This window comes from Magnolia sinica, chromosome 11, assembly GCF_029962835.1.
Source record: "Magnolia sinica isolate HGM2019 chromosome 11, MsV1, whole genome shotgun sequence".
NCBI lineage: Eukaryota > Viridiplantae > Streptophyta > Magnoliopsida > Magnoliales > Magnoliaceae > Magnolia > Magnolia sinica.
Genome location: NC_080583.1, coordinates 5,388,647 through 5,460,735, shown reverse-complemented (window position 1 = coordinate 5,460,735; position 72,089 = coordinate 5,388,647). Strand labels below are relative to the sequence as shown.

At 40.6% G+C, this 72,089-nt stretch overlaps 2 protein-coding genes across 3 annotated transcripts; both read right to left on the bottom strand.

The window, feature by feature from the left end:
* Positions 1-20,608: 20,608 nt before the first annotated feature.
* Positions 20,609-28,573, bottom strand: LOC131218640 (probable N-acetyl-gamma-glutamyl-phosphate reductase, chloroplastic). Of its 2 annotated transcripts, XM_058213301.1 has the most exons (14): positions 28,425-28,571; positions 28,129-28,184; positions 27,501-27,671; positions 26,756-26,863; positions 26,560-26,646; positions 26,329-26,379; positions 26,128-26,199; positions 25,275-25,394; positions 24,543-24,603; positions 24,349-24,429; positions 23,292-23,371; positions 23,070-23,159; positions 22,036-22,164; positions 20,609-21,413 (listed from the first exon to the last, which is right to left on the bottom strand). In XM_058213301.1, exons 2-14 carry the CDS (start codon positions 28,180-28,182, stop codon positions 21,306-21,308), a joined length of 1,212 nt encoding a protein of 403 aa, XP_058069284.1. In that variant the 5' UTR covers positions 28,183-28,184; positions 28,425-28,571; the 3' UTR covers positions 20,609-21,305. The 2 variants fall into 2 exon arrangements, with proteins under 2 accessions (XP_058069284.1, XP_058069285.1); XM_058213302.1 differs by lacking the exon at positions 22,036-22,164 and having other exon boundaries at positions 28,425-28,573.
* A 5,866-nt stretch (positions 28,574-34,439) lies between these two features.
* LOC131218639 (kinesin-like protein KIN-12D) lies at positions 34,440-65,708 on the bottom strand. The gene is made up of 38 exons (XM_058213300.1): positions 65,467-65,708; positions 64,627-65,341; positions 64,062-64,217; positions 63,886-63,969; positions 63,586-63,705; positions 63,379-63,492; positions 63,150-63,242; positions 62,890-63,050; positions 62,729-62,803; positions 58,480-58,567; positions 58,317-58,375; positions 58,143-58,206; positions 57,949-58,014; positions 57,674-57,865; positions 57,179-57,283; positions 56,854-57,089; positions 56,700-56,769; positions 56,521-56,586; positions 56,324-56,383; positions 56,138-56,217; positions 55,919-56,000; positions 53,989-55,725; positions 53,296-53,805; positions 39,385-42,351; positions 39,183-39,290; positions 38,917-39,077; positions 38,750-38,837; positions 37,937-38,011; positions 37,578-37,823; positions 37,404-37,502; positions 37,076-37,150; positions 36,938-36,996; positions 36,716-36,827; positions 36,262-36,372; positions 35,976-36,146; positions 35,478-35,543; positions 35,274-35,393; positions 34,440-34,926 (listed from the first exon to the last, which is right to left on the bottom strand). The coding sequence occupies exons 2-38, from the start codon at positions 65,338-65,340 to the stop codon at positions 34,783-34,785; spliced, it is 9,534 nt and encodes a 3,177-aa protein (XP_058069283.1). The 5' UTR covers position 65,341; positions 65,467-65,708; the 3' UTR covers positions 34,440-34,782.
* Between the last annotated feature and the right edge of the window lie 6,381 nt (positions 65,709-72,089).

The window sequence follows — 72,089 nt, the reverse complement described above, 5'->3', positions numbered from 1 at the left end:
TGGTGATAAACTACAATCTTAGTCTGCCACCCACCACTTCCAAGTCCAACAATCTGAGAAAGGAAAAAGAGCCCACATTTTTTATATACCAAGTACACAAATTTTAATTTTGGCAGGTGTAGAAAATACTTACTTTTTAGTGGACAATTAAATACTCATTTCAAAGAGACTTTGTTATATAACTAATTAAAGAACTCTCTCTCTCTCTCTCTCTCTCTCTTCTAGAAGAGAGAGATAAGGGAGTGTGCCCCTAGGAATGTTCTCATCCCAAACAAACAGATGACTGAAAAGATCTATCATTTCTTTATTTTTTAGAGAATGATTCATTCCCTCTTTTCTCCTTTCTCCTTTATACATAGATTATTCCATGTAGGAGAGAGAGAGAGAGAGAGAGAGAGAGTATTATCAATTCCAAAGAGATGAGCATTATCAGCGATATAGATTAATGACCATTATTGAGAGGAAGATCATGGACGTGGCTTACCACGTAAAAGAATAAAATCAATGGCCACAAAATGTGAAGTACTTGCATCCAATCCACCATAAGTTATCATCCAACCAGTGGATAACTTTCAACGCCTCATGACCCTGTTACATCCATCCCGTCCAATAGGATGGTTCAATCATAAGGATAACCTTGCTTAAAAATCAGCCCATCCCTCATTAAGTGGACCATATTTGTATTTTTTATTTATCAGTGGCTATGAAGTGTTTTCCATGGTGTGTCCCAACTCATAAATGGATGGTACTAATTTTTTCCATAACGTGATCCTCATGGTGGGGCCAAACTATTAGATGGGGTGGATGTCGTACAGAGATGATAACATAGAAGTTATCCACCAGATGGACGGTAACTTATGGCCCAACTGGTTGGATGTTAGCATTTCTCCCACAGAATAGTTTACTATGCGAATAGTTTTGTTGAGGAATGCATCATAAGTTACGGTACATCCAATCTTTTTCCTGCTGGTGTATCATAATTTTGGAATATCCTATCCGTGCAAAAGGTTCACCACATGATGATGATCATCTAAAATGAAAATCATGCCGATCCTCTAATTGGGTGGGCTACAACGTAGAAAAATATGTAGCCCACTGAAAGAGATAATTTAGCCTATTTTCATACCAGTTAATCACCATGGTGGCCCACATTTTGGATGGATAGGATATCATATATTTATGACACGTTGGTGGGAAAAAACGGTTGTATAGTAACTGATCATACAGCCGTTGTATCTCGATCATTTCTCATATTAATTTCCCATGATTGCATGTATTATAACAATCTAACGCCTTTTAAAGTGACACGTGGCATTTCGATCGTCAATCTAGAGTCTAGAGAATCCATTCATTCCCACCTATCCACACCAATAGAAGCTAGAAATGGTGAAAAAAAAAAAAAACTAACTGGGAGATCTTAACCGTTAGATCAGTGGCATGAAAAACGGACAGTCAAGATCGCATAGAGAAACAAAATAGGTCCATCATAATCTGGAAACGTCTATTCAGTAGGTCCCACCGTGGATTGCTTATGATTCCTGGTTTGATAATAGTTTCCATTTGATCTATAGCTTGTAAAAAATGAATGGCTGTAACAGAATGTCCCACATTCAAGGGATTATGGTTATTCCACTTACACAACTTTTTCACTATGGCTTTCAGCCAACGGTGTCATTGAATGAACGGTCCGGATAGGTGATTCAATGCATCACTTTTCACTAAAAAAAATGGACCATGTTTCACACAGAAGGAAGACCCATGAAAATAAGTGATCTACACCGTTGATCTGCTGAGACCTATCATGGATGGATGATATTCCACTGTGGGGGTCATCAGATAACCGGTCTGGATCACCCAAAATAGGACCTGCTTTTACAACTATACTACCCAAATTAGCATATATCTTACAACCACCTGCATACTCTTTTGATGTAAACGAGGAATTCTAATCATTTTATCTAGCTTCATCCGAGGCTAACTAGGTGATCCTGACCGTTGATCCGATGGGCCAAAACTTTGATAGAAATGCCCCAAAAATACTCTATTAAATTGAAAGGCAGGGGATTCCAATATTCTGTTTTTCTTTTACAACACGTGCGGACCGTTGCATTTTCTCGTAAACCATCCATCTGCAGGCACTAATAGAAGTGTTAGAAATTTTTAATCTGCACATTTTAGTGGGGCCCACCTGACCAACATACCGGATCTTCAAACCGTGGGCCCCACTTCTAGGAGCTCAAGATCGATGATAATATTCGCATCGTTGGCTGAGGTTCGTACAATCCCTGGAACCGTATGCACCCAGGTATGCCACGTGTCGAGGGATCCAACGGTTCGCTTTTTTTCTTTCTTTCTCCAGTCCTACTTCAAACACATGACCTGACCGCGCGTGCCGTCCGGAACGCGAGACGCGCCCGAATAAGACCCGGCACGAGATTTTTCCGACTTTTTTGTGGCCGGGCAGCGTGCGGGCAGGAGATAACGACGGAAGAGAGACTCCTCCTCAGCAATATCAGGTTCCCTTGCGCGGGCAGTCCGGGCAACAGCAGCTGCTGCTGCAGCATACGGAGCTCTCAGTCCGACGCGATAGACGTCCTCGATCCGTGGGCCTGCCCACGGTCCGTCGCTGTAGTGTCAGCTGCTTTCTCTTTTTTACCCCTCCACCAGATTCTTTTCCTCTCCCGCCTTCCCCGACCCCTTTCGCGTATTATATGTTATCCTCGACCCAGGATGGGCATCATGTCCTTGGCTATTGAGTTGGTACAGGTGGAGCCCTTATTTCGGTAATCCACACCGTTGATATGAAAATCTTAAAAGTTAGATTAGTGTTTTACAGATATACCGTTAATAATAGATAAAAAATAGCCCAAATTCAATAGAAAAAAAGTCATGCTATTAGTGTGCAAAACAACCATGTTTTTTGGGCCCACCACGTTGTAAATGTGAAATCTACTCCGTGCATCTGGTTTTATCCTCAATTTTAGGGCCTAGGATAAAAAATTAGCTAAGTATGCAACTCATTTGTGCCACAACGCATGCAACAGTGGGAATGGGATGTCGAACATATGTTTGTTTGTGGGGCTACCATGTGCTGCATCTTTCATCAAACCCGTTAATCAAAACTAATTCACCAGTTTAAAGAGACCAAACAAAAATCAGCCTGATGAAAAACTGAGATAGAACACACGTGTGTACTTACGTGTTTCGGTATCATTTTACATTCTTCTCACTGGTGTGGCACGTGCAGTTTTTATCAAGCTTACATTTTGTATTTACGGTTCAAATAGTTGCGCTCGCATGATGGACGGAGTGGATTTCACATATACAACATGGTTGACTCCACAGAGCTCGTGTATTTTACATAAAACAAGTCTTGTAGACGATTCCTATCCTTTTTTCCATCTAAGTTATGGGTCCCATTTGTAAGAACTTAAAAACCATGTATCATATGCAAAGATGTGGACACGCGTATCATATTATCCCTCTGCCATCCATCTAGACGGCGAATTCATCAGATCAACGGCCTGGATTAATCAACTACCGCGCGCAACATGTAGTACAAATAGAGGCGGCGAGGATGATGATATACATTGATACATACAATCCTCAGGCCAGGATCATATAATCCAATGGTTGGAAAGAGAAGTAGACAGTAGCCCACCCACCTTATGCATGCATGTCCATGACACGACACATATGCATGGATGTGATGCCCACATTCCATGTGGGCCCCACCATGTCCCCCCCTTATGAAGCACTACAGCTTTTATGGGGTTTCCCCATCGATTGTACGTTTTGGACAAGAGAACGTTTTCCGTTGATCGCGCTGAACGGTTCTCCAGCATCAATCTCTATGGACGGAGCATACATGCACTTCTGGTCAGATGATTGGAACCATCCATCTGGTGTGCATTTGGGAAAGGTTGGGACCCAAAAATGTGTCAGTCAAAATGTCATCCTGACCACCGACCATTTGTATTTTTGCCAGCGACGAATATGGGCCATCGATTATTTTCACCTCAGCCATCCGTTTCAATGCCACCTTTACATGATCAGAAGATCACCCAGTCAGCAGTCTAGGTAGAACCACCATTAGGTGGGCCAGACTCCTACACTAACTCAGAGAATCATCTGTCCATTGATTTCAACGCTGTAGCCATTAGGATATGTAAAACGTCCTGGTTTCCAAGCCGTGTGATCTTTATGATGAGGCCCACCTCTTGCACGGTTCGGATATTCCATGCAACTGACACGTGGAAGTGAGCGAAAGCGTCGCACGTGACTGTTCACATACGAGGTTGTACGTGAATACGTTCACCGTTCCTTTGTTTATGGATATGTACGGGGAGTTATTTTACACTCAGGCAGCTCATGACGCTTGATACACAGGCACTCAGAAATTGTATACGGGGCATATGAGAACTCAAATTAAACGGACTAATATGTGGAACACACCGCTACCAAGTTACATTCATGAAATCATATTGGTTTAACAACCCTAGCTTCTGATTCGTCGACACTTGTTGGTTGAATCAGGACCATTGGACTTTTCATCACAACCGTCCGATGAATGACAACCAATACGATCGTCAGATAATGGAATAAGCTTCAATTTCGGTCCATGAACTAGCGGGCCCATAAGTTAGACAGTTTAATCTGCACTGATTGTATTCCATATCTGTTATTCATAAATAATCCTAAAGTGGCCGTGTATCATCCATCACACTCCGCCAGAGTATCAAAGTTTTTTCAAATGTGTATGTAAGATATTGGATATTATTATATTGTATTTGATTGAAATGGAAGGGGGCCACAATCTTGTAGTGGGTTTCACTTTATACACAGTCCTAGTCACTTTAGTTCTTGGGTGGGCCACACAAAGGACAACAACCCAACAAAAAGATCCTGATCATTCATTTTCAGTTATTAGAGGAGACTAACCTTTTGGGTTTCTCTTCTGGGGATCATAATTCCATAAGGTCTTTTTGTAAGCTATTAGAGCCAAAGGACACACGAGATGTGTTTGTTTCTGTGGTCTTGATTAAAGGGTAAGACTCCTTGAAAGGAGGAAAATGGACGGTTCCTCTTCCTCTGGCCCACCTTAGAAATATATCCATGATGGGAACTGCAATGGTCTTTTTTCACCTGACAAAAGGGTCTGGATACGGCTACTCGTACTAGTATGTGTAGGATTCTAAATCCTACTCGCACCACACGTGCCAATGTGGCACGTTGGAATAACATCCAGGCCGTTCATTTGGGTGGACCCCAGTGATTATGTTCTTTGGCTTGAAAATTAGGCTTGTGCAGTCATCAGTTGGTCAGGTGAGTAGTTGAAATGGATAACCGTACATATTTTCCGTACACATGAATTACACTTGATGAACGGTTCGGACTTGATTTTCTAACACTGTGCTGAGATAGAGTGGACCACCTGATGAACGGATCAGATGAGGGACTCAGGTGGCAGATTTTCGTGTGTGTGGAGTGTAGGATTGGGAAGTTGTGGTCCCGCGAGTAGCGATTGAATAGTCACTCTCTGACAAAAGCTGGGACGGACAAGATCCACTGCTGGGCTCCCGTAGATCATGTTCCTCGACACAGACGGCATGTGGGCGATCTCTCATTGGACGGCTGAACGTGCAAAGATCGGGCGATGATGAGATTGGCAGAGAGAATTTCTCTTGCTGACAGGTGGGCCCCACTCCCTACGGAGTTTGATCTCAGCTCAGTGACCAAGACTCAGCTTTGGAGTCTGGGTTGATTTGATACTCTGCCAGACCATGATGCTTGATACGCAGGCACTTAAAAATTGTACACGTGGCATGAATTGACTCAAAGTAACTGACAAATCGTGAAACCCCACTGTCAATAAATCAGTCCCTATATTAGATTAGTCGAACATTTCTAATTTCGGACATATGTTCGGTGTAGCAGGACCATTGGATTATATATATATATATATATATATATATATATATATATATATATATATATATTCAACTGTCCAAAAAAATTATGTCCATCAATCGGTGGTAAAGTAATCAAAGAAGCCGAAATTTTGGTTCATGATACATGTAAACTGGCATCCATTGATTTTGGGCCGTTTATTTTGACTTGTATGATAGTCATGAGATTTCTAATTTCTAAGTGCCTGCGCATCATCCATCACATCACCAGAGTACCGAAGTGTCACCTTCCGCCCAGGTTGGCAGTTGGCACATACGAGGGGTGCGTGTGGCCTGGGAGGGGATTAGGTGCGGCCTGGCCTCACCCAAGACTGTGCCTTACCCTGGGCCCACCTGATGTATGCATTACATATCCAAGCCGTCCATCCGTTTTTTAAGATCATTTTACAGCATGAGCCTAAAAAAGGCAGATCCAAATCTCAAGTGGATACTTTAAGAAACAGTGGTTGTTGACCGCTCCACCATTAAAAACTTCCCTTGGGCCCATTGTAATGTTTATTTTCCATCCAACCTGTTGATAAGACCAGGAAAACGTGGATGAAGGTAAAAAAACAAATATCAGCTTAATCCAAAACTTTTATGGCCCACAAAAATATTTTAATGGTCAATCTCCACTATTTCCTACAGTATGATCCACTTGAGATTTAGATCTGCTTCGTTTTTGGGCACATACACTAAAATGATCTAGCAGAATGGACGGACGGTGTGGATTTACAATACATACATCAATGTGGGCCCCACGGCAACGCCAGCATCGTCTTGGGTGAGGTCCGTGTGGCCTCGGCAGTACAATACGTGCAAAACAACTGGTGCCATCATCCTAGCCATCCATCCAATGGGCCATCTCTTAGAGTGATCCTAAGCCTCAGATCACATGAACAGGTGTTTAGGCATTCAACACAAGTCGTAGACAATGGTCCGAGTCCGTCGATCGGATGAGATCTGGCATCGACGTTGAGTAGACATAAGAGATGCTTTGTACACCTGATTTCAGAGACTGCAAAAAATCGGCTGCGTGTGGGGCCTACTGGGGCGTGTGGATGGCATTTAACCTGTCAGGCAGAGTCATCCACTATGAAAATGTGACAACTAGCTAATCTAATTATTCGGTGGGTGGGCAGTGGGCCACACCATAAAATAAGGATGTACTACCTAAAATTCACAAATTCACTTGGTGGCCCACTTGATGGTTGATCCACCTAATTTTAAGATCTGAAAATGGCCCCATTCTCTGCGGCAGGATAACTCTGCTTAAGAGACTGATGCTATAAGGATGCCTATGCGGGCCCCACGCAGAAGCTTGCACGGTTCAAAACCCTAAAAACTTAGATGAGTTGGTGGCTCCAAAACTCAAATATGTATTTACTTGACTTATGCCCAGTATGTTAAATCTCAAATATGAAACCTTAATTTGAAATCTGAAACCTAAAGGCAAAATACTTGTTTGGTAATTGTTATGGGAAAATGTGAGCAGACCTAGTAAATTGAGCCGGAAAGAACCGACGTCCGAAGACCTACGGCCTCAGATCGACTGAGCCAAGTTCTCGTCTGGATCTCTCCTCCGAAGACCTACGGCCTCGGATCGGCCGAGTCATCCTCGATCTAGAGGCTGAGAACTAAGCTCAGAATAGACACGCCCAACGGACTCCGACCCCCGTACTCTAACTAATGGGATTCGATCGTAAACCCGGACAAATTGAATCCAAGTCTAGATAAAGTTAGTCCGATCACGAGCTCGAGGAACCAAGTTGTGGGATTTACCTAAGTATGGACGTGGCTGAAGATCACGCCCGTGGATACGTCCCATTAAGACATACGAGAGAATGATCTAATGCACAATCCAAAAATAACGGCCGATATCTCCGCACGTGCGACATCCGCTTAATTGAGTAAATCGTGCCAAGATTGACGGCCATGATCCATTTGTCTCACCAGTATAAATACTAGAAAAACTCATTACAATAGGTACATAATATCTTGCACCCTCTTTCTACACTATGCAACTTGGACCCAGATTCTTTAGCCTGACTTAGGCATCGGAGGGTCCCCTATTTAAGCCAGGGTCTCCTTTGCTCACCTTTCTGTACCGGACCAGGGTCCGTTCTGAGTTGTCAGCATTGAGTGGAGGGTGGTCCAGATTTTGACCTCAACAATAATTATGACTGAAATCCGAAAATTAAGTACTGAATTTGAAACAACTTGTTTGTTAACAAATATCCGAAATGTCTGAAATATATTTATTTGACACATTTGCCCCTATCTCCTTTTGGAAATGGTTTACCTTATAAAAAAATTATTTTTTATTAAATGAAAATAAAATTATTTTATTTAATTAAAATAAGCTAAAATACTTAATAGAAAATTAAAATATCATTATTCATAATTTTTTTTAAAAAAAAAAGAATAAAAAAATTAATGATTTGCATGTATAAGTGTGGCAGCAATTTCTTCTCACATATTAAACATAATAGTTTATTCAAAGTCTCCAAATACTCCTTCCACTTCAGGCATATCATTCTCTAATTCAATATTAAGGGTAGATTTGGCATCTTTACTCCAATTCAACAGATCTTTTCTAACGAAAGCTATTTTAATAAGTGTTTTTTTTTTTTCTTTTTCATCTCTTCTTTTAAATAAGTAAAAAAATTTATTTAAAATAAACACGCTTGGTAAAACTTTCAAATATGAAATTTTTAAGGGGGAGTTGATGTCATTTTTAAAAATTACAATAACTCTATTATAAGAATTATCCAAATGATTGTTTTAGCGGCTCTTATTATATATGAACTATGGCCCAAATGACAAAAGAATGGATAACTACAATCTTAAGACATTTAGACCATTCATTATGTCCATCCACTATGTGTGCCAAACCTTTAAAATGGGCATCCAGCATATAAGGCCCGTCTGGGATGTTGACCATTCAACATTAGGGGCCCACCTTAATGTTGATCATCCATCATGTGAGGCTCCCTATCACTACTAATTGTCCTTTATGTGGTGCCTCTCAATGTCCACTACCAATTATCCATCACGTGGAGTCCACATTTGACGTGTCCATAGTGTAGGTTCTACCTTGGAAGTGGATTGTCCATATGTGGAGCCTACTTTTCATATCCACCATTTATCATGTGTGACGCACCTTCTATATGGATCATCCATCATGTGGCCTACTTTGAATATGGGTCATCCATCATGCGAGACTTTGGATGTGGACCGTCCATTAGGTGGGGCCCACTTGATGTGGACCATCAATTAGGAGGGGCCACACTTTGATATGGGTCATCCATCATGTGAAGCCCACTCCATCCATGATGTGGACCATTCATTATGTGGGGCCCCACCTTCAATATGGGTCGTTCATCATGTTGGCTCACCTTCGATGTCAACCGACCATCATGTGGGCTCACCTTCAACGACCATCATCCATCATGTGGGTCTGATCTTTGATGTGGAGTGCCCATTAAATGAGACCCACTTGATGTGCATGGTCCATCATGATGGGCCACACTTTGATGCGAGCCTTCTATCATGTGGGCCCCACCTTTGATGTGAACCATTCATTACATAGGCTCACCTTGGCGTAGGGCCCCACATTCAATATGAGTCGTTCATCATGAAGAGCCCACCTTTGTTATCCACCATCCATCATGTGGGTCGCACCTTTGTTTTGGACCATAGATCATGTGGGGCCCACTTGATGTGGATAGTCCATCATGTGGGAGCCACCTTTGAAGTCCACCATCCATCTTGTATGTCCCACCTTTGTTGTGGATTGTCCATCATGTGGGGCCCAACCTTCAATATAAGTCATTCATCATTTGAGCCCACCTTTAATGTCAAGTTTCCATCATGTGGTCCCACATTTAATGTCCATCATGTGGGTCCCACCTTTGATGTGGACCATCCATCAGGTAGGGGCCTGCTTAATGTGGATTGTCCATCATGTGGGGCCACACTTTAATATAGGTCATCCATTATATGGGGCTCACCTTTGATATGATTATGCATTATGTGGCCCACCTTTAATATGGATCATTCATCACATGGGTCTCACCTTCAATATGGGCCATTCATCATATGGGCCTACCTTGAAGAATTTGTAAATAGGAGAGAATGGTAAGATGGAAATTACTTGAAAAGTTTAAGAACAAACTTCTTTAAAAATTAATTTAAAATTTCTACTTAGTTGTGTTTTAAAAATAATTATTCCCAACTTATAAAATTAGAGCTTATTTGCTATTTTTAAATAAATAAGCACTTTGACTAGACTTTTACCAAATAATATAAAAGCTTATTGTTTACAAATAAGGTAATAAATTTTTATTTGTAAAGATGCCAAACGCCACCTTAATAATAAGAATTTTACAAAAACCACCTACCCTAACAAGGAATTTTACATCTCATACTTTTTTTTAATGGTTTTTAATAAGTGCCTCCCAGTAATAAAAGTTGAGGTGGGCCATGCAAGTAGAGGAGTTGGGGAGTAGGGTGGGCCCCTCCATGATGTTTATATGAAATCCCTACCATAATGTTTACGTGAAATCTACTCCAAGCATCAGGTGTGTAACACGATGTTAGGCCCACCAAAATGCCTGCATAGTTCAAAAGCTGAAAAACTTGTCTTGACAGTGTTTGGTGAAGTCAAGTCAGTTCGAAAACTCCAACATGTTTTTATGTTACTAGACTTGATATTTATTTATAGAAATTTTACAAAAAACCACTTGCGTGATATTGAATATACATTCCGTACCATTTTAAAAATGGTTTTTAATAAGGTATCTCATTAATTCAAGTAATTATTGTAGTACCTTCCAATACCATAAATTGAGGTCTGCCATGCAAGCAATGGAGTTGGTGAGTACGGTGGGCCCCACCTTAATGTTTAGGTGAAATCCACTCTAAGCATCAGGTGTGCAACCCCATGTTAGGACTACACAAAATGCTTACATGGTTCAAAAATTGGAAAATTTGAGTCGATTTAGCCAAGTCGAGTCCACTTGAAAACTCAAACATATTTATATTTGACTAGACTCGATATTTAATTATGAAATTTTTATCAAAAACCTTAAGACCACTCGTATAATATAAATTTTATATTTTGTACCTTTTTATAATAGATTTTAATAAGCTATCCCATTAATTTAAGTAATTATCATTGTAGTAGCTCCCAATAACAAAAGTTGAAGTTAACTATGTGTGAGTAGGGTGGTCCCCACCATAATGTTTTTGTGAAATTCACTCCAACCACCGGGTGTGTAACCCGATCTCATGCCCACACGGAATGCTTGCATGGTTCAAAAATTGAAATTTTTAACTCAAATCAGTGTCTAGTCGAGTAAGGTCAGCTAAAAAACTAGAACATATTTTTATTTAACTAGACTCGGTATTTAATCATGGTAATTTTACCAAAAAAAAAAAAACCACATGCATAGTATAGAATTTTACATTCCCAACCTTTTTCAAATTTGGTTTTTAATAACCTATCCCATGAATTTAAGTAATATTATAATTTTAGTACCTTCCAATAGAGAAGTTGAGGTTGGTGAGTAGGGTGGGCCCCACTGTAATATTTATGTGAAATCCACTCCAACCATCAAGTGTGTAACCCGGTGTTAACCCACAGAGAATGCTTGCATGGTTCAAACACAGGAAAACTTGACTCAACTTAGTGTTTAGCTGAGTTAGGTTGGCTCAACAACTCGAACATGTCTTTATTAGGCTAGACTCGATATTTAATTATTATGAGAATTTTACAAAAAACCACCTATATAATATAAAATTATTAGACTCGATATTCAATTATGAAAATTTTACAAAAAAAACATGTACATAACATAGAATTTTACATTATGTACTTTTTAAATAAAATAGTTTTTAATAAGCTACTCCATTAATTTAAGTAATTATCATTATAATACCCTCCAAAATTCAAGATTGGCCACATGAGCAAAGGAATTTGCGAGTAGGGTTGGCCCACCATGATATTTATGTAAAATCCACCCCAACAACCAGGTGCATCACCTGATGTTAAACATAAAAACAAAAAATTGATATCATCCATGATCCACGCATACTGCATAGCTTGGAAGTTGAAAACCCGACTCGATTCGATGTTTAGCCCAGTCAAGTCAATCAGAAGACCCAAATGAGTCTTTATTTGACTCGACTAAGTATTTAATAATTAATTTTAAAATATTATAAATAAATTTTAAAACAATTAAACTCACACAAGTGATATAAAAATACTTCATTAGACAATAGTTCAACCAGATTAGTGAGTTAGACTGAGTTGTCAGTGAGTAGGTCGAGTCAACAGAACTGAGTCTTATTGATTTTTGGAGGAGCTCGAAATCGCTTTGAGTTGAGTTGACTCGGACGAGTTTCGAGTTGAATCAGTGAGTTTTGTAACTATGGTAGAGCTGCGGTTCCTCTACTACTAGTAGAACTAGGGGTGTACATCGAGTTGAAACGAGTCGAGCTGGCCTCTACTTGACTCGGCTCGGCTTGGTTCAGTTAGCAGCTCGGGCCGAGTTCAAGCCAAGTTCGCCATTGGGGCATTTCCACAAACACCTAGACTGTACCTTCAAAACCCATCTATACGTGAAACAGAAGCAATGGCTTTACAATTATTTTATCAAACAGCACTATTGTCAGCTACACTTGGTTGAGTTATTTTATCAAACACTTGGTGAGCAACATCAATGGCAAAGTAATCAAGTCACCAAATTGGTTTGATCTGAGTTCGATTCGAGCTCGATTCAATCTGAGTAGAGTTGAACTGCAGCCTGCTCAAACTCATTTTCGAGCTAAAAAAATCAGCTCGACTCGGCTGGAACTCAGCTTGGAACCGAGTCCAGTCGAGCGACCTAGCTCGGTTCGTGTACACCCCAACCGACCAACGCTAAAAACAAATATTATGTAGTTAGCTTGTCAATCCAGAGCGTCCATTTTGTGGGGCCCATTGTGGATAGAGAGTGGTAAAGATAGTTCTATCAGAGACAGCGATTACGTAGTACATGCCACGTGTTCGGGGATGAGACACCACAACTTAAGAAATGGTAGCAAACTATCGCTTTAGGTTCGTGTATTTCATGATCCATTTCAATTCTCTATTTGCCATGACGTAAGGACATATGAGATTGATGGTCTACATCATTTACACGTGTCATGCTTTCCAAGTGGTAGAATTTTTAAAGAAAAAACTTGGATACTCTGGTAGAGTGTGATGGATGATATGCATGCACTTACAAATTGCTTACGTGGCATACAAGTAATTATAAAAAACCGTCCAAACTATGGATCCTATAGTATAGATGTATCTAACCAAAAATTAGGATTATTTTATAATCTGACTATCGGATCGGTAGCCATTTATTGGACGGTTTAAAATGGAAAATTTCCAACCGTTGGATTTTCAACAAACAAATCTCGGTGAATCAGAGGCTAGGATTTTCCAACCAACATCATTTTGATTCTATGATTCAGCCACATCTTTTTCCACAATATAGTTGGTTTGATCTAAGTTAATTGCATGCCATGTGTACAATTTAATAGTGCCTGTGTATGAAGTGTCACACTGGGCAAGAGTATCAAATCACTCTCTGTTTTCAAACAGGTTGGAAGTGGGTCGTCGGCCAGTCCAAGGAATAGCATGTGGGGCCCACCATATTTGGAATACGACAAGATGGACGGTTGCCATGACTGCACCAATCACTTTCGTAGCGTGTGATGTGTGACCCGCTTTCAACCCATGTTTTTCTATGATTAGATAGCCATGAAAGCTATAAAGCAACACCCAAGTTCACACTACCTTTTGGTGGAATTGTATGGTACGTGGTCCTCCTTTGCACGGTATACACGCTTTTCAGTTTCTGACAGGTGGGGTTCATGGTTGGATAATCTAGACCATTGATCTATTGTCTCCCATGATGGATAGAATAATCTTAGCCTTTAGATTATTTCCCATGGATGGACAGTTTAAAAGATAATTATAACACATTTAGGGAATTTTTAGTGGGGTCCCAACAGATCGATGATCTGGACCATCGAATCATGGGCCCCACTAGTCAGAAATGAAAAGACGTGCATGGTGCAGAAAGACGTGGGCTGTTATTATATGATTTGCTATTGGGGAATCTAATTCCATATCAGAGACACGAAGCCAGTTCGTGTACAACTATTGTAGAAGAAGCTTGTTCTACACCTGCGAGTGTGGGGCCCACTGTTATGTAGGTACACATCTAGTCCGTCCATAAAGTTCGTCCCTTCATATTTATTGTATATTCTGAAAATCAGATCGATCAAGAATGTAAGTGGGCCACACCTTGTAGAACAGTGGGGATGGTAGCACTCACTATTAAAAGTTTCCAGATTGTGTGTGGGGCCCGGAGTGTTTTCTATATGCTATCCAATCCATTATAAGATGCGCCACAGAAGGAAAAATGAAAACCGTAAAAATCAGATCATTCCAAAATTCAGGTGGGCCACACCATGGGATTTTAAAGGTTTTGGGCGTGATTTTACATGGTATGGCCCACCTGATTGTTGGGTTGGCCTGGAAGGAGAATATGAGGGAGATCACATGATGGACGGAGTGGATGTCTTGCACACATGATTGTGGGCTCCACACGTAGTTGTAGAAAAAGTTTATGGGATAAACTATTGCAGAGGATTGGGCCTCGATTGAGATAGTGGGCCAGGCACAAGCCCATATCCAATGTCCTTTTCCATTGGCGTCTGGCCCAATCCAGGGCCTGATTAATAAATGGTCCGATGTCACCTGGTCAGAATATGGTCAAAGACTTGGTGACTCAGATGCGAGTTAACTCATGGTTGTCATTGTTGGGGCTCACATAAATGTACGAAATAGAATCAAGAAAAGTAATCCTAATAGCAAAAGCAAACCCAACAAGAAGATAATCTAATTTTTACGCAAAAAAATCATCTGGGGAAAAAAATCAGAGTAATATATTTTGAAAGAAAAATTATAAGTAGAGGTGAGCATCAAGTCGAGTCGAACCGAATTGGGTCCAACTCAACTCGATTCGATTCTTCAAGAACTTGACCTGAACTTGATCCTATCTAGTAGGGCTGACTCGATCCGATCCGACTCGGTCTGGGAAATCAAATCAAGTCAGATTGAGTTAAGTTTGTCCAGTCGATTCGTATTGGGCTAAATTAAGTCTAGCGAGAGAGAGGGAGAGAAAGGAGGAGAGAAAGAAGGAGATGTGGGAAACCAGGAGAGAAAGAAGGAGAAAAAGGAGGAGAGAAGGAAGGAGATGAGGGAAATCAGGAGAGATGGGTGAGTGCGATGCCTCCTTCGGGTAGAGAGAGAGGGGTTAGGGATCATTTGGATTTCAGATCGGATCGGTCCGAATCGACCACAATCCGAACTCGATCCGATGTACGATTGGATCTGAGGGGTCCTACTCGATCCACACCAATTCAGGCCTTCGGTTTGGTTCGGTTCGGTTCGAGTTGGGTCGGATCCACCAGATCAGGTCAGATTTGCAGGATCGGATTGGATTATGCCTAGCTCTAATTATAAGAGATAATAAATCTTACTAATTTCAACAACCCTCGAATTTTCTTAAAAACTCTAGCTATGCCCTTGAACCCTTTTAAACACCTTAAAAAATCATAATCATTTCTAATCCTTGTCATAATCCTAATTACAATTGGTATATATACTATCCAATGGGCGTAGGAAACAAATCCTACACTTACGCAACTCTGCGCGCGTGCTCGATGGGACCTTCGATAGCATCGAAAGACATCGAAGATCCTTCGATGACATTGAGTAACAACTTCTAAAACTGTCCCGCAATTAAATAGGATTTTTTCATATTTTCTCAATGTGATTAAGTGGATTATCAATGGCATTAACATCATCCACATCTGATCGATGAGATCGAATAGTCTTTCAATGACAATGACAAACCTTATTACAAAGAGATTTAAGACATTACGCGAAAGTGACTTATCTAAGTTGTCTATTTGGCTGACTCATGATTTGTTAGAATGGACGCTAGAGAGCCATAAAGGTTGTTACGTAAAGTTTACGGAGGCAATGGTTATATGTTATAGGGTTGTAATCACAACAGTCACAACGATGTTATAGAATGGCCATTATGAAAGGAAAAATAAAAAAGTTATAACCCTCGTAACGGTCCATTATATCCCTTATGCATGTTGTAACCATCCATTGCAAAATTGATATATGCTTTTGAAGTTCTTTTTAATAAAGAAAACAACAATAACGACTGCTATAACCTCCATTATAAAGGTAACAGTAATGACCACCGTTATCGTTGAATACCTTAACCTAACTCACTCAAGCCATGGCATGTAGCTCATTGTTTTGAACTGGTACTTACTAAATCCGAATTGACTCAGGCTAATCACACTAGACTCGCTGAGTTCTTTAAAAAACATGGGCCTGAAGCTGAGTTCGAAGCGACCCACCGACAGCCGAAAGGGGGCCCACGATGACCAAAATCTGACGGAGGATCATGTGAGCCAAAACAAGGGTTTTGGTGGGATGGTTAGTTCAAAGAAAGCATCTAAATGAGTGATGCTGTCTTATGATTTGAAATGAGGTTTTGTCTTCTTATGTTTGGGTCAGTTGAAAACAATTTCATAGGGATTGGAAAGATAAGAGAATGTGATTACTCTTTTTATAAAATTTTTTGTTCATGCGATTCTATGGTTATTAGATGGTCAATCCTACTCCCAAGATGAGACGTGTCCACTCTCTCGCTCTGCCATGTGGCACTTTATGGACCACGCGATTTCGTGTATGATTATGGCATCTTTTCGGCTATTTTGGACAACTTTCCATCTTGAGGTGATCTTCTACGAAGTTTTTGTGGAAAATTAGTAAGCTTATATTACATCTCCACTAGTGGGGCCCACTTTAGTTTTTTTCATAATCCAATCCGTCTAGAAGAGTAATCTTACTATGAAAGTGGGCCCCTTTAAAAATAAGAACAATCCAACCATCAAATGTGCTATCATGTGAGTTTGTAAATTCTTCAGTGGGTCAATTTATTTTTTCTATAATGTGGTCCACCTAATAATTTTATAGACACGAGTTTTGGGTATTTTATTGTTATGGTGGGGCTCACTTGATGCACTGGTTGGATGGTATACACAACATGGTGGACCCCACATATAATTGAATAACATTTACAGGTGGATGAATAAATTTCAACAGATGTTTTTAACTTTTACACACATGTTAATAACCAGTAATATGCCGTGAATAAGAGTTGTTGGAAAGGTTTTTTCATATGCGTTTGCAGTCTCATCTATCAAACTAAGAAATTTAATTTTGTGAGACAGTGCATTGATTCTTGTAGATTTACAAAAGGACCCCTGACCGTACAAACAAAGGGTAAATGACCAAAATATCCTTAGTCTAATATTTACATTTATAAGCCCCAAGAATCATTTGATCCAATAATTAAGGGGGCATACTCAGAATTGGAGGCTTTTGTGAGATGCATGTTGTTTTCTATGATGTGGCCCACTAGATGGCTGGATCCATTTGATTTCTCGGCATATGATGATCATCAAGGTGGTTTTCCCTGGTTGGACGGGTTGGATGTCACATGCACACCATGTAGGCCCCACAATGTTCTGACTCCACTAAATAAATAAATAAATAAATAATAAAGATCAAGGACATTTTGGTAATTTCTCCTTTCACCATTACCATGAAATATTCAATTTTTTTAATATATATTTTATAGTTAAGGACTTTTCCTCATAAAATTAAGTTATTTGAGATTTCTTTCTGAGAAATTTACCAAAATAAATTCATTTATTTATTTTTATTTTTATTAAAAAAAACACTGAAATATGAAAATTTTATTAAAAACTACCTCAACTTCATAAAATACAATCCCCCCAAAAATACTTCAATTTAGAACTATGGTTTCGGGCCTCAAATTTAGACCCGAAAGCGGCCCGCGAACCTAGAAGGAAGTACAAAAGCCAAGGCCGTCGCCGATGCACACGGGCCTTGTTCGGGCTATACTACGGCGGACCGTAGGCTAGAAAATGTTGTAAATTTGAAGACCGGACTGGACGGTTTACCCCGAAAACCGAGCCCAGCCCGTGGGCCTAAAAATCAAAACCAGCCCATCCAGTTGCTGTCTTGGCCCGAGAGCCTGGCAAGCCGCCGTGGTCCATTGAAATCCCCATCCGACGTACTTTACGGCCCAGATTTCGAGCTTATGGGACTGTGCCATAGAGAATCTGGGCGTACGCCTAGGCCCGGCCCATTTCACTCAATACTCAGCTGGCACGTGCAAGCTTTATCATTGAGATATACAGTGTAGCAAATAGAGTTTAGGACGGGTAATCCATGGTATAAATAATGGAGAAGTGATCAGACATTCGGATACAGCTATTTTTTCCACTAGCATGTCACAAGTATTGAATATCAAATCCATGCAAAAGGTGGGCCACACCACGATGATCGCCTCATATTAAAATCGGGACAATAAACTAATTGAGAGAGACAACATCCAAATCAATGGACACCCGATGGTATGACTTAAAGTGTACTGGTATGGCCCACCCAATGAGTGAATTGACTAGATTTTCATCGGTTAATTATCATGTGTGGCCCACCTTTCACACAAAATGTATTATATTTGTTATGGGAAAAATAGACCGACCCATATGAGTTGGTTGGACCAATACCTAGCATGGCCCATTGAGCTAAGAGTAAGGAAAAGGCTAGAAAGGGGAAGGCTGACCGTCCGACTAGACGCTAAGATTGGACAACCAAGGTCGGCACAACCAAGGACGGATTTCCCAGGGAAGACACCAAAGAAGCTAAAAGGTTACAAGAAGTGAAGATCACAAGGAACTTTGGTCGGTTTAGTTATCGAATGATGCCAACCTCCTTATAGATCGGTCGGTCTTATGACTTCCATCAGCCAACCTTAGACAAAGGCCGACCTAATATGAAGGAAGACCTATTCGAGATTATGGAAACCGGAAGCGAATTGTGTACTGAGTAACTCAGTACGCTTGGCATACTCAGCGTACTGAGTACACTTTGTGAGGTTCACCATGATTTATGTATTTTATCCCCTTCGTCCATCTATTTTATATGATAATTTTATTTCTGTAGTCAAAAAATGAAGCATATCCAAAAATTAAATTGACAACACCACGGGAAACAGTATGAATTGAGCGTCTACTGTTGAAAAAATCTCGTGGGCCACCGAAGTTTTGTATCAAGCTTATATTTGTGTTTTCCCTTCATCCATGTCTACAATATCTTTTGAATAGGTTGGATGGCAAGTAAACATCATTGTGGGGTCATAAATGTTTCAACGGTGAAAATTAGTATTCCCACTGTTTCCTGTGGTATGATACACTTGAGCTTTGCATATATGTACATTCTTGAATCAACCGCTTAAATGATCTAAAAAAACGGATGGACAGCGTGGTTAAACCACATACATTCACAGTGGGCCCAACTGAGTTTACTCAGTACGATAATAGCGTGCTGAGTAACTCAGTACACAATCCAATTTCATGGAAACTAACTCGCGATCGGTTCGGGATTCCGAGATCCCCGCCGAGGATCCCGGTCGATCTTTGATAAGTTAAGAGTTCTAATCCAACTACAACATGCACCTATTAAATAGGAAGGATCATGTTACGATACAATCTCCCCTCTATTATAAATAGGAAGATCCCTAATGGTGAAAGGTACACATACTTACACCCAAATAACCCTTCATGCTAAACCTTTTCTACAAAGACCCAGATTCCTAACTTTGCTATCGGAGGGTCCCCTGAATCAACCAGGGTCTTCCTGTTTGTTCTCTATGCAAGTACTCAAGGGTCCAAGAGGGGCTAACCAGAAATCAGCATCAACAATATTCTAAAAATGTTACAAGTGGGCAGGAAAAAAAAAAGGTTTTAACACAACTTCTGATACTGCTACTGTTTCTGATCAAAGCCGTAATTTCACATCCTTCAATTGTATACCCGTCAGGAACTAGCCTGGCCCAGAATCAGGCCAGTCCGCTCTTCGATTGGACCACACCTTGGGACAAAGAATAACAGAAGGAAAGGGCAAAAATGGTCTATATTCAATCTATAAAAGTGCAGCCCACCTGACTGAGTGGAGATGCCTGTGTCCCTAAAAGAATCCCAACATCACAAAATGAACTGTCAGATGCATTTGGTATGGCACTACCATATTGAATTGCAATTACTAATCCCATAAAAAGGAAAGAGAAATGCTCACATATAACTAATTGTTACTCCAACTAGTTGGCGTGTGGGGCCCACCATGGCGGCCACCACATGACAATTGGCTGGATGTACAACACTGAAAGGAATGCGACTGCAATCAAACCGTTCAATTGCAAACTGGTTCACACGTCCATCCAAACACGGCCCAAGTTTGGCATAAACGCATATGACGAGGAGAAATTACAAAAAAACACTCGCATGCCCATGCTATTCTGGTCTCTTTCATATTCTTCTCCATGGTTGTGACAGGCATTGTCCTAGACATTTTTGGGCCGTGTGAGAACCAAGCTCCAGAGCATGAGGTGGACAACAACCCATCCAAGGCACATCGTATTCCCATGTATTTTAAATTCGATAAAACACTCTTATTAGTTATTTTCTTATTCGGCCCACCTGCGAGCTGGTAATAAACGTAGTTCTACAAAATTCAACCATCATAATAGTATTACAAACTAAAGCAGCTAATAAATATAGTTCTACAAAATTCAACCATCATAATAGTAATACAAACTAAAACATACAGCCGAGCTTTTCAACGGCAGATTCCTACAACTGAAGCTAGAAAACGGTCACATTTATATGATATGTGATTTGGGAGCTCTTGAGCCCATCTCACACGCTCTCTCTGCCTGCAATATATGTGAGTGGACGTTAGGTAGCAGATTTCGTATCACATTTTAAATCTTCCATCTTCAAGATTTTACATGATTTTTTCTTTTACGAGAAATACGAGGGATGCTCGCCATTCCTGCTCCACCATGTGACGAGTAGAAAGGTCAGTGCAATGGTCCAGGTTTGAGCACATGTATGGATGATTTGGATCTCTAATCAGCAGGATTTTTGCCATGTAAGCCATCCATTGTTGGACACACTAGACAAACGGTTTGGATACCCATGCAGTGGGGCAGAAGGGTGAGCCTCTACAGGACAAGCCTCCCTAGAATGACTCTATCTAAGAGGACATGATTTAATAACAGTTAAATAAAAAGCCGAAATATTTCCATTCATACAATACCTGCGCTGATAAAAGAATGAAGGGCGTGCTCTCTATGGAAACAGAGGCTGGTAGAGTAGCCCCATGTTCTCGGGAAATCCCATCATCAGATTGAGGTTCTGCAGAGCTTGACCAGAAGCTCCCTTCACTAGATTATCAATCTGCATGACCACTATATTGGTTAGACCACCATCATAACATAGCACTTAATGATAAGCGGATTTGATTGGCGTTGCAACTGGGGCAATTGGGAACGAATCACGTCCAATTCTGGCCCATGAGATAAAGATCCGAGTCTAGGCCTAGCCCATCAAGGAACCTCTTGGCAGGCCCAGCCACGAAATATTCACACTCACCAGTATTAATAAATCTGGCTGGGCCCCTCAATTCTTGCCAGGCCTTAGGCAGATGCCAGCCCAGGTCCAGCACATTTGATTTGCGGGCCTAATACCCAGGCCCAAATCCAACTGATGACATGGTTTTAATACTCAGATGAGTCCAATGGGACTCGCCAAGTCAACTTGGACTTTGTTGAACCCCATCTGGTTTGATGCCACAAGTCAACGGGATGAGTCAGGGCAATTCAGCTCCAACTCCGTCAAGTCATGACTCAACTCGAGACCAGACAAGTTGCCGAGTCTTTTAACCATGACCGATGGGCCTCGATGCCAGACCAAACCTTACCCAAAGTGAGATGGACTTGAGTCAGAATGGGCCAGCCCAGCCCAGTTGTCACGTGATATTCGATAGCATGCTCTACTTGATCAAGGGAGATACACTTACTACAGATACTATAATTGCTCTCCCAGGAATTCTATCAGGGAAGACATTCATGAAACAGTAGTTTGAACCCCTGACATTTCTAGTGTGAGGGATGGCTCCTTTCTCCAACAAAACAATGAATTCTTCATCCTGAAACAGAATGCCACAAGTAAGGACCGAGGGGACCGTACGCCGTTATTGGAAGTACACTGCCACTCACAAGGCAGATGTGGGCTTTACGCCAAATACAAAAGATATGGATGATGTTATATATCTTGAGAACAGGTAAAAATATCAGCCATCATATTTGTGTTTCTACTCATACTTAAAAACCTAATTACCATGCACAGGTATCAAAACCTGGACCAGACTGCTGGATGGGGTAAAAAAACTGATTCCTGAAGGAACCTGTTCAAACCATCCTGATAGGCAGGTCCAACCAACAGGGTCAGGTTGTTATCCACTCCAACTTCAAGAGGGTCAACTGGTAAAACCTTTATTTTATTCATTTACAACCAACCAGTCAAATTGGTTTTGAACAGTCCCGCCCACAAAAATGAATTGGGCTCAGGTCCAGGTTTTAAAACAATGGTTCTAACTCTTTGTCACAAAGCATCTAATGGCCATGCTCGATCCACATTGGGGTCCATAATTTGGACAATCTTGACTGACATGCATGTATGTAAATGTACAGTGGATGAGTAGTTGTACCTGAGTGAGGTGCATTTTGCCTGAATTATACCTTTACCTTTACCTTATTGCTAAATCCATGGAAGCCATTTCACATAGGGCTGTCAATAGGCCAGGCCTGGGGTTAGCTTAGGCCCAGATTTTGAATTGCTTGGGCAGTAACTGTTAGAATTTTATATTTTGCTTGGCACGGGCCTGGCCCATCGACATAATTAACTTCACAGCATTTTCTGACTTTAAATGTCCAATGCATCAACTGATACAAAATCCTTACAAAAGCATGCAAGAGGAACAACTCGCATGAGAAACATTCCCTTCTGCAGAAAACAGCAGCTTACAATTCCCAAGTCGAATAGGAGAGGTACCTGGTACGAGGCCTTCAATTGTTGGTACAGATCCTCAATTGTTACTCCTGAAGCCATTTCTACATAGATGGTAGATTGCATTCCACGGCTCTATAAAATTCAGATGTACAGAAGCTAAGAGCCAATATAGGAATTGCAGCTTTAGCATTTTAAATGTTGCTTGACAGAATCCACGATAAATAGGTTTTGATGAGTTTCAGAGGATTCAAGTAAAAGGTTTACCATTGGCATCAAATGAGGAGTGAAGCTGACTGTCACTTTCGAATGTGAAGCATCAGAGAGTCCTTGCTCAATTTCTGGAACTGCAAGTGAAGGATAAAAATTAGCAACTCCATGTCATTTCGGATGTTTGAAACACTAAATAAAGATACTGATGCTAGTACAGTGCGAAGAGACTGTATGGATACATATGGGGACAGGCATGCAAGGAATGCTGAGAGAAACCATGATGGCCACATTGTAACTTCTATATTCCAGGACAGGTATTGTATCCAACACCCATTGATACCAAGATATCGACCGATATTGTTGATACATTGGACAAGGCATACATGCACATTCACAAAAAAAATCAACCTAGAAATCTAGGTTTTCCTTCAGATTATCAGTTTTGGACTCAAGGAGTTGTATGATACTCAGGCTGTGCATGACACTTGATACTCAGGCACTCAGAAATTGTACACGTGCCATATATTAACTCAAATAAAACTGACTAGACTGTGCAGCCCACTGTCCCCAAGTCACAATCCCAAGATCAGATTGATTGAACAATCCTAACCTCTGATTTGTGGACACTTGTTTATGGAAATAGGACTGTTGGATATTTTTTTATTTTAACCGTCCAATAAATGTATACCAATCCGATAGTCAGATAAATAATCTTAATTTTTGGTTCATGCTATTTACTACTTGTATACCACGTGTTTCTAAGTAGTTTCTAAGTGCCTACATATCATTCATCACACTCAGCCAAAGTTTTCCTCTTGGACTCTAAAACCAAAATAATTTTGTTTGGAAGCAATCTTTCAGGAAAAAAGAAAACAGCACAAATGAACACTAAACACTGCTACAGAATGCCATGGCTTAAAAATAATAAAATAAAAACAATGCGCAAAAGGAATTAGGCATGCCAATAGGATTTGCTTTTTATCTAATCTGAAGGCATTGATAAGTGCATTCGCTATTTACCAAAATAACCACCAGAAAACAGACAATAGCTTTACTATAAAGCACTACTAGTCTTCAACAAAGCAAATCATACATCAATGCAAGAATGTACCATGACGGTGCTTTGTAATTCCATAGGCATGTATCCCTTCAGCAATTTCAGTGTACAGATTTGCCTCCTTGGCACCACGTCCTGTAAATGTATACAAGATCAGAAGCTGCTCAAACAATAGCAACAGAAGCATCTGGCATGTGATGCTACAATGGAAAGATGCATGCGTGAGTGGTAAAGCATACAACACTAACCTGCTCCACTCACGCCAGATTTTGCATCAATGATGATATTTCTCAGTTCTACGAGACGACCCTGCACATCATATCAATTTGAAACAACTTGGTAGAATAAGAAACAAAGGGAAAAGTAAAATAAAACACCAACCAGAGAAGCCCATTTAGCCACACCGGATATTCTACCGAGACCTCGTAATTAACGATTTCATGGATATGGCTAGAGAAAGGCTAAGGTAACACTGGCTTAACTAACTAACACTGGATCCTCTACCTAGACCTCGTAATGAGTGATGCATAGTTATGGCTAGAGACAAAGGTTAAGCTAACCACTGGCTTAACTAATGAACAACCCGGTGGCTGAAACACAGCATTGAAGGCAAACATATTACCATAGGCAGCCAAACAAAGAAAAGATGCCATTGGAGAACACTATTGCCTTGGTGATCGATATATGGTGGAGAACACTGTTGCCTTGGTGATTGATATATGGTGGAAGCAAATTTGCATCTGAAGAAAATTGTGGGCATCATTGCATGTAAGCATGGCAATGGTGCAACAGGATTCATTTAGCCGACCACAATTAGCGAAGATGATGATGATTGCATCTAAACATTTCAATTCATGCATATAACATAATTGTGGCAAATACATTGTACTTAATTGGAACTCCTGGTATGGCTATGGAAGTACTACTACACTATACATTATACAAAACCAGTTGCTAAATCACTGAGATAGGATAGAAACCTTTATCAAGGGAACCAGAGGAAGTTGAACGGATGTTGGGTAACAACCAGGGTTAGCAACGAGTCGTGCACGCTGGATTTCTTCCCTTGAAACCTCCGTCAAGCCATATATTGCTTCTTTCTGAATCCAAATAATAAGAGCCATTAGCAAGCAGCACAATAACTGAGTAAAATATGATGAACAACAATAACTTTTATGCAGTTCTTATATACAAGATAGAAATGTGAGACAAATCATGCTATGGCTTCATTCGTAAGCATAGCACATCTAGCATAATTAGGTGAAACTTCAAAATTTTGCCTTTTTCAAACAATACTGACTGTCGGTGACCATTTTCCTGGAAGATTTACAGTAGATTTCAGCCCCAAAAAAAAAAAAAAATCATAGAGGAAATGGTGCACTGGTTCAAGGTCAATAAGATGACTCCACCATCAAAGATTGGCCAATCAAAGAAGAAGAAAATAAATAAAAAGTTTAATGACTATCCAATGATGGATCCCATGGATTCAATGAGCACTATTTAAACATGGATTCCTATGGAGTTTATTTTTGGTGGTCACGTTTTGATAGCAAGTCAAATCTCGTATTCCTCTCACAATTTTCACCCCGTCTCTTGTGCATGAGATTTGACTATGGAAAAGGCAAATAATTGCTATTTTCAATATCACTATTTCCTTTGTCATCCAAACAATCCAAAAGGTCCAAACAATGGAAAACCCTTGAGTTTCCTTTTCTTTTCCCACAATCCAAACAGGCCCCTACGTTTGTCATTGTTCCACAACAAAATTGGTGTAAAAGAATAAACAACCAAATTCACACACCATGAATGCAGATTAGAGAACAGAGAGCTTACCTGCAAATCCGGTGCTTGGTGAGGCTGACCATACCATTCTTCATACTCATCAATGTTTCGAAGACGAAAGTCCTGCATAAACATCTTAGTTTACTTTCTATACAAGGACTTTGCACTGGAGAATTTTCCTAAGATCCATGTAGAAAACAACCGAAATTTGAAAAATGACAGTCTGTACGAAAAAGTGCAACCAAAGCATACTGCAGAAAGATCAACAATTTTTAGCTCCTTCGGAAGGCCTTTGATTATTTCCTGCAACAGAAAGCAGCAGACTAAGTTTGTCCAACAAGTAGATGTGGGGAAAAAAAAATGGAAGCATTTTCTCAATTTCATTTTAGATATCTTGCCATCTTGTCCCATTCAGAATACTAGGATTCCGATGTCTTGACGCTGTCTGGTAGAGTTAAAGGATGTGATAGAATGAGAAAGTACCTGTGTTGTTCCATGTGGTAAACAACAAAACACTGCATCTACTTTAGAAAAGTCAGCATCTTTGACGGCAACCATATTTGGCAAGTCCTGCAAATCAACAGGAAGTCGAGTATTATAGTTCTGTAGAAATATTCCAGACCAATTTTCAATGATCTGAGGAGAGCACCCTGAGAAAAGCTTAGCTAAAGAATATTACTTGTGCGATCAGGTGAGGAAATACTGATCCGATTGCCTGACCAGCTTTCCTATCAGCAGTCATCAATGTAATACCAAAGTGTGGATGGTTTGCAAGGAGCCGAACAATCTACAAGAGAGAAGGTGATAAAGTCACAGACCATAATAATTCAGAAAGCGAAGAAACGTGTTATAAGAAATTTCCCCATCTCATGCCAGTGAAAATATATCTTAAATTTCAGTGTAGCAGAGAAACTCATTTTACTCCTTGAAAACACTTATTGCAACATGACAATCTTAAAAATCTAGAGGCTAGAAGTGTACTTACCACATACTTTCAGCTATTCATATCCTTGAAGGAACACAATATTTTCTATAGAGTTAGTCATATTGTTTTTAGTATACAGATCCTCACCACCAAAGCCATGACCTAACCTCAAAATTCCTATTTTCTTGAAACGGCATTGGGAAACCCAACAAACCTTTAAATCAAGCTCAATAAGTAATGTGGTGGTGGCTAAGTAATATACTTAGCCGTCTCTTCATACTTAGAAAATTTTGCAAAACCCAAATCCAATTTCTTAAAATAACCCACTAAGTCTATATGTGTGTGTGTGTGTGTGTGTGTGTGTGTGTGTGTGTGTGTGTAATAACACCCCATGAAAACCTCTCCCATTCATATCAAATTGCAGGCTTTACACATTCCACTAGTTCAAAAATACAAGAAAACAAAATTATTCAAATACCAAGTAGCAAATCAAGCTTACTTCAGAACCGGTATAGCCGCTCGCTCCTAGAACACCGATTCGAACTGTTTCTTGTGATTTATGCACCACCGTCTTTGCAGACTGCAGCGTCTGTGGTGCTGGACCCACAGAACCTCTAACCCGCAGCATACTTCCACCTCGCTTCAAAGCCTTCAAATCTCTCATTCCATCCTAAATTCTCCAAAATATACATATAATTATCACCACCTCAAGATTGGGCCTACCATCAAACACATGGGAGACATGGACGAGATCTAGACCATTGACCAAAAACTACACTGATCAGACCATCCTAGACATCTAATCAGAAGCATATAAATGGACACGAAAATGCTAAAATTCTGCGATAGTTCAAGCTTATAAATGGACACTAAAATGCTAAATTTCTGCGATAGTTCACACTCAAATTAACAAAAACCATCAATCGGATGGTTAGGTTTGTCCGATCAATGCAATTTTCTGTCAGTGGCTAATCCATGGTGGGTCCCAACAGGTCAACGGTTCTGATCAATTCGACCCAAGTTATGAAATTGTAATTTCCCAAACATTCTTCCACTGAAACAAATATCAGATTACAAAAAAAAAAAAAAAGCTACCAATTTTAATCAAAATCATGACAACTACTGACCTTATGGAAGCATCCATTGTCCAAAGAAAGCGATGCAAACGACACTGAGCTCATTTCTGCAGAAGAAAATTTCAAAAAAAAAATTGCAATTTTTGAGAGGGAAATGCTTGAGACTTTTATAGCATTTGCTGAGAATAAAGGAATGAATCTGATTCGGTTTTCTTTATGGAATTCAATGGTTTAAAATAGAGAGATTGAAAATGCGCGAATATTCTACTTTTTTCTCATTATTTCAGACAAGATCGAAATAACAGATGAAGAGATCTGAAGATCAGATGCTGGACTGAATTACTTACCTTTGATGATTAGATGCTTCGATCGATGAAATCGGAGAGAGAAGGAGAAAGGGGTATATTAGGGTTTTGGGTTTGGAAAGAAGCTGACCGGCGCGCGGCGCGTAGATTGTGGACTGGAATCGCCTGCAACAACACCCGATCGCCGATTGGTTACTACCCCATAAGGTCCTATGTAGAGACGGACGGTCCTGACAGGGGCTCTGTGAGGCCCACCGTGATATATAAGTTTAATCCACGACGTTCATCCATTTTTACGGATCATTTTATGGTCTGATACCAAAAAATAGACTAATTGAAGGCTAAAATGGACCACACCACATAAAACTGTGGGTACTGAAAGCTGACCGTTGAAAACTTCCCGGGGTAAACTGAAGTTTTGGATAAGCTGATATATACGTTTTCCCTTCGTACAGGTCCATGTCAGGTTGCATAATAAATAAACAACACGGTGGGCCCTAGGAAGTTTTCAACGGTAGGAATTCAATCCCCGCTTCTTACTCTGGTGTGGTCCACTTGAGCCTTCAATCTACCTCCTTTTTGAGCCAGTTTCATAAAATGACCTATTAAGATGGATGGACGGAGTGGATAAAACATATAAATCATATTGGGCCCACAGATCCCCCGACAGGGACGTACGGCACTTGCAAGGTCCTGGTGGGGTAGTACCCAATCCGCTCCCACAACATCCAAGCTCAATCGGGTCTACCATGATGTATATGTAAAATCTACTCACTCCATCGGGTGGTAAATATTATCTTCACCGTATATAAAAATAAATAAATTTCTCATGTGGGCCCCACCAATCGGAGCAACGTAAAATTGCCCCTAATTCCTAATTTCGGGATGTGTGGTCCAATAAAGTTTCATAACAGGTTGATTATTTTTATATTCACTTCATAATTATGATTAAAACATTATAAACGGGTTAGATGTAATATAAAAACCACGGTAGCCCCACACACAAACCTATGATTGGTGTCCCATCCCCACTTTTCCCTGTGGTGTGAACCACCAAAGAGGTAGATATGAATGAATTTTGACCCAAGGAAATAAATTCGAGGACCCCACCTGATGGACAGAGTGGATTTCACATATTGACTATATTGGGCCCACAGAGATTGATTGTTGTACGCACGGCCTAAAACAGGTGTGGTAGAGGATTCTGCTCCGGGATTCAGCCGCCGTTGCGTTTTTTATGCCCCGCGTAACAATACACCCACGTGCTCTTTTTATGTTAATCGCGACTAACCACCGTTGGGAATGCATCGAAATATGAGGCCCACCTTGGATAATCATAACTGTTCATATTCTGGAGGCTGGTGGATGTGTTCGCATATAGGTATCGAGATGAACGGATGATGGATGATCCTTACATATTGTTAAACACACGCAGTTGAAATAACTGACCAGATTTCAATTTATGGATCTACGGTCCAGAGCATCCATTCAGCTAGATCTCGAGAACTTAGACCATACACGACAGTGGGACAGAAGATAGAAGGTTCCAATGATCGAACGTTTCTTCAGATGAGCCCCAATGGACAATGCCAAAGTTCAGATTTCAACTCTACTGATCGATGGTCCAGATCATCCCTTCATTGCGATTTCTGGAATGTAGACCGTCTGACGTTCGATGGCCAGAAGATAGAAGGTTATGATTATCGAACCCTTTTTGCAAATGGGCCCCACTGGAGTATGCATGTGGGTGGGATACGCTTGAGTGGAGCAAAAATATGCCGAGATGGGCGTCACGTGATGGCGGCGGCTGTCTGCTTGGACGCAAAGAGCCGTGAATTGAGTCCAACGCCTGCCAAGTCGGACTCGGTACTGGCACTGGCAGGGGCTATGTGGGGCCCACCGTAATGTATATTTTTTATCCACACCGTCTAACCATTTTAACACATCATTTTAAGGTACTAAATAATAAATTATGCAGATCGAAGGGTCAGGTGGGCCACACAACAGGAAAAGGTGGTGATTGGATGCTTACCGTAGAAAACTTCTTGAGGCCACAGAAGTATTTGATCAAGATGATACTTGTGTTTTCTCTTCATACAGGTATGTGATGCCATATGAAAAGTCTGTATGGAAAATAAAAATCAGGGCGGGCCCTAGGAATGTTTCAACGGTGGTGTCATTATCATCGCTGCTTCTTGTGGTGTGTCCCACTTGAACCTTGGATCAGCTTGCTTGATGGGTTCAAACCTTAGAATTACCTGAAAATATGGATGGACGGCGTGGATAAAACACATACTTCACTGTGGGTCCCACAGAGCGCCTGCGAAGACCGAGTCCGTCTTGGTTGGTGTAGGACGCAATTCGCATCCCAATAACATGCGTGCGGCACACCGTCATGGAATGTACGTGTGACATGCAATCTGTACAAACGGATCGGCTACTCACCCTGCCACTATCCAATGGCTAGTGATCGGTGCTCTGTGGGACCCACCATGATGTGTGTGTTTCATCCATGCTGTCCACCCATTTTTTCAGATAATTTTATGATATGAGCCCAAAAATGAGGTTGATCCAAATCTTAAGTGGACCTCACATTGTTGATTGAACGTCCACCATTAAAAATTTCATGAGGGCCACAAAAGTTTTGGATCAAGCTGATATATATTTTTTTCCCTTCATCTAAGTCTGTATGAACTAATCAACCGATTAGATGTCAAATAAACATGCCTTAGAATATTTTTAATGGTAGACATTCAATCACAACTGTTTTCCCATGGTGTGGTCCACATAGCACCGACCACTAGCCACCTGGCTGGTGGCAGCGTCACTAGCAAAATCGCGTCCTCCTCCCGCATGAGTGTTAGGACGCGACGGCGTAAAAAATAAAAATAAATTCAGACAGAAAACTGATGTGGACCACACCACAGGAACCGGCAGAATGAGGACGCCCACCACTGAAACCTTGTTGGGGCCAACAACAGTTCTGACCAGGCTTGTGCATTTCACTTGTGGGGCCCACCTTATGAAAGGGTTGGATGGTACATAAACATTATGCTGGGGCTAGTAAGGTTTCAACGGTGAGTATCTCATCACCACTGTTTCTTGTGTTGTAGCCCACTTAGTTCTTCCTGATTTTTAGGTTCACGTCCTGTAAGAAAATGGTGCAACTGAGGGACGGAGTAGATGTTGTAATAACCTGTCTATTTTCTACAGTGGGAACTATATTCCCTTTTTTTTACCTTTGGTGTGGCCACTTAAGTCATGAATCTACCTCATTTCGGGTCCTATATCCGAACATCATCCCCCAAGACAGATGGACGGAGTGGATTTTTCACATCATCTTTGTGGATCCCACCATGTTAAAAATAAAAAATTTATCAAAAAAAAAAAAAAAAAAAGTGACATGCTTATCATCTCACGTAACTAACCCAACGCCCTTCTCAATTTTCTCTCCTCTCCATCCTTCTTCTTCACAGGGCCAAGCCAAACGTCCTCGCGACTGGACCCAATCTTGCACTCCATCTTGCACATGAGACCCACCTCGTTGATCGGAACCATCCATCAGATTCAGAATTCAGAGAGAGTTTGGCGAAAGAGTTTGAGAATGAGTGAGAGAGGGTGTGAACTCCACACAGCATCCGAATGACTCATTGCCATAGAGTTTAGTCAATGCACCACCGACTTCAACGCCTTACATCAGTCATCTATCAAGTAAGCTTCCCTCCCAAGTTTCCTATTTAGGAATTAATTTAAAGTTGTAGTTCATAAGGCTTGACTCATTGAGTCGACTCACTAAGGTGACTTGGTGAGTCGATATATTAATGTAGTTGGATTCAAGTTTAGAATATATAAATTTTAAGATAATAGAAGTATAATTAGTATGTATGTTTTTTTGTATAAATCTCTAGCATTTCACGTAGCAATGCTCACCAAGTGGCGTTATAGTGAATTGAGTTGAACTTAATCTAACTGGACCAAATGGACCCCATTTGTATCGATTTTAAATCTTCTCGCCTAATCCAACCATACATGGGATCTGTCACACTAAATCAGGTAGGTGATCTTTCCTGTTGAAAATTTTAGGTTAACATATCGATTAATTTAATTATTTATTATGTATTAAATTTATATGATCATTATCATTAGTTGCATATTATTTTATTTGATTTCTCTTAGTTATATATTGTAGGGATAATTTATTTAAGTTATTAATTAACTTCATTTTATTTATTGTGGTGTATTTAAATTACAATTATTTCCTTTATTATTAGATGATGAAGAATGTATTTCAATTTACGAGTGTTCTGCCCTTGACGATTCCTTAAAACGATCAACACACACAGGTACTCTACCTTGGGTATTTACCCTAAAAGTTTGTTCACCAGGTGCTCTGTCGATGGTCATTCCCTAAAAGGATCAACACCGGTGCTCTGCCGAGGGTCATTCTCTAAAAGGATCAACACATACGGGTGTTATGCCCTGGATTGAACCTGAAAGGTTTTTATATGACTGTATTATTTTATTTTGATATTATAAAAAATAAATTGTTATTGTTGCAATGTAAAATGTCGATTCAATACTCATAATTAATCCTATTTATTTTATTGAGTTGTATTGGTGTTAAAGTAAAATTTTTAATTTTGGGAATGATTTGACCTTACGAGCCGTCACGCTCACACCCATATAGACTGTTTTGCATTGTTTGTATATGAAGAATCGGTTGGACAAGATTAAGGACTTTTCCTATTACTTTATTTGAAAATTTCTTAAAATTCAATGCATTTTGTTATTATCATTATTATTTTTATCAATGTAATTAAATATTCATAAATTGGTTCGTGGACGTTGTTTAATGACAATGATTATTATAATTTTAGTTGCCCTGATTTTCTTGAGAATGCATGAAAATAACGTGGGTTGCGATGTATGTTTTGTTTAAGTACAATTCACAGTTCTGGAATTCGGGTTCAATCCTGGCCAACTTGAATACTAAATTTCGAGGCGTGACAGATGTGATAAAGACACGACATTGTGCCCACAGAGTGCCGGCTTGGGCGGATCCCTGACTGTGGGACCCACCACGAAGTATATGACTTACATCATTGCCATCCATCCATTTTGACAGATCCAAAAAAAATGAAGTAGATCCTAATCTCAGGTTGACCACATTATAGGAAACAGTGGTGATTGATTATTAAAAACCTCTTGTGGGCCACAATTTTCAGATCAAGCTGATATTCGTGTGGTCCCTTCATTCAGGTCTTTGTGACCTTATCAACAAGTTGGATGGCCAAAAAAGGTTCAGGTGGTTCCCAAGAAAATTTTAATGGTAGGTATTCAGTCACCACTGTTTTAATGTGGTGTGGTCCACCTGAGATTTAGATCTGCTTTAATTTTGCGATCGTGCCTAAAATGAGCTGTCAAGACGGATGGACGGTATGGATGTAAGGCACATACATCAATATCGCTGGATCCACTGAAGCCAGTGGGCTATCCACAACATTTGTCACAGGAAATTAGCCTCGGACCGGCTTGTTCAAGTCCATGGCCATGTCCCACTGGAAAGGGGCCCACATGGTTGAATGCCTCAAAGATCCTAACGGTCCATTTGTTGAGCAACATCGTGGGATGGGCCATGATCAAAAGAACTACAAACAACTTAACATGTAAGTTCATGAATTTTTCCAGCTGAATGTTGACCACATGATCCAAGCATCCGACGGTTGAATAGCAGCCTAGAGATTGAGGGTATTCTTAGCAGCATGAGGGTGCAAGATCCAGACCATTTATCAGCTCGAACCCAGATTGAAGTTGCACATGCACTAGGCGATTAATTCATCAGGTGGACCCTACATGAATGACAATGAAAGAAGCTAGGAAACGCCACCAACGATCCACGTTTAACATACATGTGTGACCCACCTGATGATGAACCAAACTCAAAAGAGAAACACTTGCTCTCTCCTATATAATCATCTTAGTTCCTATACATTTCCAGTCATCGATCAATGGCCCTATGATTGCAATATGAATATGCAAATGAAAGTTTTGAAGAAATGGCAGTAAATCATTTCCATTTAAATTTTATATGGAAGGTCGCTGATACAGAAAGAATCAATAGATAGCTCAGAACAGCCATACAATTCACAGAGAGCTAAACATTTACAACTCAGACATCCAAACAGCTAGCACAACACTAGCCCATGTGAACGTGGCCCACTCCTAGCAATTGATTTCTTCATCTTAAATGCCAAGATAGGCAGTGCTCAAGACATCTTTCTGGGCTGTGGCATCAGACGGTTCCAATCGGTCCTTGCACGAAATGGTGAATATTCAAACAGCCAGCAAAATGCTAGCCAATCCATATAGATAGCCACTCCTCCATTTGCAATCAATGTCTTCATTTCAAAGCCGAGATGGATGGCGTCCGGGATATCCTTCTAGGCTGCGGCGTCGGACAGTTCTCATCTGTCCTTGTGCTACTAAATGGTGAGGATTGTTGCCTGAGCTCGGATAATCGGATCTTCTCACCCGATATCTTGCTCTGAAAAAGAAATTATCTCATGTTAGTGTCGGATTTCCCTAAATGAGGAATGCATATGCTACTTGTGAGATTAGGATCTGGATTCTGGATCCTTCTATCACGATGTGCATGAGATCCCAGCCACATATCAGGTACCCCCCTTGCATATGCATTGTGATCTGAAAATCAGGCTGATCTGATCATCAGGAAAGCTGATTAACAGCCCAGATTTCACGCATGTGATGCTAACAGGATTCGAAATCCTAGTCTCACAAGTGACCTTAGTAGCATGGCTCTCTTCCAATTCCACCTAGATAATTTTGATGGACCCCACATTTTACTATCCAGCATAGGTAACAGTCCATCACCTTAAACTTCATATCTTGCAATTCCAATTCCAATGACGCAATCCGATCCTTGAGCTGATTAAGCGCTTCTTCCGCCATGGAAGGGCTTATATCGGACACAGGCCTTGTTACTCCTGCAGCCTGCACGAATATGATTCGAATCAAAATATATAGAAGCACATGAATCGGAATCAAAATATGGTCTGAATTCAAGTATCTTGCCACCTTTAGAATGCCGGTACACAAACTTAAGAGTTTCTGTGCTAGTTGGACTCTCTCCTCTTCTGCAGTCTATTCAAAATAAAATAAAAATAAAAATAAAAACCAACGGTTAGACCTCTCTCTCCACTCACTGAACTCATCTCTCAGTGGAACTTGGCCACATCACAATGGTCTGACAACCTGCATGACATCCATTGCCACATCTGCATGACATCCATTCGGCCAAACCATAGATGGGCCATGGGCATATCACAGTGGTCTGAAAACCTGCCATCAGACCATTGGCTGATATTTCTTTAATCGTCCCTTCTTCTTTTTTTCCTTCAAAGTCCTTGATTCAAATGGCTAGTATTGTCTTGACCAGTGTGATTTCTGCACCATCGCCCATCCATGGAAGAGCCCCCAGGATGAGCAATCTGAACATCACACACATGTGCAGAGTGATACGGATTTTCAGCAAGATATTGTGGGCCTGATATTAGCAGTCTCTCAAATACTAACCTCTAGTTTGTTTTTCAGTCGTTGCTCCTCATCGATATCGACATAAGGATTCTTTCCGCTAGAAGCACGATAGCGAACCAGCTCCTCTCTCAGGCGTGAAAGGAGACCCTCTGTTCGCCGCAGCTTGCCAGCGAGGTCTTCGTTCCGAGTTTTCAAAAAGTTGTTTTCTTCCTGTTGCAGGTAAAGAATGTTAAACTTACTCAATGAACAGGTTAAAAAAAATAGATGGTGGGAAAATCACTGCTTTTGGAAGGACGAACTAGAGATTGAGCAAATGTTTTCTTGCCTTGATTTTAGCATGGTGATGTATGCGCTGCTGGAGATTTTGCTGGCCGGATAGCTTCTTCACTTCGTCTTCTAGTTCCGTAACCCTCTTCTTATGGTTTGCATTGTCCACCTACACAGTTTCAAAAGGAATCAAGATTGTAGAAAAGAAAGAACAGAAAGAAAGGGGGGGAAAACTCTTTACAGGGATTTGTCACTAGCTTGCACGAGTAAAGGCCAATGTGACATGTGAATGCCAAATTTCACATAAACCGCCCGATGAACAGACGAGCCCAAATGTTGGGTCATGACAAATTCTCATGATGGCGCACATCTAATGAACCACCCAGATCTCTCACAAGCACATCCAGTGCTACTGAAGAGGGTAGGATTCAGAATCCTCCCACGAGTAGCCTTAGCTGAGTGGCTCTAACTTACAAAGCCTGGGAAAAAAAAATAAAAAAAAATCTTCAAACCTTCAACATTTGGTTCTCCGTTGTAAGAAATTGATCCCGCTGCTGAAGCTTTTCCAATGCAACCTTTGTGGCCACCATCTCTGCATTCCTTCGGTTTATCTCATCGAGCCATCTGCAGAATGATATTCTTAAGCAAGTTAAGCAGCTATAAACGGAATGCACCATCACGAAAAGTGGAGAATTCTCTTTGAGATGCAAGACAGTGATTGGTAATGAGCTTACCCTTGCCTCTCTTCGATGAACTCATCGAGCTGTTGCTTCAGCTTGACAACCTCCTTCTCCTGCACAATGGATACATTTCTTTTAACACTAAAAATACATGGACTGACTTAACATGATCAACAATGCAATGTAGTAGACCTTTTCTTGGGACTCTTCATTTTGTACTCGAGCCTTCTCCGCCATCTTATGCACCTGCATATGATCTAACAGTGCCTGACATTAACCCCAAAAAAAAAGGTGGTGAGGCATTACTGCAGATGGCTTGTAAAGAAATTAAGTTTTGGAAGAAGTGAAAGAAATGTAATTTGTATAAATGTAACAATATGACAAAATGGACAAACTATCCAATTTGGCTTACACTGATTATGGAAAAGGCCACAATCACATAGCTTTGCAGATGATAATATATCAACTTATTTAAAGAAGAAAATATTGGAAAGAATGGATTAGGGAGTTGGCATTTTACAGCATAGTTGGCCATGTCCAGCTTAACTCCTAATAAATCCCGAACGACATCGTGCGTCATGCTCTCTGCTGCTGCTAGCCTGGTATTTAACATGAATATCTGAAAAGGAAATCAAGGGACTTCAATTATAAAATGCATCTTCCAGGATGGCGTAATGAATGGGTGGAGAAATACCTCCTTCTGTCGACTCGCAGCCAAAGCTTCAAGTTCTGCTATCCGATGCTTCCCTGCAGTCAACTCCTCCTCCTTCTCAGAGTTTACTTGCTGCGCCAGGCCCAATCCAATGCATTTGAAAGGAGAACCAGAACCCCGGGATTTCACTGCATTCTTCTCTGTTTTTGTTGCTGTCGAGTTTGTAACAACATAGGACGACAAAGATTCAGGTTTGACTTGCTGTGCCATGGCTTCCAATTCTCTGAACTGTTTCAAGGATCAAACATTGTTAGTTGAAGAAAGTAGAAAGTGCTTACCTCTTCTAAAGTCTTCATCCGAAAAATCAAATCTGCAGAAGTACCTAAAAAGTGGAAATCTACCTTTTGCTTGTATTCGCGTGCCTGTGCCTCTGCATGCATGTTCAGCTCAGAGATGTGTGCTTTGCAGTGGGAAATCTGTAGGCAAACAAAACAAAATGTAATCTTCAATTGACACTTTACAAGCAATTCCAGCAGCTGGGTTAGCCATTCAACGCGTTAACACTAGCCTCAAGTATTTGACGGGGAAATTCTAACACATTAGCCATTATGGAACAAAGACACTCCATTTTCTAGAAATAATTGTTGTGAAGGACATGCATCGACACATCCACAAGTAAAAAACTAAAATTTTCCTTTTATTCTTCTATTTTAGCAGTGCATATTTATTATTTGTATAGTTCTGATAAAATTTGAGTTATATATACAGTACAAATGAATAGAAATGTATAGAATTAGACAATTCCAATAACATGATATATTTGAATGAACATGTCAACATATCAGGTTTTCAATGTCACAATACTTCTGTCAGAAATCCGTACCCCTCGTCACACAGGGATATCTGTGTTCAAGTTGCATAAGCTCACTACATAATCTCAAACAGCATGCTTTTCAGCTTCTTTCACTTTCATAAACATGAGGTATAAAACTGGAATGCAACTTAATAGGAAACAGTCTACTGGCAAAATGGCAAGCTTGTAATGGTACTGCTCAAGAGCACCAGGAAGCATGTAAAATCTTGAAAGAACAGACACATGACATAACAATGAAATAAAAAAATTATTCACTGCACTCTCTCAACTATCTTTCTGACAACATGAGCTATTTAAGATCAGGAAGTGGTACAATAAAAAACACACACTGGGGGCGCACCTCTGCATCCTTCTCTGCCATATCCTTTTGAAGAATTTGTATCTGGTTGTGGGCTTCTTGTAGATCACTTGATTTCTCTTCAAGGCACCTATTCAAGAGAGAAATAGGCATTGATGACTAAATATTGAGTAGATTTTAACAGGCCTAGCACAACATATACTACAAACCTAGTTATCTCATCATGATCTCCATCTCTAGTAACATTCTGATTTTGTGATGCAGCAGAAGTATGTACTGTCAACATCTGATGTTTCACAACCTGAAGCTCTGATTCTAGCTCCTCTCTCTGCAACCGCTGCCTTTCAGCCTCTCCTTTGACAATCTCCACCTAAAAGAAATGGAAAGTAAAAGCTACTTAAGAAAACTATTAAGTGAATTAAAGCTAATGCAGGAAACGTTCTGAATATATCCCAGTAACCATTGATGAGCTGACCTTGTTTTCCAATACATTTACGGTATATTCTAGCTCTTCCACAGACTTCTCTAACAGCTTCACCTCCTCCTCCTTCTCTTTGGCATAGTTCTTCCTTGCCTCAGCTATCTGAGATCGAAAGGGAAAACATCAGAATCAAACATGAGACAAGTAGGGGAAAAAAATCAGAAATAAGGTAATGATAAAAAGAATCAGCAAGCACCTGTCGAGCTTCTGTAGCAATTGCTTCATTTTCTTCAGCAACAGCTTGGGCCATTTCTAGCTGCTCTTTCAAGACAAGTACCTCAGAATCAAGGCAATCCCTTTCCTTAGTAACTTCATTCAGATCACTCTTCAAACCCTCAAGGTTATGATTCATTCGCCCAAGTGAATCACTCATTTCAATGAGTTCTTCTTCCAACCTTTCAATTAGTTTACCTTTCTCCATCAACTCCTCCTCGATGAAATTTTTCGTCACCAAGAGATCTTCCATGTGAGCTTTCAACTCAAGATTTTCATCTGAAGCCAGTTTTAGTGACTTCTGGTCTTCCATAAGCTCTAATTCAAGAGTAGAGATCCTGTTAGCTTTCTCAAGAAGTTGAGCTTCAAGACTTTTGCAATGAGCAAGAGTCTCATCAAGTTCATTTGCTTTTACTTCAAGCTCATCTTCCAGCAACTCCAATCTGGCCACCACTTCTTCAAATTCATCCTTTTGGTCCTTTGCATTAGATGCTGACTCCTGCAACAAGCTCAAATCAAACTGCAATCCTTTCAAGACTTCATCTTTCCATGCCAATTCATCCCAGAGTGATGAGTTCTCTGACAACAATTCTTTAGCAGACATCTTCAAGCACTCCGACTCTGTTATGAACTTAACTGCCGTTTCTTCGTATTCGCAAATTTCTTGAAACATTCTATCTTGTAATGTGTTGCTTTTCTTCACAATCGCATCCACCCCTTCAATGGAGTCATAACAGTGCTTAACATTCAAGCTTAGTGAAGTGACAATTTCATCCTTCTGCCGCTTCATGAGCACAAGCTCCTGTCTGAAAGATTCATTGTCCAACTTCAATGCATTTATAGTGGCAGTTTGCATTTCAATGTCCTTGCCAACTATAGAATGAGAATGCTGAAGTTCCTCCAATTCTGCAACTTTCGTGTCTAGATCAGTGCATAGACTGGTTACACAAGCTTCCAAGGTGCAGATTTTGTCTTTTAGCTCGCGATTTTCCTGATCCAAGACATGAATGCGCCTAGAAGAATATTCAATTTCTACCTTTCTGCTTTCAAAATCTTCAAAGACCCTGGAATGTTCTGCCTTCAGATTCTGCACCTCATATTTCAGTTTTTCATTTTCCTTCCTCATAGCATCCATTTCACCAGTGACAGTTGCCATTTCTAACTTTTTCGACTCAAAATCGTTGAGAGCGATGGAGTTAGAATGCTGAATGTCATTTACTTCTGCATTTTTTATGTCCAGTTCAGTTTGAAGTCTGGAAATTGATGATTGCAGCAAGCAAACATCATCCTGCAACTTCTGGTTTTGTAGATCAAGGGCGGACATTTGAGTCGAAGAATATTCCAAAGCTTCTTCCTTCACCCATAAATCTTCAAGAAGTCTTTCTGAAGATTCTCGAAACCTGTTCAGATTGATGCTTTGGCTGCTCAAATCTGATTGTTGCTTATCTGCAACTTCTTTTAAAGATTGAATATCTTGTTCAAGGGCCTTGTTTTCTTTATCCATCTCCACAACTCTGTCACTGCTTTCGTTCAACTTCAGCAAAAGGTCATGTTTGTCACCACACACGATATCAAGTTGAAGATGGGTTTCTTCAACTTCTTCTCTTAAAAGAGCAACCTCGAGTTCCCTGTCCACATTAACAGAAATCATTTCTCTCTTTACAACCTCGAGGATTGCACTGAATGAGTCACGTTCTCTTTCCAAATCAAGGATTCGAATTTCCATCTTATTTAGTTCTGCAGTCTTCTGCTTCAACTCTGATGCCAAGATAAAAGATTCGAAATCTTTAGCAGACAAGTCCACTGTAATAAGCTCAGTCTGATAATTTATAAGTTCCTTGAAATATTCAATCCCTTCCTTTGTTTGTATGTTTCCAGTCCTCTCTTCATTCAAGCTTTTATGAAACTCAGAAGGAGGAACATTTACGAGCAGGTTCAGCTCTCTACAGATAGAATCCCTAAACATTGCATGATGAACTTGGAACTGTGCCTGCAGGCTTGAAGACTCCTCCAGCTGACAATGAAGTTCATCTATCTCCTTCAGCAGTACATCATTATCTAAAATAGCGGTTATCCTGTTTCTGTTACTCAGATCGAACTCTTTCATCAGAACAGCAAGCTCAGAGCCCATAGAATTCGACCTGGCTAACATCGTCTCTTCTTGCATTTGCAAATCCAAAATCTTTTTCTCAAAACAGCTTAGTTTGGCACTGAGTTTTCCTGTTTCCTCTTCTTTTCTAGCAATCCGGTGGAAACTGTTCTTGATGTCGAACAGTAGCTTTCCCTTGAGTATGCTGCACACCTCAAGTTCCCTTTTCACTCTAAAATTGTGCTCTCTCAGATCTGTAATGGCAGAATTGGATTCATACAGCCCATGATGAAGGAAGCTATTCTCTGCATTCAGCCCCGTCACTGTCTCCAACAAAATTCCAATGTGACAGAGGTGGAGAACAGACACAGCACAATCTTTTACAATTATCTCAGACCAGATTTCTTCTAACCATGTTTTCGCTAAATTCACAAAGTGCAGCAGCTGAGACTTCAGGCAGTGAATATCAGAGACAATAGACTTGAATTCCTCCAAGGAAGTGGTGCACATTTGTGTGAGAATCTCATCCAGAACCTGCACTTGATTATGTGTTTCTGCCAGATTCGAATAGAACTGCTTTTCTAGGTGTTCATACTGCTGCTCCTTCTCATCATTAGAAGATTGCAGCCTTTGAACCTCATTGACTAAGGAGTCTATATCCTCAGTTAACGAGGCTTCCATTTTCTTATACCTTTCTATTTCAAGTTTGGCAGTTTCATTTGCTGTCACAAGCGCATTTACCATAACATCGGCTTCTTTCATGGTTTCTTGAGCCTCCACAAATTTAGAGAGCAGACTTGAAGCCTCGGCAGCTTTCTGGATTGCAACCACCTTTGCTTCACCGAGTTCATGCTCAAGCACCTGTAGAATTCCAGTACAAATGCCCGATAAACTAAAAAGAATTATTTTCAGGATAGACAATCACTTGCTTTTATGGTTATTGGCTGTGATAATAAGAATATGCTTCTCTATGTTTACAAAATTGTAATGTGCGGGTAAGGTAAAGAGGAAATAGACAATGTCCGATCAAGGATTTGTTCAGCCCAACAAACAGTACATGTCACCCATAGGTGATATCACTATTAATATGGTGGCTCCATTTTAAATGTAAGATACCCTAAAAACCTACCTCATTGGACGATCCTAACCATCCAACTGGAGAACATTAAATGTGGGCCGTTTGTCACAAGTTCACTATCAGTGAATGGCTAGGATCATCTGACAGGGGAGATATTGGGGCATGGCCCATTCCAGATAGGGCCACCAGATCAACAGTGGCCCCCCCAACTGTATCATTGCTGAGCTTGAACAAAAAGGCCTTTCTCAATCGAACACCATGTAACACCCCTCTAAGGTAAAACGAATGGTAATTAACCACTTGCTAAACTAACCTCTATAACAAGACTAGCAAGCAGTGCCCCTCAAGCAGGTGCAGAGATGTCACGGGTTACGATAATAACTCCTTCATGTACATGGTCAAACAGTTGAAAAGAACTGAGTAATTAAGGAATTGGTAAGCTCGCCTTTCTAATGAGATTTATCAGTAATAACTAGCCTTTCTGATGTGATTAACAAGTAGACAGCCTCATGTTGGAAGAAGAAAAACTCATTTTGTCTTGATGAAGAAGAGAATTAGAGCCAGCAGTGAGGAATACAAGCCTGGGTCTGGGAATTAGTAACCGCACTTTAAGAAGGCAGGTATTGTACGTCAACTGCTTACCAAAATAACAAATATGCGATATTCCTCACCAAGAATATAGAGGACCTTGTCCATTTCTCATAGCAATTGATCAAACGGTCAGGATGACCCGATTGAAGCAATTCTTGAAGAACATGTGAAATCAAATGTGGTGCCCACATGATGCACAGTCCAGATTCATGATTAGACCCATTTCATAGGAACAAGATGGACCATCTGAGTTTCCTAGCAATTGATCAAATAGTTAGGACGATCCAATCAAAGTGACTCTTGGGAATCACATCACATGCAACCAAATGTGAGTCCCACATGATGGACATTTCATATAGATGATTTGATTCATTTTCCTATAATCGATATGGACCACCCATTTTCCTAGCAGACCGGATGTTTAGGATGGTCCGGATAAAGCAATTCTTAAGGAACACAACCAATCGAAAGTGTGGCCCACATGAAGGACAGTCTATATTGATCACTATACCCATTTTCCTACAATTAATATCAACCATCCGCTTTCCTAGCATCTGAGGAATGGATAGGATGATCCAATTAAAGCGAGCCTTAACTCTTAAGGACAACATGCAATCGAAAGCAGTGTCCACATGAGAGACGATCCAAAACTCTAGATTGTTTATTAGACCCTTTTTCCTACAAGAAATATGGACCAGCCATTTATTGGTTTTATGTGTGCCCTAGAAAGCTAAATTGATTGATTTGTTGATTGGAACCTAGTCACTGGTGACCTTTATTAATGAATGGAACAGGGTAATAAGTAACCCATTATCTCTGTTTTGCATTAATTGTGATTGGAAACTTGGAAGTATTAATCAGTTGTAGAGATTCCTTTACGGAATCTCTTAAGGCCCTTTGGGAAAGAAGAAGTGGACATAACAGCCTAGATGGGCTATTGGGGAGTTGATGGTCAACTATTCTTGCGTATCCGAAAACACCATGACCGCTCAAGCGGGTTTGGGAATTCCAGGATTTGTTTGTAGTCGTCCAGTGTGATATGAACCGATTACGAGTCAGGATGAATTGATCTCCACCATCGGGCTTTTTGTTGCCAATGCCCTTCACCCATGGGAGTATGGATGTTCATCCATTGATTGGGGCCTAGTTCTAGGCCTGATTGGATATCCGTATTGGATTGATCCATCGAGCCTCCTAACTTAAATACCAATCATGCTTGGATTGGACCGACTTGATCATGCACTAACTTAGACTTGTCATCTGACCTGAGATTGTTGAGGGACTTCAAGAATCATGATATGTTAGCTTTGACATGCCTTTTGTTGCTACTTAGTGACTGGCATATAGTTCTTATTGGTTCACACATTAAAATTCAGTTAAGGCCTGATGTACTTCAATAAGGGATCTGCTTGCCACCCGGGACTAAGATTAGCGGCTAGATCTTACCTTTTAGATGCCCCCCATTAATCTCAAATTAGCTGGCCAGCATCATCAGATGTTTTATGATCAATTTCAACCATTGGATCTTTTATTTTCACTGTATATTTGTTTTTATCCAGCTTGATGGAAATCTAACAGTCAAATCTTTTGATGTCCATTCTAGAGCTTGATGGATGTCAACTTTAGTGAAAGGGCATTGATCTATTTGGGTTTGTGGATTAGGCAAGCTGAAAGACTTTTGATGATGGAGGGCATACCGGGGTGCATTTGGTAGTAAAGCACTAAAACATGTGCTTACATGAAACCCTATGCCCTCCTATATAAGATCCTGTTCGAAGGGGAATAGGAACCTAAGCCAAAAACATGCCCTCTCTCTCCTAGTGTTGGATGTCCAAACCCAATAGAGAGAGAGACTTAGAGAGAGAAGAGAGAGAATGAGAGAGATCTTCACCTCTCTTTTCCTTCCATCTTTGTTGGCGTCCACCTGATTGATGACTTGCATAGTAACATTCTTCCAACCCTTCCCTACAGCCCTACAGCATAGAGAAATTGTGGCTTGGTGGCTTGGGTTCTATTCTCTCATTGGGGATAGATCACGAGAGACCTTCTCAATCTAAGAAGGAACGACATTGATTCCTCGCATCAAGGACAAGCAATTATGAGGTAAGATCTAAACCATTCAAATTAGGGTTTTAAATTTTGATTATATCTAGATGGGGAATTGATCATTAATCAATAAAAATAAATTTTCAAAGTTTTTATGCTTTCATCTTTTGAAAATTCCTACACCATTTTCCTAGCAATTGATCAAGTGATTAATATGGTCTAATCAAAGCAATACACCATTTTCAAAGTTTTTACGTCTGATCACAGCAGTACTTGAGGAACACATTAAATCAAGTGGAACCAGGAACCCACATGATGGTCAAGATTGAAGATTTGTAGAACACATTTTCCTACAAACAACATGAACCGTCCTTTTCCCTAGCAATTGATCAGATAGTTAATATGGTCTAACCAAAGTGATTCTTGGAGAACACATGCAATCCAAAGTGAGGCCCACATGATAGATAGTTGAAGTTGATTATTACACCCATTTTGCTACAAAATATGGACCATCATTTTGGTAGCAATTGACTAGATGTTAGGATGGTCCAATCAAAGCAACTCTTGAAGGACAAATGCAACTAAAAATCAGGCCCTCATGATGGTGATCCAGATTGATGATTAGAACCATTTTCCTACAATCAATATGAACTATCCATTTTCATAGGACTTGATTAGATGGTTAGGATGATCCGATGGAAGTGATCCTTGCAAGGCCCATGCAATCAAGAGACTCACAAGATGGACATTCCACACATGGAGGATACCAACTCTGAGGACACCTACCCTAACACCAAGTGAGCGATTACATATCTCAAGCATATGCATGAGAAGTTGAGAAGAAGAGGAGAGAGGGGATACGAGGGGGGAAGACCTAAAACAAATGCATCATTCCATAAGAGAAAATTACATTGCCAAGTAAAGAACAAGACTGCTCTTAAGAAGAAGTTGGGCGGTGTTTGTCCAAATCCCAAGGCTCGGCCTCTATCGGAGCTCCCAACATTATTTGTGGAACAGTTCCCCCCAGGCTGTTTGGAAATCAATTTCAGACGAACAAGACTGCCATGTACACCCCCAGGGAGTGGTGCTGCCTAGATCGAAAGACTCTGTTGAGCTTCGTGGTTTTTCTTTTGTTTGTTTTGAAAAGGAAGACGAAATCGAGTGGACGGTGGACGAGCTTGATGGCAGGCAATTTGATGGCTTCTCCCTTTCAGTTCAAGGGGCAAGGTATGGGTCGGTGAGAGTCAACATAGAGAAAGGCTTCTTGAAAAATGGGGCTACTAGGAATAAAGGGAAATCTCTCTCTTCTGTGAAGGAGAATCAGGTGAGAAAGGGCACCCAAGGAAAGATGGAATCCAACGTACAAGGCCCTAATGTTGCAATGCAAAATAGGGCAGTCTCCTTCCGAGATGTTGTAGCGGGGCATTGCTCAAAAAACCCCAGTACAACAATCTCAAAGGCCACTCTAGTGTCGGAATGGATTTGGAAAGAGGGTTCGTCTAAGATGTCAGTGGTACGCTTCCACCCACTACTCTTGGAGAATGCGAAGGAAGTCCTTCAATGAAGTATAGTGGTGGCGATTAGGAGAGGCTCCTCAAAGGAAGAAGTGAGCAAATGGATGGCTCTACTGGGGTTTGTCAATTTAGCTCAGGATTTGATGAAGTTCTTCTCAGAAGATAAATTATGGATCCTGTTGCGCTCGCAGGAGTTTCATCAGCTACTATCCCTTGGTCCATCGAAGACGGGTGGCCTGATTGTGGAGATGGCTAGTTGGTCGTCTGTTTCACCATTTGCAGTGGAAGTGAGTAGGTTTTGCATCAAGGGGGTTCCGCTCGATTTGTGGCATTGTGATACCTTCAAGCAAATTGGAGAATTGCCCAGGGAAGTGGTGGTGATTGATCTAGATACATCTTCTGGGCCTGAGCTTTGGTGCGGAAGAATCTATGTTAAAAGATACTGCATGAAGACGCCTCCAAAGAATATTTCTCTCTCAGTAGATGATGTTACAATCGTCGTTCGTGTTTGTAGGGAAGTCGACAAAGTGAAGATACAGGTTTCTACGCTGCTAGAGAGCTATGGAAATCTAGCCATAAAAGTCGTCTCCCCGAGTCGTCAGGAAGACGAATCATCGAAACCCTACTTTGTCAGAGCATGGAGTGAGGAGGGGTGTACATGGCAGCATTTTCCTTCTCCGTCAAACAAGATAAACACGTGACAGTAGGAGATGACTCTCTCAGGATCGTGTAGTAATGGGGCCTCATTGCCAGTAGAGAGAGACAAGGTCAGCCCTCTCATTGCAACACCTATCTAAGCCATAGAGACACGTGAAGACGCCTCCAGAGAATATTTCTCTCTCGGTAGATGATGTTACAATCGTCATTCGTGTTCGTAGGGAAGTTGACAAAGTGAAGATACAAGTTTCTACGCCGCTAGAGAGCTATGGAAATCTAGCCGTAGAAGTCGTCTCCTCGAGTCGTCAGGAAGACGAATCATCAAAACCCTAGTCCGTCAGAGCATTGAGTGAGGAGGAGTGTACGAGGCAGCATTTTCCTTCTCCCGTCAAACAAGATAAACACGTGGCAGTAGGAGATGATTCTCCCAGGATCGTGCAGTAATGGGGCCTCATTGCCAATAGAGAGAGACGAGGTCAACCCTCTCATTGCGACACCTATCTAAGCCATAGAGACACATGAAGACAAATCCTTGACCCGGCTTGTAAAAGCTGGCTCGAAGCCTTCCTTCAATCCAACCCAGGCTCCTTTGGATGCTCTACAGCTCTCTTCTTGCAATAGCGAGTGTCGATCCGGACATCTAGTTGGGTTGGATTCGGAACCTCTAGGCTCGGACACTCCCCTAATTGAAGGATCCTTCACACATGTCTACCCTCTCTCTTTGAAAGGCTTTAATGCCTCTCTTGCATCGACACTCATGCCTTGTGCAAGGGACTTATCCATGCATTTCGAAATTCTGCCAGATTTAGCACGTGTGCACTACGAATTAATTGCAAGCACATGTGAACTCCTCCACTTAGTTGCAAGCAACTCTGAGGAGAAAGGCTCCTCAACCTTGATCTACGACACGGATTCGGTAGCCGATTGGACTTCAATGCCCTCCAGAAGTTTCTATGAGCAAACAAATGATCATGCGATGGTGGAGCTTTACAGGTGGTCGCAGCGCCAATTCAGGAGGCGATTCCTACAAGGAAGAAGCCCCTTGGTATTAAAGACATTCTAGAACCAAGCTAGGCAGCACTTGTGGAAGCAGTAGGAGAAAAGAGATGGATGAGGGAAGCTATGGGACGCTTCTGGAGACTGATTGGCATGTCTTTTGAAGATCATCATGCGATTACTACGGTCGTCCAAAAGATTGCTCCAGATCTTCAAAAAAACCATCACGACTTCCACAAGCTGCAGGGAATTGGTCAAACTATCTTCCGATGTTGGTTTTCATATTGGAGGCTCAACTGGTGGATTCAGAAGGGGCAGATGGGGCAAATCCATTCCAAAATGAAGATTCTCTCATGGAATGTGAGGGGGGTGGGCAATAAGCAAAAAAAAAGAGTCTAATTAAGGATGTTAGTAGAAGATATAAGGCCCAACTACTTAAGATCCAGGAAACTAAGGTACAAAATTTTAATCTAAGTTGTTGGAAACTTTGTGGTGCAACAAAAATGTTGACGGGATAACCCTGGATACGGTAAATAGATCAGGGGATATTTTGGTTGTGTGGGACTCTTCCATTTGATCCAAACTTAATTGGTGGGCTAGATCCTTCTCATTTTTAGTGCCTTTAAAAGATGTTTCTTAGAGTTTCCAATGGTTATTCACATCTGTATATGACCATAACCAGGAGGACTGAAGATCAAAATTTTGGGAAGAATTGTCAAAATGCCACTAGTTCAATGGTCCGTGGTGCATCGGGGGTATTTTAATGTTACTCGCTTTACTTCTAAGAAATCGAATGGGGGGAGAATTTCCGGGAGTATGCATTCCTTCTCTGAATGGATTGAAAATCATGATCTTCTCGATTTTCCTATGGAGGGAGGTAAGTTCACCTAGTCTAATGGTCAGGCTAATCCAACTATGTCTAGATTGGACCATTTTCTTGTCTGTCTCGAATAGGCTAAATGTTTTCCCCTTGTTTTTCAAAGGGCCCTGCCGAAGCCAACATGTAATCACCACCCCCTTTTACTGTCTGTGGATGAAGAGAATTGGGGTCCAAAACCTTTCAGGTTTGAGCTTAGTTGGCTTGAGATTGACAGCTTCAATCAAAAGATCAAGGATTGGTAATCTTCCTATCAAGTGGACGGATTTGCGAGTATCAAGCTCTCTCGCAAACTAAAATTATTGAGAGACAAAATCAAATCTTGGAAGGAGGAACTCTTCAAACGGGAGGCGAAAACAGGCAATATTCTCCTTTAACTTCAAGCTTTGGACAACAAAGGAAAGGAAAATCTCTTATCTACTGAGGAATTAGCAGTGCGAATAATCTCATTCAGGATTATGCTGGAAGGGTTGAGGAAGATGAAATCATATGGAGGCAGTGTTCGAGAAGCATCTAGTTAAAGGAGGGCGATAAAAACACGAAATATTTTCACAACATTGCTAGTGCACAAGCTAGAGTTAACAAAATTAGTAGCATCTCGATAAATGCCTCTCGCATAGAAGACAAAGACCAAGGTTGGATAATTTAACCTTCAATCGTTTTTCTATTGAGGATGCTAACTCTCTTAAGGCTCCTTTCTTAAAGGAAGAGGTTAAAGCAACTATAGATGTGCCGGGTCCTGATGGCTTTCCAATGGCTTTTTTTCTAAAAATTTTGGGAGATTGTGAAAGGGGATGTTATGTATTTTATGCTGGAATTCTTTCATAGAGGCCGATTGTCGACTAATCTTGGAGCAACTTTTATTGCTCTTATTCCTAAGTCGTCGAGCGTGGAGACTATCATGCACTTTGACTAGTATGTCTTATTGGAGGGCCCTACAAAATCCTTGCAAAGGTTCTTACCACTCGTTTGCAAAAGGTTATTGGAAAGGTTATATCCGACAATCAAAGTGCCTTTATTCCGGGTCAACAAATTCAAGACAAGGCCCTCATAGCACAAGAGTGCTCAATTCAAGAAACAAAGGTCTTAAGGGAGTAGTAGTGTGCAAGCTCGATGTGGCGAAAGCTTGCGGTCACGTCGATTGGAACTTCCTTGACTATATGATGCTTCGGTTGGGATGTGGTCCGAGAATTGGAGGAAGTGGATTCAAGAATGTGTTGGCTCGGCTCATTTTTTGGTCCTCAATGGCTCCGCAAAAGGTTTTTTCAAAAACTCAAGGGGAGTGTGTCAAGGTGGTCCGTTCTTCCCCTTTCTTTTTTCTGATAGTGGTTGAGGCTTTAGGGAGAATGCCGGCAAAAGGGCAGGAGGAAGGTTGCTTCTGTGGCTTCAAAGTAGAGGGGATGTCCCATCCCATATTGCACTTGCAATTTGCCAATGACCCTCTTCTGTTGGGCATCCCCTAATATTGTAGAGAGACTAAGAACCATTGTAAAATGTTTTAAGTGGTTTCGGGTCTAAAAATTAATATAGCAAAGAACAAGGTGTTTGCAGTGCGGATGGAGGATGACGAAGTGCAGAGTTTAGCCGAGGCTTTTGGTTGTGCGACCGGGGTGCTTCCAGCTACGTTCGTGAACTTGCCTCTTTGTGTGGGCAAACTGAACACTGTTCTTTGGAACAAGGTGGTGGAAAGATTCAAGAAGAAGCTTGCAAGATGGAAAACTCGATATCTCTCACTAGGAGGAGGTCGTATTACCCTCACCAAGGCTGCCTTATCAAATCTCCCCCTTTATTTCATGTCACTTTTCCAGTGCCCTACCCCAATTCCCTCAAGGCTTGAAAGTTGAGGCAAGACTTCTTGTGGTAAGGAGCAGAAAAAAAAAATTTAATAGATAAGAAGAAGAAGAAGAAGAAGAAACTTCATTTAGCAAGTTGGGACGAAGTTTGCAAAACCTATGAGGGAGGAGCAGGTATCAAAGACCTTAAGTCCATGAACTTAGCTTTGCTGGGTAAGTGGCTCTGGAGACTTGGGGATAAAGAGGGGGGCCTTTGGAGAAGGGTAATCAAAAGTAAATACGGCTCTTCGTATGGGGAATGGTGGAACAGAGATTCTTCTATCTATAGGGCTTCAACTCTTTAGAAAGGAATTCATTCCGTAAAAGCAGTTTTCTTGGAAGGTGGGGGATTCTCGGTAGGAAATGGTGAAAAAATAAGGTTTTGGAAAGATGTTTGGGTAGGATCTGATTTTCCCAGCATCTTCCACTTGGCCCCCGATCTTGATGTCATGGTGGCTAACCGCTTCTCCCGTATTGGAGGGGTAGTAGTTTGGGAGCCCCTTGTAGGCGCTTCTTGCAAGATGAGGAAGTGACTAAATATGCCTCTCTTCTTGAGCACATTCACCTCTTCACTCCAATCTCCTCCGAGCCGGATAAAATGGCGTGGAATGTTGATAAATCAGGTTCCTTCTCAGTAAAATCCTTTTATTCCCTTGTGAGGGGAGGTGAATAGCAAGAAGAAGCGCGAGGTTTATTTGGCATTACAACGTTCCCCCTAAGATAGAGGCTTTCAGTTGGTTGGTGGTAAGGAAGAAAGTTCTAACCATTGATAACCTTCAAAAGAGGTCTATGGTGCTTCCAAATATATGTATCCTATGTATGCATGATGAGGAATTCATGGATCATTTGGTTGTGCATTGCTCTTTCCTTACCCCAGTTTGGGCCGATTTGTTTGGTCGTTTTCAATTGAGGTGGGTTGCCTCGAGTTCGATGGATAGTCACACGTTCCCTTGGAATGTTGATAAATCTGGTTCCTTCTCAGTTAAATCTTTTTTACTCCCTTGTGAGGGGAGTTGAATACCACAAGGAGTCAGTATGCATGAGGTTCGTTTGGCATTACAACGTTCCCCCTAGCGGCTTTCAGTTGGTTGGTGGGAAGGAGGAAAGTTTTAACCATTGATAACCTTCGAAAGAGATCATGGTGCTTCCAAATGCATGTATCATGTGTGTGTGATGACGAATCCGTGGATCATCTATTTGCACATTGCTCTTTCCTTGCCCGATTTGGGCCAATCTGTTGGACCGTTTTCAATTGAGGTGGGTTGCCCCGAGTTCGGTGGATAGTCTCTTGTCCTCTTGGAATGGAGTAGGCTTAGGAAAAACTAAAATGGTGCTTTGGAGAATGGTGCTTCTAGCTTTTTGGTGGGCCGTTTGGGAAGAAAGAAATGCGAGATGCTTTAACAATGATAGTAATCTTGTGGATCGCATCCCAAAGGGTTAGAGTGTTGGTTATAGAATGGGCTTCTTTTGTTCCCCCTCTCAAGGATTGTAATTTGAGTTTTCTTGGGCAGTGTGTGGCCACTATCTCAGCATTGCTTCTTCTCTTCTTTCTTTTTTGAATAAAATTCCGTTATCTTTCAAAAAAAACACCCAATATGTAGATGGTCAAGCGATTTAAGGAATAGTAATTTACCAGTGATTGTGCTGACCTTTCTATTGAGATTAATTAGAAAATAGCTAATAATATATACCAAAACATGTCTACCATTCAATTCATTCACTAATGGAATCAGCCAAAATAAATCCACATGGAAAAATTAAAATAATAGGTAAGGGACAAGACTGCTCTTATCTAAAAGAATTGCATTTTCTTCTCATTTCCTAAGTATTATGCTACAGTAACACTCCATGTGTAAATGGTCAAAGCAATTTAAGGAATAGTAATTAACTGGTGACTGTATTGACCTTTTTATTGAGATTAATTAGAAACAAGTAATAATATATACCTCAGCACTTCCCTTCAGTATCGACCTTTTTCCATGTCATAGATTTCACATATTTGCATTAATACCCTCATGTAGGAGGACACAAAAGGCAAAATGGATAGTCATTAACCAGCAAAAAAAAAAATTTCATATATGTCAAAGGATCAAATAATATATGCTACTGAAGAGGTAGAAGTAAAATAAGAAAGACAAAAAAATGGATGACATTCATTTACATGTCATCCTATCAAATTCGACAAAGCGAGGAACATCATGGTTTTACTTTTACCTCTTTAGTCATGGAGTAGCATGTGTTAGCTTCTTCTGCCATTTCCTCAACGGCTTCCAACTTATGCTTCAGATCCAGCACTCTAAATTCAAATTGTTTTTCCATGTCATTCATCTCCATTTGCAATTGAAGTACTTGAGCTGTGAGGCATTCAATGCTTGCCTGACTCTGCTTCTCAGAATTCTTTATCTCGTCTTTCTCATCAAGAAGTTTGCTCATTTGGTCCTGTACTCCCCTTAAGCTGTCAAGTGCAGATTCTATTTCCTTTTTCAGAAGAAGGATGGTCACATCTTTATCATGTGCATCTTCTAGATTCTTTCCGGACTTGAATGCTTCCTGTCCACAGGGGAAGCCTTTCACTTCTCGCTGAGATATATCATCTACACGCTTGCCTACTTTGAACGAACATTCACAAAGGCACCCATCAACTGACCTCTCTATACTATCTGCAATATCCTGATCATACCGTGACTTGCTGTCACCTGTGCCTTGAGTTTTTTCAATATCAATCTGCAAGACATCCAAATACATTGAATTTATCAACTTAATATCAAAACATGATGTCGATTTTACCAATTTGAATTGAACAAGGAATGTTTTGAGAGGAAAAGGAGCTTACAGAGAAGGAAATCAGTAAAATACAATTTTTCAGATTATTCAAATTGTTTGTCAAAAAGTGAGATATTAGCTTACCCATTCCTCAGAATCGCTTTCCACACCTGTAGCAGCATGATTCCCAGGAGTATGCACTTTTGCAGGTCCACTATCCTTCTCTACATACTCATTCATACATGAGTTAAGTGTGTACACACCCAATTTAAACTCGTTTAGTTTCTCCTTTGTTTTCAGGAGATTGTCAGCAAGTGTCGTTTCAGAGAAATCTTTCTCAATGTTTTCCAGCTGCTGTTCCATAGCACGCACACGCTCCTGCTCTTCAGCAAGTTTGAGCTCCAGTTGTGCAGTGTTTTCCTCAGACCCTTCTAATTGCACTTTCAGTTCTTGAATTTGTCTTTCTGCTTCTGCAGTCACAACAATCTGGTCTTGTAAAAGAGCAGCCTTCTGCAAATTCATTCCTACAGACTCATCCAGCTGGAACTCTCGCTGCTTCAATTCCTTGAGATGAACTGAATTTATCTCAGAGAATCTGTTCACAATCACGAACGCAACAGTCGCACAAATCTCTGCTTTCTTGATCTGATCTTCCATGAGCCTAACCTTCTCCTCTAACTCATTTATAACGGAGACTTTGGCACTTAACTGTGATCTCAACAGGAGAACTTCTTTCTCTTTCTCAGTGCTTTCTTGCTGCTGTGCTTCAGTTATAGCCAATGTTGCCCCCCTTAAAGACCTCAACTTCCATTCCATATCATTCCTTATTTCATGTGCATCTTGCAGATGCTTTTGGAGTTCCTCAATCAACAATTCCTTTTCAGAGATAGTCCTTATCATCCTCCCAACCTGGTCACCAATCCAAGTCCTCTGAGGGAATGAATCAACGATAGATTCAACCTGATCAGAAGCTTCTTCGAGTGCTTCATGTCCATCAGCAAGAACTTCGGCAATATCACAAGCTAGTTTTCCCCACTCTTCAGTTAGTGACCTAATGTCCTCATCTTTCTCCCCAAGAAGTTCACCTAGCCTTTTATTATCCTGGGTCAATGAATCCAGCCTCCCCTGAAGCTCCTTCAATTCAGTTTCCAGAAGCGTCAACCTCTGTTTTGCCAGTAACTCTTGTGTATTACTGTCATCAACTTGCTGCTGAAGGGTCGCAAGCTCCTCCTGCAGGCAAACAATCACCTCAGCTGTTTCAGCTTCAACCTGCATACGAACTTCGTCCATTTCCTGTTCATGTGACGTCTGAGATGCTTGATCACTTTGGTATCTCACATTCAGTCTCCAGGCTTTTTCAAGGGAAGACTGCATTCTTTTCAGTTTTGCCTGCAAAGGAGAATCCTCATTCTCTGAATGCTTCAAAGGTTGGTCTCTTAGCTCTTGATGAGCACAACTCATTTTTCCATCTCCTTCGAAATGACTGGCAAACTGCTTTTTCAACATGATGATCTCCTGCTCTTGTTTCTTCATAAGCTCTGCATATTGGTTGTTACTGTCCCTCAGTTCCTCCATGTCGTTGATAGATAGACATTGTTGGGATTCAAGTGCTTCAATCACAGATTTCGCGTTCTTCAATTCATTTTTCACATGGTCACATTGTTTACTGAGACACAAAGCCCTTTCTTCTGCCTCACTATGAGACGACCTCTCTTCTTCAAGAATGCTCTTTAATATATCCAATTCCAGCTGCAAATTCATTATCTCTTCGTCATGTTTCATCATAATTTCATGATCCCATTCTTCCTTCTTCTGAACTGTTTCGAGCAAGTGCGTGTCGCATTTTTGTGCTTCTGCTGAAGGAAATCTTGAATATAAATCCTGAAAATGGTAGTTTCCAGCCACTAAGCAAACTTGCAGAGTTATAAAGAACAAAGAACGGGGGGAAAAATAGATTACTCATTCAAGGGCTTCAACAAAAGTGGAGCAAATAATTAGCTTAATAACATATGCCAGAAATACAATTAAGTGAACGGATTGTACTAAATGTATTTCAAGGAGTTCAGATGTGTACCTTCTGGGATTCAACATTGGCATCTTGAACCAAGCATGAAGATTTATAGTTTTTCAGTTGAGAATGCAATTCATCAATCTCCCTGTGGATTTTTTTATAAATTAACAAAAATGCAACTTTTAAGAAAGATAAGCAAGAAAAACCTCTTCTCAAGTTCCATATACTCACAATTTACAAATAGAAATCCAGTTTCATTCAAAGAAGAGAGCAGCCAATTACCTCGATAGTTTTGCATTAATTTCTAAACAAGAGTTCAGGTTATTTCTGCAGTCCTCCAACTCCTCACAGGTGTGCTTCAACTGAAAATGCAGAAAAAATATGACAGAAACATGAGAGGAATACTTGTGAAATATAACTCAGATACTTTAATATGAAATATGTCTAGGAAAATAAGATTAAGCGAACCTCAATTTTCAATGAATCATTTTCTTTGGTCGAACTGGCAAATCCAATATGAGTACCCTCCTGTGCCCATTAAATAAGAACTTTGTTGAGAAACAAGGAGGAAAGAGATCATAGAAACAGAAGGAAGACAATGGCTTCAGATGAACAGGGAAAGAAATGCGAAAGAAAAGAAGATGGACTGAAGGAAAGCAACAAACCTGGGGAGGTATACTCAAATTTGGATGTTTATCTTGCCCAGAGTTCCTGTCAAGGAATTGGACAAGCTGCAAATACAGGACCAATGGAATTAGAATTTCTTTTGTTTTTTGAACGATCTAATGGAATTAGCAAATAAACAAGAAAACACAAAATATAAGCTCTAACATCCCATAGATACCTGATCCCGTAGTTCAGATACTTCCGCTAATAGAATTTCTCTCTCCCCTTCTTCATAGAAATCCTGGAATCTATAGCCACATAACATAAAGAATAATGTCAAATATAGCTACTTGGCTTTGAAGAAAAAGTGTCCAATAAGTTCAGGGAATTACCTTCTAAGTTGATCAAGAAGCCTGATATTTTCCAATGCAAAACGAGTTACTTCTGGATTCCGGTCAACCCGTGCTCGAAGCAACTGAATTTCTTCAGTAAGAGCATTATTTTCTTCCACTAAGTATGAATCTGTTGGCATTAAACCATCCAGAAGTGACTTCATTCTATGAATCTTTTCCTCTCGAAACCTCAGCATCATTTTAGTGCACCTGGTGTCCTCCTCTCTTTGGCGAACCTGTCAAGCAAAGCCATTTGCAAAGTCAACTAGCAGTTCATTAGGAATGCAGCAAATTTCTGGATCTTGTTTCAAGGAATCGGCGTTACCAAACGGTTCAATTGTTCAATTTCTGCGTCAAGTTGCTTTATAGCAGTGTCTGCCATTTGTTCTCTTCTCAAGGCACCAGCCAATGTTGTTTCCAAAGATTTCAACTGATGCAGAAAGGAAAAACCAGCCATAATTCTCATAAATATATATATATATTAAATTTTAATAGGTAGTTGATAAAAACCAAGTGAGCTGCATGCAGAATGGAGAACCAGAAGTCTAAGGGGAAAAGGAAGCCTGCGCAATGTGCATGTGAGTGTAAACTGGGGAAAAATGGAAGGAAAAACTCAACAAACAAAAGAAATGGCTCAATTAATTGCATTGACAAAAGAATTACATATGTGGTCATAAATAGAATCACTGTATGAATCTTGATAGCCTGTGAATTGACTGACCAAATTCCTACAATTTCACACAGCAATAATGCATACAGTTTCCATGCGCAGACTAATCCTCCCTTCATGGTAAACCTACACGAAGCGTGGACAGCTTACCTGTTTAGTAGAAACTTTTATGATGCCCAAAGGTTCACATTCATGTGAGTCATTGGTGTTCCCATGATCCATTCCAATCATATTTCCCTCAGAAGCAGTATCACATCCTTCGCTGTCAGAATCTCCAAAGATTGTTGAGCGAAATGAGAGAGATCTTGAAACATTTTGCCGCTTGAGAAATGAGAGTTCTTCCTGTTTCATTAAGCTTGAGTTAATTTTTATTTTACATGTCATGCGAAAATCCATGAAAATATGCTTGTAAAATTTCATACAACCTTTAACAAGTGTATCTGGTGTTGCAGTGCAACTACATCTCCTGAAGCGTCCTCATTGACAACAGCCTAATTTGGGGGGAGGGGGTAACATAAAGAGATCAATTTGTGCTTGTGAACCCTAATACTTTCTAAAGAAATTCAACTCAACAAAACATCACATTAATTGAAGCATTTAGCAACATAATTATCATTACATTGTTCTGAATGAGCTTTGCACGTTGAGCAAACTTCAGGGTGCTAAGAGTTTCTCCTGCACAACTGCAAGTGAGAAAAGGGTGATTAAATAGGAAGCAAATGGCACTAAAATATTGCAGGAGACAACTTTGAATCAAAAGATGGAGAAAGTAGGCACAACTAACAATACACACCAGATCGAAGGACTGACATTTGCAACTATCATTGTTTTGGAATTTCCACCAAGAGAATCCTGTAACACATTTTCATCATACACAAGATCATGCCCTGGTCAGGAAAGAATAAGACAATGATATATCACAAAATAGGGGTAAGAAATTTAAAATTGAATCCAACCTGCAGAAGAAATGTCAGCCTTGAATCTCTGTAAGGAACATGACGTTGTTTCCCGTGTGCCACATCAACTAAAACCATTATGACGTGACTACAAGTTCAAACACAGCACCGATGAGTGAGGGCTAAACACAGTTACACAACAACTATGAAATGTAACAAACCATGTGGACATATAATGACACTTGTAAAAACGCATGTGTAATGTCCGGGGGTTATTCTATTTGATAGCAACCAAATGGATGGTCAGGATCCACAATCGGTTTAAACTTTGGGATATAATGCTCCATCTATGACCAGGCCCAAGATCTGGACAGTCCAAATCACTTTAAATGCAAGCATCAACTTCTTCTATCAAGGAGATTTTCAGGGCGTTGTCCATCAATAGTCAGTCCCAACATTGTAATGCTCTAGATTACCAAACCATTGACCCCACTTACGAGCAACATTTTTGTATCGATTTTATCGGCCAATATGAAACCACCAGGTAAAATTCCCTAGTATCGTCGACAATATTTCAAAATATGGAGAAATATTGTCGGGATTCCTTTATAAAGTTCCATAATATCATCCATACATTTTGACGATATCCAGGCAGCATGGGAGGTGAATAAGGGGGGGTAAATCTTTCACTTTTCCGGGATTTTTTATTTTATTTTTTTTGGTAGGCATGGATGTATGTTTGCTTCTTTTTTTCTTTCTCATTTTGTTTGGATGTAAGATTTTGTGTTTCATTGCATGTATAAATTATGAATTATATGAACTCTTTTTTGATATAATAGCATCACTTCTATTAGATAGCATATAATTTCGGACCCTATACAAATGAAACTTATTATGCATTCTTGTTTTTGTAATGTTTTGAGTTCTAAATGCGCAATCATGTCCCTTTTAACATTTACTGAAGTTTCGTTGAAGAATTCCATTTTCCCAATGTTTCCCTTTAAAAAATTTATAAAAAAAAAAAAAAAAAACTATATTCATTGATCAGAGATAATTACAGGAAAGAATTCGGGCGGGCCCGAGAACAAAAAATTGACAAGGGCCTGCCTATCATAAAAGGAGAGACAAGGGAAATTATCTCACTCTCAGGTTACCCAATCCCACCTTGTCCAAGAAAAGAAGGCCTTTGGGGATGCAGGGGAGATCCACCTAAGAGTTAATAAAAGAATTTAATTGGGAACCACTACCGAGCTTAGTGAGGCTATCAGTAACCACATTCGCCTCTCTAGGGTTTTGGGAAATAGAAACCTCCATAACTCCCCTGAGCACCTGGATCCTAGATCACCAATAAGACATGGACCAGGAAGCACTTGATATCTCTGAAAGAAAGGTCACAACAAAAAGAGAGTCGCTGACCACCTCCACTTTGGGAAAACCCAAATTGGCACACAAGGAGAGGCCCTCCCAGATGGCCCTAATCTCTGCTCTAGAGTTGGACCCAAAACCGTAGCCAAAATAGAAGGCAAAAAGGAGCTCCCCTTTGCAGTCCCTACCGACGCCACCCTCGCCCGAGGGTCCCAGGTTCCCAAGCGACAACCCATCAACGTTTAATTTGATCCACCCACTCTTCAGGTTCCCAATGTTTCCCTTAAACAGCAACACATTCCCTAATACATGCGATATTTCTCATGTAATACTGATACATTTCTGCATCCAAAGGACGTGATTCATACATTTATATTGATATTGAAAACACTGGTTATGACAACTAAGAGCTTGAACTATATATCGTCCCAAGGCTCAGATCAAGGATCCTCTAATTCCGTTACCCTCAAGTTTAGGATCCCCTCATTCCTCTCACTTGAGACGAATGAGGAATTACAAGGTCCCAAGCCTTAGCAAACGCATAGTTTGCCAACCCTTGACGGAGTAACTTGCCTTTCGTCATCTTATCTTTACTAAGCGAAGGGTGATTGAAATCGAGAAAAGAATTTGCAGGTCTCTTTGTATTGTTAAAGGATACGAACATAGATATTAGGTTTCCTTCCCACAAGCATGATAGTTTGGCAAGTGCACAGCATGCAAAGGTGCGTGTAGAGAGGTTGCGTGGAGGACAACGAAATTTCACACATCTAATCAAATCCAGAGGTTTTCTAATACATCCCAAGATATTGCTATAGGATACATTGTGAATCTAGCTTTTGGATATGGGGTCATCTTTCAATGATCCAAATTGTTTATATGATGGGCCTCATCTTGGATCCATGATAAACAAGAAAAATAAAATAAAAGATGTTGAAATTGTCAAACAACTATTCACTCCAAAAGCTTAAGCCATCAGAGTGTAGTGTATCAATGTATATCAAGGGACTTTATTACTCTAACACCCCCCCGCACGTGCGGGGTGGGAACTCCGCACGGGAACATACTAAGAAGGGTGGAGGGACACTCACACCATAAATAGGCCGGGCTTGATTTCCTAGTCCCTGGGCCGGACCTGATTTTTCTTGACCCCCCATGGGAGAATAAAATATTAGCAAGTCATATTTGTTGCTCTCGAGATTCAAACATATGACCTTTGCTCTGATACCATGTCAAACAACCATTCACTCCAAAAGCTTAAGCCGTCAGAGTGTGGTGTATTAATGTATATCAAGGGACTTTATTACTCTAACAGAAATATTTAAATCTAACAGTTTTTATATTTGGGCATCCGCCATCCAAGATGAGGCCCATCATATAGACATTTTGTGTCATTAAAAAGGACCCCGATCTAATGGCTAAAGTCATCATTTGTCCTATGGCAATGCATGGGGATGAATTCTAGCAAATCTTCAAATTCAAATAACTCTCATAGCTTATTATCCATTGACACAAGAAAGCATGCTCTGAGGACTTGTTTGAAAGAGGGGTGATAAGCTACTAGAGTGAAGTCTAACAATATGTACACACAGCATTGTATACATAGCATGAACTTATCTTAATCAAAATCATTGGAGAAGTAGCCCCCATTGTGGATGGGGGAATTTAACATGTTACACATTGATTCGATGATTGCAAAGTGACAGCCAGGATCATTGGTGTCATTTAGGGCTTGTGATCCATCTATGGTGGGTCCATGATTCGAATAGTGAGGATTGAGCTACATCTATTACTTTTATATTATAGTAGAAAGTAGCATGGTTGTCCAGGAATTTTCACCAAATAATTAATAAGGATTTCGAATTCAAGTCAATTTCAATTTGTTTCTACCAATAATCTCTTCGTTTTCAGGGATTTGCAAATGTTGGCCCATGTATCAGCAACACAAACCATTTACCTGATTACCATGGATGCCTCATGCACAAAAAAAAAACCTATTGATTGAGAGATCGTCTGTGTATAATGGCTTTGTGCCTATGTATGGGTATTGGGTGGGGTAATGCTGTAATGGCCCTTATGGATGGTCGTATTAGGAAGAGTACAAACATTTTTCTCTTCATAAAGCTGCAAAACCACACTTGAGGCATTGTTTCTTACCTAAATCAAGGGCTTGGTGATCTTGGACCACAACCTAGGTCGAAGATAAGAAACCGATTGTAGTTTGACAGCTATCTTATATCACCCATAGAGTTCATCCCAGCACCTGTAAGCACCTCTCGAGACGTGCAAGTGGAATCACCAATACTTTGTGAATCAAGACCATTGGTATCATGGGAATCACCATAGACGGGAGATGACCTATGACCCTTAATAGAGTGGAATGGTGGAAAAGGATTCCTCCAATTAGTTAGGATAAGGCTTAGATGATGATGATTGGACAATTCTATCCATCCACCATCTGGCACTTTTTTCTTCCATCGGTGCATTTTCTCTAAACCATCTTTTGTAGCTCTTTGACGGAAGGGTTACCAACATCTAATCTAGGAGATTTTTGGCACATCCTCCCTCTATGATAGGTTCCATCAAATCAAGCACATAGATCGCTGAATTGTTGGCCCCATTTGTATATGTTGGCTCATTAAAGCACAACTTGTAGTTGAGATGCATTAGAATGTGTGCATGTTTGCTTCTTGTAGAAGTACTTGTGGAGAACGGGTGTGTAGTCAAGATGCAACTAACGTGTAGGTCCTCAAAGGTATTTTCACGATTTAGATTTACAGGGGTATTTTAGGCAGGCGAAAGTCCTGAAAAAAGAGATACTTTAAAACATAGAAATCTAAGAAATTATTTTGCCTTCCGTAGTAGCATAGATAAGCTATGGGAAGTAAAAAAGATAATAAATTGGCAAAGTAAAATTATTGAAGCAGTTTGTTATTGCATTAAGTACCCAAGTGCCGATAAGGATCTGTTGATGTTTGCAGCTTCCTTTAGGCGCTCACCTTCAGCACCCGATGTTTTTTGCCTGTTATGGATAATAATCTTTCAGAGAATCTTCCCCTGACCATGCCTAGGAAAATAATTCAACAAGCTCAAGGCTCACACAATTACCTTTCTGACCCAGCAAGGTCTACAAGGTTTAGTCTCGCAAACCGTAGGTTAGTTGTAGAATCTTTTTCCCACCGACTCTCAATCACACATGTGAAAACACTATGAGACCGGCTACTCTCCCGGTTCATGTTTGTTGCTGCCACTTTCCTATTAGCAGCACCCTGTTGAAAAGGTTCAATGCATGGGAGAGGCTCCACAGGTGATTAGAGGACATAACTTAAACGCAAACCAAAAATAGACAGAAAATTGCATATCGTTACCTGAATCAGAAGCTTGAGAATATCGTTGACAGTTTCAACTTCAAATTCAGTGAGATTCTCAACATACACGCCCTTTTTCATATCCTCTCGCAGCTGAAAGCATATCAAGAGATTCAAAAGTTAACGTAAATGCAATAGTGTATATCAAATTTAAACTATCTAAATTTTGCATGGTTAAGCTTACTACATAAATGCACACTCGCTAAACTAGAGAAATTGCATTACTTACTAGTAGATTGGTGGATGAAGGATCAAGAAGATCCGTAATCTGTTCATTGTAAATTTCTAAGAAGGAACACTTGCAACTGTATCTCAACTTTTCATCTCTGCGACTTTCCTCTTCCTGCATCCAGAAAATTGGAAAGAAAAGTTCTCAGCTACCATGTGGATGGATTCAAATGCAGCGACAGCATTGAGCATAGCCAGAAAATGTTACCGCTCTGATTCTAGCAAACAAGAACTCAAAAATCCGTGGTGTCATTCCTCGGTCTGGACTTGGCCTGCCTTCCAATTCATCAATCTCACCAAGCATTGTGTATGTTTTCCCACTCCCCGTCTAGAGTCATAAACCCATTCATTGAAGAGTCAATTGGTGGTTTCTATGTGATTCCTTGTGCAATATGAATGCAAATTTCCACATCGACCCGCTCAAAACCATAACTTTAGTATTTACTCTACACATCGATATGAATACGGTTATAAGTAATCAGTTACAAAATTAAGAGTGAAAATCTACCTGGCCATAAGCAAACATACAACTATTATATCCTGACAAACAATTCTCTACCATCGGCAGGCCCGCCACTCGAAAAAGCATCTCCTGCATAAAAATTCAAATATTAAATCATACACAAGTCACCAAACAGAGTTTTCTTTTTCTTTTTCCCTCTCTGCTTCATTTCTAAGACCAACCTGGTTGACGGTTTCACATGCTACATGATCAAACGTAAAACGTGTGTCCGGTTGCCCAATCCAGGAAATGCTCTGCGCGCTCTCCTGCTTCAAGCACCGATTGTAACCATGCAAGCTCCGCTCCATGTTATTGAGAGGACGAACACGTATTAAAACCTATAGAAGGATTGAAAAGTTCATTTGTGTTATTTTCCATTTTCTTCAATAAATGATTTATATTAAGAAAAGGCAAGAGCAAAAACTCAGTGAAGAAAAATGGCCAAGCAGTTCACATGAGGAGAGTAATGGAAGAGGAGAATCGCACCACGCATGCGAACATGGCTTAGGTTTGTGAACATAAATTAGATGTATCCAACCATTAGAAAGAAAATCATCAATATACACGTGCCGCACCTAATAAATGGAGCAGCCAAGTTTTCCGGACTAGGATGTTCACTTGAACCCCAACCAGATGTCACACGCTCATCACAATTCACCATTTCAATCTCTCCTATTGTGAACCAATTTAGCATTTCTCTACAAGGAAATTATCATAATAATGTAAAAAGATCTGAAAGGAGCTTGCCTGAACATTGTGATCCATCCAGAATGACGGGTCCTCTCTGAGTTCAAAATAAGGGACTTCAACTGTATTAACAATCGTGGCAGGAACAGATGATGCAGAAATCCCTTTAGACAGTGCGGCAAAATTCCCCCCACGAACACCCATACTCAATGGAGGCCGAGATCCATTCGAAGGGCAAAAACCAGGATTCGGAGGCTTGTTGACACTCTTGGTCGGTGTACTCTGGGTTGACCCACTCTCGGAATGGCTCGATGCAGCCCGCCCAAAGGATCGCATCGAACGAGGAGTCATGCTCGTGAAACCCCCATTCCCAAAACCAGCTCCCCGGCTGGCTGTTGGCAGACGGTTCGCCTCTTCACGTATTTCAACGCTATTCGAGCCAGGATCATTCTTGGCCCACCCAAACCTATTCCTCGGAGCGGTGGACCCCACCCTATGTTTCTCCGGAGTACGAAACGGCAGTGGCGCGTCAGGGCCCTTGGCCCTGATCTTGGAAGGAGTTCTATCGATCTTGCTTCTCTGAGCTAATTCTTGGTCCGTTACAGGTCTAGGGTTTTGTGAAGGATCCTGGATTGCATTTAATGGGGCACGCGTGGAATCCGAACCTGCTGGGTTCAACGATGGATCTGTAGAGTTTCCCTGCAGATTCTCATTCCCCTCCGTATGGAGATTCTTTCCAGAGTTTCGTCGAAAGATTCTAAAATCCTTCAACATTCTAGCATTTAAAAAGAAATAGAAAATCAGAAATTGCAAGAAATGCATCCAAAATGCAAGAAATCTCTTGAAAGAAAGAGAATTACAATAGGGGCAGAGACGAATTGTAGATGAAAGACTACCAACCTGAAAGACGAATTGAAGAACAAGATCCGGAGCTGAAGAATCCCAGCAATCTTCCGTTTTCGATTTCGATCTGTGACGGGATTTCAGAAGCTTTCTTTCTAGGGTTTAGAAAGAGGGAAAGATCTGAGAAATGTAGGTTTTGAGATTTGGATTTTAAGCCGGAAAAGAAAGGAAATCACAATCTCTCTCTCTCTCTCTCTCTCTCTCTCTCTCTCTCTCTCTTCTCTCTCTTCTCTCTTCCTGCTCGGCTGGTGAGGACTGAGGAGTGAGGTCTGTTGTCTATTTTGATTTACTGCCGTGTATGATGTGGTGGATGAGAAACGGACGGCTGCGATTTGATCCGGAGTGCCAAAAACTCGGCGCGCATTTTTGTTTTGAATTGGAGGGGTACTTTCGGAAGAGGAAATCGAAATAGAAAAGGTGCATGATCCGTGGGACCGGCGTCTGTGTACTCGGACTGTGAATGGATTGGGTGCGACCCCGACCCCACTGGAGACAGTACATCCCTTACAGTGGGGGATACCTTGATGTATTTATTCTATATCCACACTGTCCACCCGTTTTTCCATATCATTTTAAGAAATTATCCAAAAAATAAAAAATTCCCAACTCTCAGATGGACCATACTGTAGGGAAGAGTGTTGATTAAACATCATACCATTAAAAGCTTCCTAGGGCGTACTTTAATATTTTTATAATGTTTATTTTCCATCAAAACTGTTGATAAGGTCAAAAATATCTGGATGAACTGAAAAAATCAATATAGTCTAGATTCAAAACTTTTACAGTCCAATAATAGTCAATCAATACATTTTCCAATGGTATGGTCCACCTGAGAGTTTGATCTATTTAATTTTTTGATCAATTCCATAAAATATCTGAAAAAAACTTCTGGACGGCGTGGATATGTATTACATGTATCAAGGTGGGACCCTCGGCAAGGGCCGCACTGTCTTGGGTGAGACGGGGGCCGCAACTAATACTATCCCACTCGGGGTGAAGGGGAGACAGATTGAAGAAGCAATTCACGCCACACATGCCAATATGGCATACTTGTGGAAGATCCACACCGTTAAATCATTTGGGGTCCGCATGATACGTCTCCAGACAAAACAACGCTTATCTTCTTATCAGATGGACCAAAAATACACAAGAAAAAACAGACGGTTAGGAAAAAGGGTGATATAGTAGCGCTGGCGAACTGGAAAATTGGACGCGGATTGTGTAGTGAGAAGATCACCACAGTGTAGACATTCCGTAGGGCCCACCGTGATGTATGTATTTAATCCACGCCGTCCATCCTTTTTTCCTGCCCATTTAAGGGCTTGATTCCAAAATGGAAGTATATCTAAATTTCAAGTGAACCACACCAAAGAAAAAAATAAGTATAATAACGTCCACCATTGAATCCTTTCTATGGCCCAAAGTGATTTTTATTTTTCATCCAACCCGTTCATAAGGTCACACATACCTGGATAAAGGTAAAACACAAATATCATCTTGATCTAAAACTTCTGTGGCCCCCAAGAAGTTTTCAACTGTAAGCGTTCATTATCCCCACTGTTTCCAGTGGTATTGTCCACGTGTTTATATATGCTTCAATTTTGGGCTCATGCCTTAAAATGATCTTAAAAACGGATGGACGGTGTGGATAAAACGCATACACCACGGCGGGCCCTACAGAGTATCCACATCACGCCCTGGAATATGGTAGAGCATCTCTTCACATAACATGAGTTTCATCTTCCTGTGGATGTCAAATGGTTCAATATACCCATGGATAGGATGATCCTAGCCATCCAACCCGTTGACCTTCAAAGCAACTGTCGAGAAAAGTGAAGGCTGGGATTGTGTGATAGGTATGATTTTGAAACATGGGCTGTCCATGATAGGGCCCACTAGATGGATTTTCCCTATCATTACAGAGGGCCACGTGTCACGAGTGGCCTACATTATAATTGGCACGTGCTTTTTATGTGCTAAGAAATGTTCTCAAAGCCCTACATGACGAGTGGCTTGGATCCCAGACACGTATGCTGCATTTGTGAGCAGCGTCCGAGAGTCATCAATCACCATGGCATTTGGACGGTGCAGAGATGGTGTGAGGACTCGCTGGATTTCATACATGTAGGATTCATGAATGGAGGATCTGGACCGTTGATCGCGTAGACCGACTATGGATGGACCCGTCAAATTGGAGTACCGATTCTCGATGGACCCGTGATTGCTCGTTTGCTTATTTAAAACGTGGCGATCCATCTACAGCGTACACGCTATACACAAATGCCAATCTAGGCCGTCCAAATCCTGGATCCTGAGATGGATCACTGCCCCTAATTTACAACACTAGACTACCGAGACTATCTAATCCGTGGCCTTCAAATGGGCGGTTCAAGTAGATTCTCAGCCGTCCAAATTTAACAAGTGAAATCAAATGGTTAGGATCATCTGATCCGCTCACTCTTTGGGCAATGCTCCATCTCCAATAGTCCCTACGATCTGGACATTCTGGAATGTGGAGTGGCATACATGCATGCTATGTAAGTGATGGATGGGTCACAAATAAACGGCCGACAACGCACGTTGCAGGGCACCCCTCAATAATGACTTATTTAAATCTCTAGAAAGCCTCTAACGGCTACTTCTGAGATTTGAGTTTGAAATTCTTGTACTGTGTAGGGGAGTTATTTGATACTCCAGTAGAGTACGATGATTGATGCACAGGCGCAGAGAAATTATACACGTAGACTGTCGTTGAGTCACTGTCGCAAGATCAGGTTGGTTGGATCTTCTTAACCTCTTATTCATGGACACTTGTTCGTTGAAATAGGACCATCGGATGCTTTTCATTCCTCACCGTCCAATAAATGTCCACCGTTCAGATACTAAGATAATCAAATAAGCTTAATTTCTTGTTATTCGTGATATGTTAAGATAATCAAATAAGCTTAATTTCTTGTTGTTCGTGATATGTTTAAATTGGGACCGGTAATTTTGACGGTTTATGTTCAATTACTTGAATCTTGAGTATTCAAGTTCTGAGTAGTTTCTAAGTGCCTGAGTATCGTCCGTCCCTGCCAGAGTATCAAAGCTTTTCTCATTCGGATTTAAGTTGCTGCGTATTCTTCACTCTTCCTGGCTTTTGGTGTAAGTACTCATGAAAATTGTCTTTAAAAAAAGGAAAAGAAAAGAAAAACACTTTAATCCAGACCGTCCATCTAGTGCAATCTCTCCATAGTACACTTGGCAGAATGATGTATCAATCGGGACCGTCCATCCAGTGCTGCCTGTGACGGATGGCCTATGGTTCAAAACTCGTACCTATTAGAAAATCCTAGCCATGACCTTGCTTCCTTTCCACCGTTAATTGCAACCGGTTTTGTTTCTCGCCGTTGCTTTGAGGGTCACCGATCAGATGGACAGGATTATGGGATTGATGTGTATTTTGACCATCTCGTTCACAGTAGCAGTATCTATTCTAGATGGACCTCCAGATGATAAATGGCCCGCCACGTGTTCAATTTGGGAAGACAGATCTACTATAGATGGGCCGCCACGTGTGCTGTTGGATTGGTGGATATAGGTTGGACGGTTAAATTTGAAAAGAACCCAACGGTCCCTTTTCAACTAACAAGTGCAGCCTAATCAGAGGTTGGGATTGTTCAACCAATCTGATTTTGGGATGTAACTCAGACACAGTAGATTCCAGAAGTTGGCCCGTTTAATTTGAGTTAATGTAAGCTCCCAGTATAATTTCCAAGTGCATGTGTATCAAGCGTTGTGCTTTACCAGAGCAGCAAGCAACTTTCATTCCCCATTATAAAAATCCAATTTCTATGTAGACAATATCTCAGCAATAATAGTAACTCACAATAAGTTTCGTGACGTAGGATGTCGAAACGCAAGCCCATAGCACTGTAGATCTAACTTAAGTAGAGTGATGGTGCTAACAAAATCTCTCGAATAATCAAAAGAAAGAAATGGAATTCTCTCCAAATAAAAGAGAAGTAAAAATCCTTTGAAAGAGAGTCTATAGATGAACAAGAAAGGTTCCTCGCATGACTCTAAATTAATGTCTAAAATTAAGGCTAAAATACATATACGAATGGCCAAGAAGCAATATATTGTAACCTACTCAAAAGAATTAGAAAGGTTGCCTACAGAACAGTGCATAACTGAGAGCATCACAAGCCATCACAAATCTACACCTAAAATAGACATGGATGTATCATTTTTGATGAATTACATCTCAAGGGATTAATATTGCAATGACTTTGTTGATGCAAAAATTTAGTTAGCCCTTGTTTGACCTGCTTATCTACACAAGGAACAGACAATGAGACCCTAGCTAGAGTAGGGACCTTCCAATGCCAATGTAAAGAATGTGATCTGGTCTAGTTAAGTATTGAGGTTTTACAGCTAAAGATTGTGCGTACTTTTCACCATTAGGAGTATCTCTATTTATAGTTTGAAAGAGGCGGTGATGTAGAAGAGATCTTCATATTTAGTAGGTGCGTATTGTAGAGGAATTTTGATCCCGAATGTGTGGTAAATCTCCCAAGATCCTTAGCAAAGATCTCGGGATCCCGAGCATGTCGCAGATATCCTTCAAAGACCTTAGACGAATCTCTATCGCAATAGGTTTTTCGGATCTTCGGCTAAGATCTCGTGTGGGTGTGATCAGCCCTTGATAGGAGGCGGGCTGAGCCGACCTGAAGTGTGTCGAACTAGGACATGCCGACCTGGGTCATATTGTCTTAGGTCATGTTGACATGAGTGAAGCTGACCCGAATGATGCCGACCTGTCTCCTTAGTCGAGCAAAGGAACGGAGCACTCCTGATGAACTCTAGAGATATTGGAATCGACGGAGATAGTGCTCTTGCGAGCATGTTCTTCAGTCACAGACTCTTAGTAGGAAGCGGATTCCCATAGTGACTATGCTTCCTTTTCCTCTCATTCATTCTCTACCTCTTTGTCGTGGAGAGAGGAGAACGAAAGTGCTTATTATTTGCTTGGTTGAGGGTGTAAGGTTCTGACCTAACCTTTTTCCGTAGGTCGGTCCTATTTTCCTCATAACAAACTTAATTGAAGAGAATAAAAGTTAACAATAGAAGGATGATCCTTTATTGTAAAACAAGTTCAATTTGAAAAAAAATATAAAAAAAAATAAATCAAATAAATAAATAAACAAGTGTTGCTATAAAGACAATGACACAAACACATAATTCATTTTTTTTTAAAGGTAGAATTAACAAATAAAATCCAAATCAATTCAAAATTGAACTTCCCTAAGCAAGATAAATGAGTAATAAAAATAAAATCTAGTAAGGCCATAAATGGGGGGTACCTATGATTTTGAGTTCAAATCTATTTAGATGTACATGAAACTAATGCACACTTAAAGCATTCAACTAATATCTAAGAGCCTATTTGGATACTACCAAATAAGTTTTGCCTTTTAACTTACTTTAAGCCGTGAAGTTACTTTTTTACCTAAGTTAGTTTGATTAGCATCATTATTAAAATAACTTAATGTTAAAAGCTACTTATTTCAATAAGTAGTTTTTTCTGACATATTGAAAGTTACTTTTCTACATTTGTCTTTTACTCATGGTACATGTCAAAGGAGTTATTTATTTCATCGTCCTTAGCAAAGGAGGCCCCACATGATAAGTTGTCCCCATCATAGGTGGGGCCCACATGATGGACAATCCACATCAAAGGTGGGCCCCATGCGATGGATGACCCCGTATTAAAGTGGGCATGCATAATGGATGGTCCACACTAAAGGTTGGTCCCCAATGATAAATAACCTACATCTAAAGCAGGCAGGTATAATGGACAACCCATTTGAAAGGTGGGGCCTACATGATGGATGGTCTACATCAAAGGTGGGCTACGCATGATGGGCTATGGACATTAAAGTAGGGCCTCACATGATGGATAGCCAATATTAAGGTGGGCCCCAAATAATGGACAGTCCACATCAAAGGTTGGCCCTTAATGATGAATGGCCTACATCCAAGGCAAGCTCCGCATGATAGATGACGCACATTGAAGGTGGGCCCTACATGATGGATAGTCCACATCAAAGGTGGGCTTTAATGATGATTGGCTCATGTCAAGGTGGACCTCACATGATGGACGATCCACATCAAAGGTTGGTCCTAGCGATGAGTGGCCCACATCCAAGCCAGGCCTCGCATGATGGATGACTCACATGATAGCCGGTGGACATTGATGGTGAACCCCGCATGATGGACAATAACATTAATGATGAGCCCCACATGATGGATGACCAACACCAAACGTGGCCCCCACATAATGGACAGTGAACACTAAAGGTCAGCCCCCTAATGATGAATGGCTCACATCCAAGGTGAGCCCTAAATAATGGACAACTCACATAAAAGGAGGACCCACACAATGAAGAGTCTACATCGAAGTTTGGCTTCACATGATGGACAATGAATATAAGGGTGGACCAAACAAATTTAAGGGATAAATAATTATGTGATGTTAGAAACAAAATATGGTTTTCTACTTTTTAGTTGACAAATAAGTAGCTTATCTAAAGTAACTTACAATCCAAATGCCCCTTAAATGAGAGGTAGGTTTGTGT

Coding starts and splice junctions, on each gene's coding strand:
- LOC131218640 (XM_058213301.1), bottom strand. CDS start 28,182: ATGAGCTCAGTGTCGTTTGCATCGCTTTCTTTGGACAATGGATGCTTC. Junction 24,604..25,274: donor CTCTGGTTCCCTTGATAAAG/GTTTCTATCCTA, acceptor TATGATGTGCAG/GGTCGTCTCGTAGAACTGAG. Junction 21,414..22,035: donor GAGCAATTATAGTATCTGTA/GTAAGTGTATCT, acceptor GTGGTCATGCAG/ATTGATAATCTAGTGAAGGG.
- LOC131218639 (XM_058213300.1), bottom strand. CDS start 65,340: ATGTTGAAGGATTTTAGAATCTTTCGACGAAACTCTGGAAAGAATCTC. Junction 63,243..63,378: donor CTTCATCCACCAATCTACTA/GTAAGTAATGCA, acceptor ATATGCTTTCAG/CTGCGAGAGGATATGAAAAA. Junction 58,015..58,142: donor CAAAGCTCATTCAGAACAAT/GTAATGATAATT, acceptor CCCCCAAATTAG/GCTGTTGTCAATGAGGACGC.